The sequence below is a fragment of the Cannabis sativa genome, chromosome X (assembly GCF_029168945.1).
Source record: "Cannabis sativa cultivar Pink pepper isolate KNU-18-1 chromosome X, ASM2916894v1, whole genome shotgun sequence".
NCBI classification, from domain to species: domain Eukaryota; kingdom Viridiplantae; phylum Streptophyta; class Magnoliopsida; order Rosales; family Cannabaceae; genus Cannabis; species Cannabis sativa.
The window spans coordinates 60,938,989-61,011,077 of record NC_083610.1 but is presented as its reverse complement, the minus strand read 5'-3'; the positions used below and the strand labels follow the sequence as shown (position 1 = coordinate 61,011,077).

Below are 72,089 nucleotides of genomic sequence, written 5' to 3'. Positions count from 1 at the left end.
ATTAGTTTTGGCATTTAAATGATTAGAATTGGAAAAGTGGCATTTTTGGAGAAATAGAAATAAAATTGAGGAAACTGCAAAATCCAAGTGAGGCCCAATTTACCCTATGGCCGGCCACATGGTTTGATATTCCCAATTATTATTTTCAATTTTAATTGCCATATAATTGCTAATCAAAGCCAAGCAAAAATAGGAAAGTGGTGGATCATACTAAATAAGGCAGTTAATCAATTACACAGTAAAAGAGGAAATTGTTTTATTTGGAAAGTTGTGCTCTCCCTTCTCCCTATATAATGCAACCCTTGTTCTCTTCTCTTGTATGCTTATGTATGCTTAAGACCACGAAATTCAAGAGAGAAAAAGAGAGAAAATTTCGAAATCCTTGTGAGATGAGTAGTGCCCACACACATCAAGTGGTACCTTAATCATAGTATGTAAGACTATGGAAATTCTTCATCAAAGAGGGAGAAAAGAAGATCCAGGTTCAGATCTTGGTGATGCTCTGCTACAGAAAGGAATCAAGGTCTAGAGATCTAAACAGAAGGAGTCATATTATTCCGCTTCACCCATTGTAAGGTTTTCTAACTTTATATGTGTTTGTTTTCATTGTTTTAGAATTCATATTAGGTTGTTAATCCAACATACTTGTTAGTAAATCTAGATCCTGGTAAAATAATTCCAACCACAGGCACCAGAGCCATGGTAATGATTTACTTTCATGTAATATGAATTAAAATGATGATTGATATGTTTTGTGTTGATATGGATGGCTTCATGTTGGTTTATGTGTTGTTTGATGAATGTTGATGTTGTACAGTTTCGTTTTCCATGAAAAATATTTTTTCGATTTTTGAAAATATTTTATTTGGATTCCTTGTGAAAAATTAAGCAATTTTTTTTTTTACGGAACTCGATTCTGATAAAAATTGAGAAAGTTATGAATTTTGGAAAATAAGGTTTCTTGGCTGTCGAAGCTAGGTGCACAAATGCACCAGATGCTTCGATCCGCGCACGCGTAAGCCTGGGCGTGCACCCTGCAGACGCCAAGGTCTGCCGCCCACGAAGACCCTGCAAGCGCCGAATTTTCTCGGCGCCCCTCCCTCGTCCGCGCGCGTAACCAGCTGCTGGCAGCCTCCTGGGCTGCTGCATGCAGCCCTTCCTGGGCAGATACCCAAAAATTGCGATTTTTGGGGTTTTTTCCCCAAAAATTCCAATTTTTCCATGGGTTTGTTTCCCAAAATTCATTTTTCCTTTTTTAAATATTTCCAAATTGAAATGTTTCCAATTTTAAATATTTTCAATTTTGAAATTTTTCCAATTTTTAAATATTTCTATTTCGGAATATTTCCAATTTTAAATATTTCCTATTATGGTCAGATTTAAAAATTTGCTAACTTCTTTAATATTTATTTATTATTTAATTATAAGATTATATATTTTGATATTGAAGATATTTTAAATTAAAAGATAACTTTGTCTTTTTATTTAAAATATTATATTAAAATTATCTTATATGACAAATTAAATAATTAATAAATTTGAAATTAACATATTTAATTTTATAGATATACTTACCATAATATTTCTAATTCAAAATTTGTTATTTTGTTAAATATTTAATTATTTATAAATTATAAGTATAAAAAGGATATTTTTTCTATATATATATATATCATTTTTTTCCATATTAGAAATTTATAAATCATATCTTAAATATTTAAATAACATAGATATTTTTGTAGAGATTTGAATATTGCTTAATTTGATATATTTTGACATATAATTATGGTAATTATTATTCATTTATTATTTTATTCCTAAAATAATAATTATCTAACTAAATCTATTTTAAAAATTGGTTTATTTTATTAAATTATAAGATCTGAAAGTGATATTGAAGATTATTTCCTTTCAAATCATTGATCTTATTAGATATTTAATTTAATTTGATTCAAATAAACCTAGATATTTCAAAATTAGTTTCCTTTATTTGGTTAGTTTAACAATAATAATTTAATTATATTAATATCTTAATTCACATTTGTTACATGGACAATGTTTGTTTATTTATATTGTTTATTCAAAACTTTTTAACAAACCTATTATTTATCTGATCTAAATTGCTATGATTAACTTGTTGTCAGATCCTATGATCTGATTTTAATCATAGTCCAATTGACGATAGATCTTATAAATAATTTGTAACAGGTAAATTTTGTACTTCTTTCATCTGTGTAAACCTAGTAACATGATAGGGCCCATCCAAATCATTTGACCTGTGTGAGCCTATATGTTTGCTTTTGGGCTTAGATGCATATAGGAAGCCCATTTAAGTTTTTACTAAGTAAATGGACTAGGTTGCTAAAATAAATTTTGACATAAGGAAATTTATTTAGGTCCAATTAGATTTGGGCTTATTCAATGAATAACAATTATTTATTTAAAGGTTAAATTCCTCTCTTTTGGGTTTTGTGTGAGAGTTGGGGGCCAATAGAAGTAAGTACGACATACTGAACCCAGCTCCCCCTCACATGAACTACCCCAATTGTGAAGGCCCATTTGCCATATTTAAATAATTGTATTAGGTAATTATATTAGTCTAACCTAATTAAAATTGAATTAGCAACATAATTAACTTTTAAAATATGTGAAATTTATTTTTCATTGTAATATTTTAAAGTTAATTTTAGAAAAACACTTAGTTAATGATATATTCTAGATAGCCATTTCTAGTACTAGTTATTATTTCTAATATTAAATAGGAAAATATCATTGATTGTGAAATTAATTGTCTCATAATTAATTTTGGTACAATCTAAGTTTAGAATATTTTCCTAGTATTAAACTAGAATTAATAATTAAGTTTCCTCTTTACTTAATTATTTGTTTCTTGAATTTAATACATTTAATTAAATTGAAAATTTAAATATCTAAGTTAATTTTCATCATGATACTTTAATATTGTTATTTTCATGTTATTTAATTAAAGTTGAAAATTATTTTAAGTTTGGAATCTTATTTCAGAACAACTTAAGTTTGAATAATTTTCAAAATATATTTTATTTTATTTTATTAATCATTTTCCAAAATTTCGAAATTACATTTCTTTAATGTAGAAATTTCGAATTTTATTTGAAAAATAGTTAAAGTTGAAAATTATTTATTTAATTTTGGACCAACTTAAATCATTGATTTTTTTTCATTTAATGATTAATTAAAATAAATGAACTAAAATATATTATAATTAGAAATAGAATTAATTAGTCTACGAAAGTCTAGATAGATATTATCTGTTTTGCTTGAAGTATTTTTCTAGTGTATTTAATTAAATAGAAAATTAATATTTAAGTTGATTTTTTAATCATGATACTTAAATATTTAAAATTTTTCTTAGATATTTAATTAAATAGGGAAATTATATTTTTTGTTGAAAATTAATTTTTATTAATTTTGGGCCAACATAAAATTAGAGTAATTTTCCAGGATTTATTTTATTTTATTTTAAAGCATTTTCGAAATGCAATATATATTTATAGAAAATTAAATTTGAGTTGTAAATTAATTTAAATTAATTTTGAAACAACTTAAATTGAATAATTTTCTAAATATTTATGGAAATTATTACTAAGATGGAAATAATTCACGTTATTTTCATGTCCATCTAAGTATAATTTATAAATATTACATTAAAATTTATATTTAGAACTTTTCATTCTAAATTGGAAATTTTAATTAAATAAATACATATTTAAAATATATTGATTAAAATAAATATTAGAAGAAAACACAACCCTTCATTAAATAATGAGCTTTATTATTATAAGGATATTCGATCTCCATTGTTGGTTTTACATAGCTATTGTTTTAGTGAGTAATCCTCCCTAATGGAGGAACGTTCATTAGCAAGTTAGCATCGTTTAATCTCGAAAGATAAGTAATCTTGTAAGTTTTTTATATAGTTTATGATAACCCTAATGGTGGCGACTGTATAAGACTTGCAAGAATATGAAACAATGGTGGAAGCTCATAAGATAGAATAGCCTTGACTCTCGCCTAAATGGGACAACGCAGATTTCAATCTTGATCGAATAAAAGGTTGCTAGAATGTTGATCATTTTAGATGAGATGACAACTCTATTCAATGAATGGTAGCTTTGACTCTCGCCTAAACGGGACACTGATATCAGTTTGTTGAAAACCTTGGAAATTATTTAGGATTGTATATTTTAGTATTTTCACTTGTCATTCCTACTTGCTATGTGCTTCATAATTTCTGAATTGTGTATGAATTTGTATTGAACCATGTTATTTTCTGTTATTAAATTGTAGTTTAATTTCGAATCTTCATTGTTGGTCTAACTTGATTTGTTTTTCTAATGAGATAAATCCCTAATGGATTTTCACCATTAGACTAACATAATAGTGTTAGATCTCGAAAGATAAATATTGTATATACAACATCTAGCTGTTCATCAATTGATGACACCTTAGACTAGTGTTTTACAATATGAAACAAGAAGATTGTATAAATAAGATTACTTTCACTCTCGCTAATCGGAGCATCGTTGGATTCTTATTTAAAACGAAATTATCTTAATTCCTCTTAGCTTATTCATTTCAAATCAGCTTAATAACATATCATTGGATGAATGGTCTATAAATCATATAAAGTCATATTTTCTCTTAGATATCTCCTACTTGTATAGGCAAATAATAGAGTTAGATTAGTAGTGGTGGTCCAAGAAAGAATTACTAATTATATAGTTACACTTTCACAAGTGTTTCATAACCATTTTTCAATGGATTTAAACTGTATGAGGTTAGTATTCTGTGACCAGAATCCACTTGTACTATTCTAAGAACTCTTTGATGTAACTAAATTTAACTCATCAAAAGATACAAGCACATATTTAATAAATCTATGGCATTTGTATCTTGTTCATAGTGGTTTTGACAAGATCATTCTCTGCAAAGAGTTAATATGCCTATATCCACTGAAAGTAAGTTCATCTCATTCGCAGATGGATGTACATTCAGGGGTGGATATGAGTTTTCGTTGTATTCTTAAAACGATCACTCTAGATTTTACCTTATGCAAAAGAAATTTGAAATGTTTGAAAAATTTCATGAATTTCTAGCAATGGTAAGTGGTTAAAGATCTTGCGAACTGATAGGGGTGGAGAAAAAGTTAGTAGATATGCAGTTCAAAGATCATTAATTTGATTTTGAATTATATCCAAACTTACCTCCCCAGAAATTCGAGTTGCATATTGATGATTAGTTACTAGTCGTTGCCTAAATCCTTCTATGGTAATAAAATTTCAGAATGATGCAATGATTGTATACTTAATGTAAATCATTACTAGATTCATGGATGACCTAATCGAAAGCTTAAGAAAAGCTAGAACTGCTAACCTTGGTTTGCTTGTTTGTTAGCTATTCTAAGTGATTAGGGGTGGAGCATCCCGTAGTCATTTGATAAGAAAGTGTTTGTTTAAACAAACACTACTTTTCTAAGAAAATGACTTAAGTCTGAAAAATAAAGTAGCAAATAAAGGAGATATTTTTTTTTTCTTGATTCCATAAGTGTTCTATCATCTTATTCGTTAGAAGATGATCCCACTGTCTCTGTTGTCTTAACACAACTGAAGAGGTCTATACCATTTAGTTTTTTTTTTTTTGACATAGTTCACGGTACCTTGTTGTAGTGGGAGAGTTTCAAGGAACTCACCTTCTTATAACTTGGAAGACACTAGTGATTAAAATCCATTGTGAGTTTAAACAAGTAATGGATTGTCAAGATAAGAAACTAAGAAGAAAGCCAATAGAACTATGGTTTGATCTATTCACATGGTGTAACCTAAAGTTTTCAATTACAAGGACATGAAAGGAAATTTTTGTTCATAAGTTTATTCAATGGACTCAACAAAACTTCATGTTCCTAGTATTATAGCTTTGAGTTTATCTGAACCTATGGCTTGTGGTATACCTGGTAATTACTTACTCTAATGCAAGCATTAGATGCTGAAGCATTTTCTTTCCAATGGCAATCTATAGAAGCTTCACAACTTCTTAGATATAGATTTTATTTATCTAAGGAAAAGTCTCAACTATTCCAGAGAAGATAAAGCCATGAAAGAATTTCTTGAATCAACAGTGAGAGGTCTCAGATATGCTTTAGTATGCCTTAGACCAGACACCTGCTTTTGAGTGGGAGTAATGAGTAAGTATCAGATAAATCCAGGAGAGGAACATTGGAAGACAATCAAGTAAATTTTAAGATTAAGAAGATGAACTATATGTTAGTCAATAAGGGTGATTTTGAAAATCTTAGATTACACCACATCAGATTTCGAGACTTGCCTGTGTGCTAGAAAGTTTCCTGATGAGATGGTGATTACTTTGGGGGTGGAGTAGTGATTTTAGGTAAGTGTAAAAACCTATCTGAAATCTCTTGGTCTACCAGAAAGAGACTGAATGTTAAAAGTTGCAGGAAAGATACTTATTCAGTCTAAGGAAAGTTCTATACATTTGTGGCACTATTCCAACTTGCCTTAACTACTAGGGTTACTTCCTGAATAACCAAGAAGTAGTTGCCCAAAAGTATAGAATCCAGTATCCCAAGAGAGTAGACATATAGAGAGGAATTTCACATTATCAAGGATTTTGTAATTAACGAAGAGTAATGGCGGAGAAGAGGTTGTGTTTAATTCAACCTATCAGATCCTATTACGAGAAGTTTACTACTATTACACTTGATTTGTATATCAAGGTGTTAATGATTATTTGAAATGCACTTTTTGTTTTATATTAGTGCAAGTGGGAGTTTGTTGGGTTTTATGCCCTAAATAAAACTCATTTCATATAATCAGATTTACTTATTAATAAAGATCAGAAATAACATTTTATGTTGCATGGTTCACATGATTTATTTCATGATTATATGTACATAATGTATTAATTTTTTTTAAGTCCAGATGATATGAGTTGGTTAAAGATTATAGTGTTGTCAGCACAGTGGAATATAATCTTAATTATATGTTCAAAAGTTTATTCCCTGATTTGTCAGAACACTGGATTTAGACTGACATGGTATAATCAACGATAGGTATTCTTACACCTTGGAAAAGTGTTATGTCCTTTCCAGGACATTGGCAAAGTTTACCAGTATTGGATGTATGGAGTATACATCGGAAGGGACCGATATTGAACTTTGATTAGATATATTAAAATTTACCGTAATATCTATTCAATTCAATATCACCTGTTGATCCTAGATCAAATGATCTTAATCCTGATATGGTTAGGTTCAATCTCAAGAGTGTTATTCGTGTTCTTTGATTTGTTAAGTTAAGCCTACTTTTGGGTCAGGGTGATACGAACATTTTGGGAACACGGTATTGCAATTGAGTGGGAGCGCTAACATAAATATGGAATCTATAGCTTCTATTTGGCAAATCGAAGTAAAGGATGATTTCCTTCGAGCTTAACCAAACGAAGATAAATGGTGGAGATCTCATTTCACTTAGCTGAAATATCATTTATACAGGGTTAAGTGTTTTAAGGATAAAATACATTGAAGGTGTAGCGGTAACAGTAGTGCCTTTTCAATGTAGATCATCTATATAGAGGATCATTGATCACATTAGGGTTATAACAATGGATAACTAATGACGTGTCTATATCATGGAACATATAGAGCGTTCTATATGAGTGAGAGTGCAATTCCAAGTTCTAAGTGTGGATTCAATGAGGAATTAATAAGTTAGGGAATTTACTTGGTAAATTCGGTTCGACTTATTGGAAGCTCGGTTATATAGACCCATGGTCCCCATACTAGTTGAGACCATACTGCTTGTAAGACTCAGTTAATTGATTTTAATTAATTAATTATAATTCTAAAAGTTAGACTATGTCTACTTTATGAATTCTCACAGTTTAAGGATGAAATCGTAAAGAAAAGGATTTCTAGGTTTAATTATTAATTGAGAGACTTTGCATGTCTAATTAATAATTATTTTAAATGACAATATTATTTAATAATCTATTTTAGTTATTAAATAATTAGTTTTGGCATTTAAATGATTAGAATTGGAAAAGTGGCATTTTTTGGAGAAATAGAACTAAAATTGAGCAAACTGCAAAATCCAAGTGAGGTCCACTTCACCCTGTGGCCGGCCACATGGTTTGATTTTCCCAATTATTATTTTTAATTTTAATTGCCATGTAATTGCTAATCAAAGCCTAGCAAAAATAGGAAAGTGGTGGATTACACTAAATAAGGCAGTTAATCAATTACACAGTAAAAGAGGAAACTGTTTTATTTGGAAAGTTGTGCTCTCCCTTCTCCCTATATAAAGCAACCCTTGTTCTCTTCTCTTGTATGCTTATGTATGCTTAAGACCACGAAATTCAAGAGAGAAAAAGAGAGAAAATTTCGAAATCCTTGTGAGATGAGTAGTGCCCACACACATCAAGTGGTACCTCAATCATAGTATGTAAGACTATGGAAATTCTGCATCAAAGAAGGAGAAAAGAAGATCCAGGTTCAGATCTTGGTGATGCTCTGCTACAGAAAGGAATCAAGGGCTAGAGATCTGAACGGAAGGAGTCATATTATTCCGCTGCACCCACTGTGACGTTTTCTAACTTTATATGTGTTTATTTTCATTGTTTTAGAATTCATATTAGGTTGTTAATCCAACATACTTGTTAGTAAATCTAGATCCTGGTAAAATAATTCCAACAAATAGCCCCTTTGTCCATCTTGTTGCTGGACAACCACTAATAGGAGTCCCCACAGTCAGCCAACCTCCTCCAGTAGTACCCATAGCTAGTCAGACTCCTCTAGCAATACCCATGGCTGGCCAGCCTCCTCTAGCAATCCCCATGGCTAGCCAGAGAAGAGCAGTCCCTCCCTAAGGGGAGCAAGTCTCCCGAAGATCAATTTTCAACCAACGAGGATCGGGAGTAGGTGGAAACACCCAAAACAAAAAATTTAGATGTGAAGTTCATAACTTTAGACAGTTACATCCACCAAACTCCAACAACTGGTATGATTTGCCCTATGTCAATGCACAAGCTCCACTAGCCAGGCAAAGAAGTGTGGGTGGCTAGGCCCTGCCCAACTTAGGGGTGGCCGACCATGTACAAGCACCAGACTTAGCACTGGCCAACCTTGAGTATACCCTCTCCCAATGTATAGTTGGCTAGGCTCTGGCCAATCCAAGGTTGCAGCTCAATCAACCAGGCCCTTACAGCAACAGACCCTTTTGTGCAACCATAGTTGGATCAAATACGAGACATGCTCAAGGGCCTAGCTGGTCTAAAACCTTCAGAACTCAAGCTAGACAGGGCAAGGGGATCACCATTCTTGGCATACATCAATGCCTTGCCCTTACCCAAATTCAAGATGCCGGCTTGGAAGATGTACACGGGAAGAGAAAACCCTCTAGTACACCTAACGTACTTTAAGATCCAAACAGATGTCCTACAAGTATCTGGAGATGTGCGATGCCGAACCTTTCTGGAAACTCTAGCTAAAGTAGCCCAACAATGGTATTTTAAGCTAGTCCCAGGAAGATTTAACTCTTGGGAAGAGCTCTCCTGAGAGTTCTATATTCAATTCTCTACTTCAAGATAAATACCTGCCCGACTAGAGGGTCTTGTCAAAATAAAGCAAAGACAAGAAGAACCCTTGAAGGACTACATTCAACAGTTCATGTCTAAGGCCACCAAGGTCACAGGCTTGACAGAATAAGGTCGATAGACGGCCATACTCGAAGGCATCCTACCATTGAGTGACTTCTAGAAAGATATCAAGATGATCTCAACGAACAGCATGGAGGAGTTCCTTGAGCGAGCTGATGGCTTCATAAAGTTAGAAGAAGTTGTATCGAAAGCCCAAATAAGAGGGGAAGACAATGACTACCGAAAATAGGGCCTCATAGCGCCCCAAACACTACCCAACAACGATGACTCTAACCAACATAATCGCAAAAGAGGAAAATTCAACGATCCATTTATGCCATGAAGTCCAAGGAAGAAGGAGGAGAAGTGTGTATTCTTAACTCTTCTATCAAAACTCCCAAAGCAAGGCATCACTAAACGTTCCAGTAGGGCGAGTCAACAACAAGCAATTAGAAGTTTGGCCTCCATCTCCGAAGCCTGGCCCATACCTTCGAAGGCTAGCCACAATCTTTGAAGTCTAGCCTCTACCTCCGAAGGATGGCCTCCATCTCCAAAGGTTGGTCACCATCTTTGGCCAAGCGTACAGGCAAGTACCACCAATTCTTCCCAAACCTCAGATGGCAGGATACTTAGGGGTTGACATTGGCAGATCCCATATTACAGGCGAGACCAACAAAGCCAGAGAGCACTATGCTCAGAAACTTCATCACGAGCCCAAAAGCGACTTCCTGGTAGGTGAAGAGCGAGGCTCTAAACAACCAAAGCTTGGCAAGCCCACGATCTCTTTCTCAAAAAGGAGATCATGTCCAAGACAGTTTCCCACACAATGACCCCTTGGTCGTTACCGTACAAATTGGTAATATAACTGCAGCAAGATACATGGTGGACAATGGAGCCTTCCTTAACATTCTTTTCAAAATCAACACATGAAAAGATGAGGCTCCAACTCACTGACTTGGCGCCCTACAATCAAGTGATGTATGGCCTCTCTGGCCGAAGCATCACTCTCATCGGGTATATCAGATTACCTCTTACTGTTGGAGAAAATCCAACCACTAGAACTCTGATGGTGCAAAACATCATGATCAACATTCCCTCGGTTTCCAACGCCATAATAGGCTAACCAAGCCTATACAATTTGAAGGCGATAACATCCATCTACCACCTTTGCCTGAAATTCCAAACAAAGCATGGGGTGGATGTCAAGAGGAGATCAACAATCTGCCCATCATAACTTGGCCTTGTCCAAAGCCAAGAAAAAGAAGATGCACCCACCAGATCAGGAGTATACAAGCTTTGTGACAGACTTAGGCATGTGCTGCTACAAAGTCACGCCCTTTAGGGCTGAAGAAAACAGGGGCCACACATAAGAAGCTTATGAACAAAATGTTCAACGATCCTATCAGTCGCAACATGAAGGTGTGCGTGGACGACATGCTTTCTAAGTCCAAAAGGGTTAAGGCATATGGAGGCCCTAGACAGATTATTTCAAAATCCTCCATAGCTACAACATGAAGAAACTCAAACCCATACAAGATCCAAGCCCTTTTGAACATGAAGTCGCCCACAACAATCAAGGAAGTACAAATCCAAATGGGATGCACTGCTGCACTTAGCGGACTTGTGCCTAAGTATACAGACAAATGGGTACCCTTCTTCGACACGAAGCAGAAGCGACAATAAATTTGAGTGGACAAAGGAATGTGAAATTGCATCCCAGGAGCTAAAGAAAACGATTGGCTCGACCACCTGTGTTGCCCAAATCCCTAGACAAAGAAGAGCTAGGCGTGGACCAAGCAGTCACAACACATGTTGTGAGTGCTGCCCTCACAAGAGAAGAAGACAGTGTACAGCACCCTGTATATTACACCAACAAGAGAGTGATCAACATTGAAAGTTAGTTCCCACTCATGGAGAACCTGACCCACAGCTTGCTCTTGGCTTCCACAAAGTTAAGGCTATACTTCTAGATACACCCCATAGAGGTGTACACCGATCAACAGTTGCGGTAGGTTCTACAGAAATCTGGAGCATTATGCCAGCTACTCAAGTGAACCATTGAGACTTGGCTAACATAAAAGCACCTCACAACTAGGCATGGCCACAAAAGGCCAAGCTCTCACTAGCGTGATGGCTAATCATAGAAGCACATCTACCCAAATCCCTCAAAGTTCAGGAGAAAATCAAGAGCCAGAGAAGAAGCAAGAGCGAGAATCCAAGAGGTGCATTGACCACATGCCTGATGCAAGCCTGGCCCTTAAGGCGCAAGGCAACAAAGTCAGTTACAAAGCTTCTAACAATGAGACTAAACATGAAGCTCCAAATGCTGGCCCCAAGGTTAGCACTCGAAGCGCGAGCTAACCACCTCAACATGCACCACGACTCTCAGCTAGTCGTAGGTTATGTCCTAGGTGAATATACAGCTCAATACAAGAATATGATGGCCTATCAGAGTTGTTAAGACAACTCAAAGGCTATATTAGAAGGCAAGCCCCCAAAGACAGCACAACAGCCGATGCACTCGCTCAACTAGCCAGATGCGCCTTGACAACCAAGGCAAACTTGGTACCTGCTCAATTCTTCAAAGAACTAAGTCCTATTTCAAAAAGAACAAAATGCCATAGCAGACGCACTTGCCCTCCTAGCGAGCAGTACCATAGCTGACAAAGAAAACTTGGTGCCCATTTAGTTCCTAGAAGAATCTAGCATTTTTGTCCTAGAGGAGGTCAACATCTAGATGACACTCCAACATGGATGACACCTATTGTTGCTTATTTCTCCAAAAAAAAAGACCTTACTAGAGAGTAGGGATTAGGAGGACGACTACAAGATGTCCAATCTTGCACAACCTAACACACAGAAGTGGTACTCAAACACCACCAAAGACCATTTCCAAGAAAGAAGCTATATAGCTTATGGCAGAAGTGCACAAACGCTCTATGTCAATTATGCTGGGGGAAAAGCCAATCGAATGCAAATAGGATCCAACCACTACATTGACTGGGCCTTTAGAAGGTTGGCCAACCATGTCCTTAGCAAGTTGGCCGGCCATAGAATCCACATTCTGGTCGGCCACCACCTCCACATGTTGGCCAGCCATGGCCTCAGCCAATCTCCCAAGCAATGCTCTCTCAATATGGCTGACCACCTGTCCACTTGGTCTTACCCTGGCCAGCCCAATCCACCACCAGTCTGCTCTCATACTTCTGGTCTACAGTGACCAAGAGGTACACAACATCTTGCTAGCAGGATCCCTTAATAAAAGGGAAAGAAGAAGAGACCAAGCCAACTCAAAGTAGCATGCCTGCGCACAAGGAGTTACTAGGCTCGTCAACAAATAGATCGAGAAAAGAAATTCTTCACAAGAGAATTACTCCTTGAAGAATATTCCTTGACAGCAGATCCCCTACAGTAAGCATGTTCAGGCAAAACTGAGAAGGTCCACACCATATTTCCTAATAACAGTAAAGGTGCACACAAGTCTGGCAAGTGCAACGAGAACTTGAAGTTAGAACTTCTACCCAAAAATTTTTTTTTTGATAAATCAGTGAGTTATATTTCACAATCATATTTACAGTCTAATAGCACCTACACTAGGGCCTAAACATTTATACAATTTCTTTTCCTCAATTCAAATCTTTATTTTACAAATCCATTATAAAGCATAAAACCAATCTCTATACTTTGAGTTTTCTTTGGAAAAAACATGTTAATTCGGGTCTTCAAACTCCACTTGATGTCTTCAACTATTTGACATTTATTCACCTTGCTTCCATGCCAAACGACCTCATTCCTTGCTTGCCAAATGTGGTATACCACTGCTGCTATAGTAACAGCCAGCATTAATTTTTTAAACTTAGAAACTCTTGCCCTACCAATCTACCGAACCAGTTGTGGAAGAGACCTGGTTTTTGCCTTCCAATCAAGCCATTCCTTGATTTCATCAAAGCATTAAGTAGATAGACAGCAATCAAAAAATAAATGCTACTCATTTTCAATGTTAGAATCACACAAACTGTAGTGATCTTGCACCAGGATGCCAAACTTTTTCAATCTTTCTTTTGTTTTCAGTCGATTAAGCATTGCTAGCAATAGTATCACACTATGTTTTGTTCTGTTATGTTTTGGTGTGTTCATTCGAGCCCATACCTTCTTACACCACTTCACTCTAGGCTGTGGAGCAGTAAACAAGCTATAACCGTCTACTATTGTATATTTTCCTTGCTGAAATGAAACACAATCAGCTAAGTTGGTGAGTTGGTTCTTGATGGTTACAAGCTTCTTCCAATACCAACTCGCATGAATAGAAGCATTGTAACTCCACCAATTTTGATCTTTGATGTACACACTATGAACCCATTGAAGCCAAAGACTCTCTTGGTGGTTCGAGATAGCCCACACATACTTACTCATGGCTGCCTTGTTCCATTCTTCCAACTTTTTGATTCCTAATCCCCCTTCAGCTTTTGGTTAACACACTATATCCCAAGCTACTGCCCCTGCCCCGTGAAACAATGCTTGCCCTTTCCAAAGGAATGCTCTACATATAGATTCAATAGACTTGAGAATTTTCTTTGGCATAATCACTATTTGACTCCAATAAACTTGAATAGCTATAAGAACTGAGTTGATCAATGTTACTCGACCTGCAAAGGAGAGATTCCTTGAACTCCAGCTCCTGATTCTTGCCGTCATTTTCTGTGCTAGTAGTTCACATTCCTTCCCTAATATCTTCTTTGCACAAATTGGGATCCCCAAATATGTGAAAGGAAGATTTTGCCTCATGTATCCTGAAAGGTGCAAGATCTTGTTTACACATCCTTGATCCATGTTACAGCAATAAATTGCCATTTTAATTGGATTAGAATGAAGACCAGATGTGATAGAAAAAAGCTTCAAAGCCTGTAACACATACATCACACTTTTGAGATCTCCATGGAAAAACATAAGAACATCATCCGCAAAAGCAAGGTGATTCAATTTAAGACCGGCACATTTGTCATGGAAGTAAAAATCCTCTTTGTCTCCAATCTTTCCCATTAACCGAGACAATTATTCCATACCTAGAACAAACAGCAAGGGGGACATGGGATCCCCTTGTCTAAGCCCTCTCTTAGATTCAAAGAAACCATGCAAGGTTCCATTGAACATAAGAGAGAACTTAGGGGTAGAGATGCAATTCATAACTAATCGGATGAAACTTTGGGGGAAATTCAAGCCTGTTAAAACCTCCTCTATAAATTCCCATTCAATAGTATGATATGCCTTTTGGAGATCAAGCTTGATCATGCAACTTGGTTTATTCGCTTTTTTTTTGGTAAATTAGCAAGTGTATTAAAACCAAACAACAATTTATACAACCTAAGAGCACCCTCAATAGAAGGCCTCCAAAAAAAAAACTCTATAATCTTTACAATGTACTTACAATGAGTTGAAACAACTCTCTTCACTACTAGTTACATCTTTAGGCCATATACAAACTATTCTATTCTTAATGACAGCTTTAACTTTGCAAACAATTCTATCATAATTTTCTATCTCCCCATTCCAAAAAACATTTTTTCGGTTGCTCCAAATCAAATAGATCAAGGCTGCTATGGTAGCAGCATACACTTTCTTTTTGAAGCTGTTGCATCTAGCCTTTGTTAACCACTTGCTGATATTCTTCAGGGTTGCTGCCGAGGCTTTCCATTGCAGCCACCGTTTGATTTGTATCAAAAAATCCTTTGAAAACTAACAGCAAAAAAAGAGATGTTCGATGGTCTCGCTGCCACAGTTACATAGTAGGCAATCATCTCTCTCAATTACTCCAATTCTCTTCAATCTTTCCTTTGTCTTCAACTTCCTAAGCATCGCCAACCATGCAATGAAACTATGCCTTGGAATATTGAACCGGTTCCAAACAAACTTGTCCCAATCCACTCTAGCCGACTGGACATGTAATTCTCTTTAACCAACAGCCACCAAGTATTTTTCTTGTGCCATGTTTAAGGAGCCCAAACTCTTCATTTTTTCTTTAACCATCACCAATTTTCTCCAATACCAACTTGCTTGAGTTGTAGGTTTATAGGTACACCAATCCTCATCCTTAATGTAGACATTATGAACCCATTTAACCCATATGTTATCTTCCTTCTTGGAAATATCCCAAACATATTTGAATATGGCCGCTTTGTTCCAATCCGAGATGCACCGGAATCCTAATCCACCTGAGCTTTTAGATTGACAAACCGAGGCCCAAGCAACCGCAAGAACACCTGTTAATGTGTATTGGCCATTCCATAAAAAACTATGGCAAATAGACTCAATTTCACTTACAATTTTTTTTGGCAGCATCATCACTTGGTACCAATAAAAGTGAATGGCCATGAGAACTGAGTTCATGAGTACCACACGTCCAGCAAAGGAAAGATTTCTCGAGCTCCAAGTTTTGATCCGAGCCATCATCTTTTCCACCAAGAGTTTACAATCTGCTGAGGAGATTCTCTTTGGAAAAATAGGCACACCCAAATACCTGAATGGAAACTCTTGCTTTTGAAAGCCTAATGCATCTAGGATTCTATGTACATCTGCCTCAGTCATGTTGCTACAATAAACAACAGATTTAGATGGGTTAGGAAACAAGCCTGATGTGTGAGAAAAGAGTTTCAGTCCCTGCAACATGTAATATATGCTCTTGAAGTCTCCATTGCAAAACAATAAAACATCATCAGCAAAGCTTAAATGATTCAGCTCAAGACCCCCACATCTCTCATAAAAATAAACCTTGCTTCTTCCCAACCTTCCTCATGATTCGGGGCAGGTATTCCATTCTCATGACAAATAAAAGTGGGGACATTGGATCTCCCTACCTCAAACCTCGCTTAGCCTCAAAAAAACCATGTAATTATCCATTTATCATCAAAGAGAAACGAGGAGTCCTAACACAAGTCATAACCAAGTTGATGAATTTTGGTGGGAATTGAAATCCATAGAGCATCTCTTCCATGAAATCCCACTCAATGGTATCATAGGTCTTCTGTAGATCCAACTTGATCATATAGTTTGCTTTTTTTGTCCTCCTACCATAGTTTCTGATGAGATCTTGACAAATCATGATGTTGTGTCCAATAAATCTTCCATGAACAAATCCTCCTTGATTCTTTGCCACTAATTCTGGTAGAATCCTTTTAAGCCGAGTGCATATAAGTTTGGTAATAGCCTTATAAAGCACATTGCAGCAAGCAATAGGCCTATAATCCCCCATCGTGTTTGGACACTTACTTTTAGGCACAAGGGTAAGTACAGTAGAGTTCAATTCCTTTAAGAGTTGCTAGGAATGAAGGAATGAAATAATAGCATCAGCTGTATCTTTGCCTATTATCTTCCAGTTGTCCTGAAAAAAGAAACTCCCATACCCATCGGGGCCTGAGCTTTGTTCCCTGGGATATCAAAAATAGCCTTCTTCACTTCATCAAACCTGTACTCAGCTAGAAGCATATCTGCTTGTTCCCTGGATACAATCGGCCCCTACCTTATTACACAATTCTGAACTGGTTTCCTACTGCTCATTCTGCTGCCTAAAAGTTTTTGGTTAAAAGACATAAATGCATCGATCACCTGATCAGGTTTTTCCACCCTGTGTCCTTCCAGGTTTGTAATAGAAGGCACCCTATTCTGAGTTCTTCTGGCCCGAAGGTAAGCATGAAAAAATCCAGAATTTATGTCTCCCACTTTCAACCAATTCACCATTTAAAGGGTCATTCCTCAGTCTCTCTTGGCAGTTATCAAGGTCTTCCTTTGCTGTGACAGCAGTGGCAGGTACATCATTATAGTGCCTCCTGTTCAAAGCATATAGTCCCTGCTTTAAGCTTCTCAGTTTAATCACAACTTGATACATTTTCGAACCTTTTACCTGCTTTGCCCAACTATCAGAGATCAAATCCTTATAAGTATGTGCTTGGACCACATCCTAAAATAACAAAAATGCCTTTTGTGCCCACTTGGCATATAGTAGATAGTTAGTATAGCTTGAGAATGGTCAAAAATACCTTCATTTTTAAAATAAACCTCAGCAGAAGGAAACAAATCCATCCAAAGTTGATTCGCTAGAACTCTATCGATCTTGGAGTACATTCTATCTTCACCATGTTGCTTGTTACTCCAAGTAAAAAAGTTCCATGTATACTTAACATCTTCCAATTTGCAAACTTCCACACACTCATGAAACTCCCTCGCTTCTTTATACCTTGCTCGAAAACCAATTCTCTCTTCCTTGTGAAGCATCTCATTGAAATCCCCATGAACCAACCAAGCCTCCTTAATAGCAAACTCCTTTAGGTCTTGCCAAAGGATACTTCTCCCTTCATCAGAGTTGAGCCCATAAATAAAGGTAACAAAAAATCTTGCCTTTCTATCTATGGATTCCACAAAGAGATGAATCATTTGGCTAGTACATTTAAGGATATTGACCACAAAGCTATCCGGCTTCCAACACACTATTATTCTACCTCCCTTGTGTCAAGCACTATTCGATGTAAAACACCACCCTTCAAACATACGAACATATAAGGCTCCCGAATTCCGAGCCTTAACTCTTGTCTCGAGGAGTCAAACCAGCCCTATCTTTTGTTGCTCAATCAATTGCTTGACTGACATTTGCTTTTGCTGGTTGTTTATTCCCCGGACATTCCAAGCCATTATTTTATCCATCTCCAAGAGAGGGATCTCCCCCCCTCCCTTGTCAACAATCTCCTGCTCTGCACCCATTTGATCATTCTCCCTTCCTTTATCAATCTATTGTAATACCTGGAAAGAGTTACTAGTACCTGTAGCCACTAATCCCTCTCCTTGGTTCTTAATCTTCCAGCCTTTAGTAACCGGCCGAAACCCATCAGCATCAGGTTTCACCTCAGCCTTATCCTGCTTTTGCACATCCTTGACTATCCATTCCTGCTTCCTTTCCAATTTCTTTCTACAATCTGCAGCAATATGTCCCATTCCCGAGCAGTGACTACACACCAACGGCTTCCATTCATAAGTAATTGCCACAGAAGTAGTAAAGCCTTTCCCATGTTCAAACTCAATCAAATCCGGATAATCTTGCTGCAACGAAACTTCAATAAGCACCCTAGGGAAACTTAGTTTGTCTCTCATTTTAGTAGCATCATCCACCATTATAGGTTTCCCTATTTGCCCAATAATCTTGAATAACGACTTTTCCCCCCAATACTTCAATTCTAGATCATCCAAATGCACCCAAATTGGTGCCATTCAAATATCCTCCCTTTTGAAATTCACCTCTGGATCCCATGCCTTCGTTACTAGCGGTCTCTTATTGAAGAAGATATAACCTCCCTTGAGTATTTCATCCCTATCTTCCATTGAATGGAATCTAATCAGAAAAATCCCATATGAGACCATGCCCACTCATTCTACCTTCTCTTTCCACATTCTCCTAGCAAACCCTTCCAATACTTGCAATGGAGGATTAGCCCCAAGCACATAATAAACAATTGGAGGCAACCAGAATTCAATTTCCTCATGGATATACTCCTTCGTGATCTTAACTCTACTTCCAATATCATTCTTAGCAAAAGATTTCTCCAAATTTTTTTGAACGCAACCAGATCGCAGAGGAATGGGATTAGGATTACCTTTCACCTGCGTAGAAGCACTTCGAGAACCCTGAGCAGTATCCAGCAATACAACAATGTCTTTCCTGATATTTTCTTGATGCCTGATTGATCGGAGTGATGACCTAGGCGACAAAGGTTCTTGAAAAAGATCCTGGCATTGTGGATTTTGAAGTTCCCGTTCTGCTTCAGTCGCCTCTGAAATCTCCCCTTCATCTTCATCCGAAAAGATCGCTGGCTCTACACCAAGAATAGCATCCAGAGATTTAGTTTTCCTCACATCCGAACTTGAAGTCAGACCTTTCTTCTTCTTCTTGACCATAGTGGTTTGTTTTCCCTGAACTTTGGATCTTGTTTTAGCCATGGCTACAACTCAGAAGCTGAACAGAGCAAAGGAGAGGGAAAAACAATGAACTTTTCAATATAGGTTTATTCGCTTTCCTTCCATAACGTCTTACCAGATCTTGCCAAATCATAATATTATGCCCTATGAACCTTCCTTTTATAAAACCTCCTTAGGAATGAGATATTATATCAGGAAGGATGTTACTGATTCTAGAACTCAAGAGCTTAGTTGCAATCTTATAGATAACATTGCAACAAGAAATTGGTCTAAAATCCTTAACAGAATTAGGGCATTTACATTTTGGAACCAAGGTAATTATAGTTGAATTAATTTCTTTAAGAATGTTACCTGAGTCCAAAAATGAAAGCACAGCTGCACTGATATCCCCTCCAATATACTCCCAATTATCTTGAAACAAGCTACTTGAGTATCCATCAGGACCAGGTGACTTGTTCCCAGGGATACTGAAAATAGGTTTCTTCACATCATCACTTGTGAATTTGTGAGTAAGCACCCTGACATGATCAGGAGTGAGAGTGGAGCCCCTAGCCAATATTCTCTTCTCTATTTTCCTTTTGTTTTCCATTCTGGTGCTGAGTAAGTTGTTATAGAATTCCAGGAAAACTTCTGTTATCTTAGAAGGTTCATTAACTCTACTCCCATCAAGCTTCTCAATGGATAAGATCCTATTTTGCCGCTGTCTTTGCTTTATACAGTCATGAAATAGGGCTGTATTACAATCCCCACTTTGTAACCAAGCAGCTTTTGCTTTCTGATGAAGGAAGGATGCATAATCACTTTGAGACTTTATCAACTTCTCTCTAGCTTCTTTTTCTTGAGAATGCAGCTGAAAATCTAATGGGTTTTGGTGAATCTAGTGTTGTAGAGCATCTAAGTCGAATTTATTTCTAGAAACAGCAGCCTGTAAATCATGAAAACCCTCCTTATTAATCTCTTTAAGCTTGAGTTTGAATTGCTTCATCTTAGATATGACTTGAAACATTTTCATGCTAGCAATAGGTCTATCCCAAATCTCTTTAAAACCTCTCTCATACTTAGGATGTGATTTCCACATATTAAAGTATTTAAATGGCTTCCTTCCACTCACTAGTTTTGGGTGAAGAGATAAAATCACAGGAGTATGATCAAAAAGCCCTTCGTTTAAAAAAATTGCCTCTGCCCGATCATATTTGTTAATCCAAGTTTTGTTGGCAAGTACTCGATCAATCTTGGAAAAGATCCTTTCATCACCATGTTTTTTGTTAGACCAAGTGATGAAATTTCCACTTGCTTTGATATCCTTCAACTGACATGAATTTACACAACTTAAGAACTAATTATCCAGGTAGAATTTGACTCTATGCCCCACTCTTTCTTCCTTAGATAGGATGTCATTTAAGTCTCCCATTAAGAACTAGTTCTCTATAGTGTTCAAGCCCATCAAATCTTTCCATAACATCCTTCTCTCAACTTTGTTATTGGAAGCATATACTATAGTTAAAAAACTGCCAAAGCCTTCAACTGTTGACAGCTTTAAAAGCATAAGTTGGCTAGTGCATTTAAGGATGTCAACAGTGAACCTCCATGGGTTCCAAGCAATAACAATCTTACCACCTGCATGCCACGCTATATTAGAAGAAAAACACCAATTTTGAAAAACATTCGAGTACAATGTACCAAGTTTTGGTGGCTTGACTCTAGTCTCAAGGAGCCCAACAAAATCAACCTTTTGGGAATTAATAAATTGCTTTATTAATTGTTGTTTGTGTTGATTGTTGGCTCCTCTAACATTCCATCGTAGGAGTCTATCCATTAGAAAGAGAGGGTCCTCCCACCCTCCTGTTTCAACCAAATCTGCATAAACCTCCCCTATTTTAGCATCCCCATCTTGTTCATCAAGGACCTGGAAAACATTTTGCACTATTGTCTCCTTTGGTTCTGCTGTAATTGTAGTGTCTCTATCAGCTTTTTTCCTAGTGCTTATGACCTTTGTAAAGCCTTCACTATCAACTTGCTCTTGTTGCCTCTGGATCGCAGCTACGGAAGATTTAGGAGACAGAGGCGACTGCAAAACATCTTTCAGGGCAGGATCATCCTCCACCAGGTCGTCCTCCTCCGAGACCTCCAAAGCTTCGATTCCAGAGATTTGCTCCATCGGAATGGAGCAATTTCCATACTTCTTCCCTTTCAATCCCTTCTTCTTTGCAAGTTTGGTTGCAGATTTGGGTTTCCCCTGAATCTTTGATCTTGTCTTTGCCATGGCACCAGCTAATCGCAGCTGCAATAACGCAAACACAGAGGAAAACAAAATCAAATGAATTACTTCTACTCAAACATTGAAATAGGGAACATCTCGGTAAGTACTCTCACTGGCCAACTTGTCAATTAAGTTCCTCTAACATTTCATCGTGCAAGAATCCATAAAAGCGCTAGTACCCATGGCCTTCTTGGCGTGGTCTCCCACCATTCTTCAACGGTGGCCTCTGCTTCGATAAGCCGCGTAAGGGTAGCCACTACATAATTTCAAAAGCGGACACTAAGTTGTAAGCTTTTGTTACACATTAGACCGACCGTGTCTAAACCACTTGCTCACAAGATTAACTTCTTAAAGTTACTCTTTTAGTTCCATATGCATACTATGGACACCACCCCTAGGAAGAACCCAGGCAAAGTTTATGAAACTTTGTGAATAGCAAGTGACAAAGAGACTTGCATGCATGGTCGCTTGAGGGGTGCCCATACCGTACAATGCATCGAACTGGCACAATGAACTTATTCTGAGAAATTTTAAGGCTTAAAATAAGCTACTAAACCTACCTCTAAGTCGTACAGGCATACTTTGGCTAGACAAAGTAAATCCGGACCCTTACCTTTCATGGCCATAAGAAGACAGTCAAGACGATCATATGTCCGTCATAGATGGCTTTAAGGCTAAATAATAGTAGTGTTCAAAAACAAAGGGCCTATAGGCCAAAGCAAGAACATGAAAGCCTTGAGGCCAGATATGAGATCGGTTCGCATGCATGAGGCAAAGGCCCTACTAGAACCGCATAGCTAGAAAAGAATTGGACAGAGCTCCTATATGGGCCACGTACTAGGCTACGGTTAAGGCAGAGTTCCTTATAGGAACCAAGCCATGTTAGGAACCAAGCCATGTTGAGTCTTAAGTTGAATATTCAACTATAATAGACTCACCATTAAGAATCATACAGAGTTAAGGAAACCACATATGAGGCTAAGTTGTATATGCCTATAGAGCTAGATTCTTGCCAAAGTCAAGAGAGGACAGAAAACTTGCCACCTACTTGGAACCAAGGCCCATGACGACCAAGGTTCGCAAGCCTTGCGGCCATGGTCCCATGACTCAGCCAAGAGCTGGCTAGGGTCATCAAACCCAAGCATGAACAGGCAAGCTTTATAAGGGAAAATCCCTAAAGCTGGCCAACTCCCATGATCAAGAATTATGGTTGGCCAGGTCTCAAGCAAGACCTCCTAGGCCGATCAAGGTAAGTTTTGAATTCTAATGTGTGTCTAAAACTCGATTATGAGCCTCGTATTTCTTATGACTCAAAGACTCTAGAATTATAGCGAAGGCCAAAATCGAATCCTTCTTATATAAAAGTCACACATTGCACATTCCAAAATTGTCATGAGGATCAATATACCAAAGTGATTACAAACTAACATGAATCAAAAAGTTTCCAAAAGCTTGAAACTTGTTAATGGAAGTTACAAAGAAGCGATATCCAAGAAAAGAAGATGAGGTGTATATAAATAGAGAAGATCAAATATCCAAAGCATGTCAGCCAAAAAGCCAACACTTGGCTAGATAAGGTTACTCAACAAAGACTACTACAGACAAGATAACAGCTAGAAAGTCTCTATCCAACCAGACATTTGAACAGGGACTTGGGGGGAAAATGTTATCCCAAATTTTGTCCACCTGACGTGGCATGTCCACGTATGCCAAAGATAGAGCACATGTGGAGTGCAGCCCCGCTAATAGCAGAACAGAGCCTCCATGCAAGATATAGCAACACCGCCAAGCAGCGATTGAAGGGAGTAAAGCGAGCCCACAAGGAGTCGTACCAACATCCTTGGCCAGCCAAGAGGAGCCTATCGGCCGGCCAGGGTAAGCCTATAGGCTGGCCAGGATCTATGCACAAGCTAGTCGGCCAAGAAGTGACTTCTAGACCCAAGGAGACTCTATTTGACCAAGGGAACCTAACCTCTTCAAAGAAACAATGTACAAAGCTATCCTCAACTTGAAAAAGGCTGACCACCGCACTCAAAGGTTGGCCTCCTCTTGGTGGAGCTATAGTGACCTGTCAGTTCCTAGAGGCCTTGTCTTGCCAGACTGCAGGCCTTGTCCTGCAAGGTCCTGGCAGGACTATGGCCGACCAAGATTGACCTGGCAGGACCATGGCCGGCCAGACTTCCCTATAGGCCTATGGATGGCCAAGATTGACCTAGCAAGACTCCATGTATAACTCTCCACGTGGACACAAGATATGGGCTCCAAATTGGGCCCTAAAAGCCTAAAGACTGGCTGAAGAATATCTACAATTAAAGGCATTTTGGTCTTTTGTAAATATCTAACTAACTATGCTATTTTCAAGGGATTTGAATTGTAAACCTAGGGTTTAAGGCTTCCTATATAAAGGCCTTAACCTCTAGCTAAAATCTAAGTTCCCTAAGTTGCCTCTAAGTCACTTAGCCTCCAAATAGCTCTAAGTCTCTCTCTCTCTCTCTCTCTCTCTCTCTCTCTCTCTCTCTCTCTCTCTCTCTCTCTCTCTCTCTCTCTCTCTCTCTCTCTCTCTCTCTCTCTCTCTCTCTCTCTCTCTCTCTCATACACGCCCATTAGGGCTCTTTCTCTCTTCTCTTCATCTCTTTCACACGCCAATCCTAAGTTGGCCAACACCCTAGCTAGCCAGCACCCTAAGCTGTCCAACACCCTAGGCTATCCAACACTTGAGATCTGCCTATTGATTCATACTTTGTAATCCTAAGGGTGCTATAGCAGATCCCACCCATATTGATCTGGATAGTATTTCCCTCAGTATAAATACAACCAAAAGGGGAGTACGGAGTAGATCATTACCCTCTATCACAAGGGGTCCGAACCTCTATAACAAATCTTTGTGTTTATTAATCTTTCATTTTGTTTGTGTAACACGTGGCAAGCATCAGATCTATACGACCCAGCTGTCAGTTGATCACTTTTTGAGGTCAACACTTTGTGACAAAAAGGAACAAGTGTTAGAGAATTGAATGGTAGGAGTCAATAATTTCTGCTGCAACCACTATAAAGATTTCTTAATCCCTTTATGTGTTATATTATTATTTTAGGAAATTCATATTTAGGATGTTAGATTAGACATAATGTAACATACATGAATAGTAAATAAGATCTTGGTAAAATAAATTTTGAACACTAATCTCTCATGGTTATCAAAGAGGTAGTGTGGATAAAACTCTTTTCAACAAGCACATAAAAGTTGACTTAATCATTGCTCAAATATATGTTGATGATATAGTGTTTGGTTCTACATCTAATCATGAAGTATAGGTTTTCGTTGATCAAATGAAAAATGAGTTTGAAATGAGTATGGTTGGTGAGCTCTCATTCTTTTTGGGTCTTCAAGTTAGACAAATGGAATGAGGAATAATTGTTTCTTAAAGCATGTATGCCAAGAATCTTTTCAAGAAGTTCGGTCTTGAATTGGCTAAATAGGTAAGTACTCTGATGAGCTCAACCTTGAAATTGAGAAAAGATGAACATGGAGTAAAGGTAGACTCTACACTTTATCGTAGTGTGGTTGGTAGTTTACTTTACTTAACTGCTAGTCGTCCTGATATATGTTACAGTGTAGGTGTTTGTCCTCATTTTGAAAGTAATCCTATGGAATCTCATGTCTCTACTGTTAAAAGGATTATTAGATATATCAATAGTACTCTTGATTTTAGAATTTGGTATTCTAAAGACACTAATTCTAAATTGGCTTATTTTAGTGATGCTGATTAGGCAGGTAATGCAGATAATTGCAAGAGTACTAGTGGTGGTTGTTTTTTCATTGGAAACAATCTGGTTTCTTGGCATAATAAGAAAAAAAATTCTATATCTTTGTCTACTACAGAGGTCGAGTATATAGTCGTTGGTAGATGTTATACTCAATTGTTATGGTTGAAATAAATGTTGATTGATTATGATTTTGAATTGAGTATTTTAACAATTTTTTTATGATAATACCAGTGTGGAGGCCAAAATTGGTCTCATGCTCAATATCACATGCGATGTTTTCAAAGAATGCTCAAGTAAGATTGGGTTGGAATATTTGACTAATTATGATGGTACGATCACAACACCAAGCCCAACGAGCCCAAAACAAAACAGTCAAGTCATACATTAACATTACGCATGACCCGTCATTGAGCTCACAATGATCTGACCCGTATACGAGACCGAGTCTTATTACTCATCTAACAATCTTTGAAGTGGTCAGTTAATTGACCATGTAAATAACGATCTCCCACATAAAGTGGGGGAAGAGTGCTTCTAAAGGAGGGTGAGTCGTCATGAGTAACGTCCTTCCATGGACGCCTATAAGAGTCACTCTCGACCACTGAGAAAGGACATCAAATTTCAGTCATCTCAATACATTTCACTTATCGTTCAATCTCATTCTCTCTAAAAATACATACTTATTTCCACAGTCAAGATAGGTGGTAACTTAGTTCGATCATTTATTCTCATCTTTTTTATTACAGTGTTAACAATCTTGCTGACTTGACCGTCAGAGTCCCTTCGGTCTGCACCATCCCGGTGTCCCAAGGTTTCCCAGTTACTCTCTTCTTTCTTCTACAGGTTGTCAGTGCCCACATACGATCATCTTTGATTGATTGTGGATTTTAGCATCTACAATTTGGTGCCCACCATGGGGCCCTGACAAGCTGCAATCGAGCAAAGTGTTTCGCCTTTTATCATTCAGTCAATCCACACCAGAGCAATGGCAGAGCACATGGAGGAAGGAGAGATCAATGAGGAACAAACCAGCTTTCGTGAACAACTTGCCACTCTCACGGCTCAAATGAAAGAAAACTTGGAGCGCACTCAAGCACTGGAAAGAGAAAATGCGTCGTTCAAGAAAGAGAATGTCGCAATAAAGGTCCAGCTTGAGTCATTGAATACTTCGATGGCAACACCGGACAATAGTCGAAGAAGATTCAAAGTTCCAATTGATCCAATGCAATCACTTGACGATACCCCAATAGGCGGATCAAGACAAGTGACCTGACAACCATCAACAACAAGGGCAACTAACGTCAGGGTTGGACAACAAACAACCATAGTCAATCAGAATATGGGTTCAGCAGTCAATTCATCAGCCATTCCTCCAGTAGTCAATTCGTCAGCCATTCCTCTTGCAGTCCATTCGTCAGCCATTCCTCACAGTCAATTCATCAGCCATTCCTCCAACAGTCAATTTGTCAGCCATCCCTCCAGCAGTCAACTTGACAAACCTGACTGTCCCCGAAGGCTCTCTAAACCAAAAACCCCTTACTAGAGCAAACAATGCAATAATTGATTTAACAACTTCTATTGTGAATGCAGGAGTGAATGTTGCACCTACCCAAGAGGAGTTGATTGAACAAATAATTGCACGAAAACTGGAAGGCATGGAGGCCATGATCCAAAGATTCCTGGGAGTGCCAATTCCAATCAAAAAGAGCCTACCTAGCAGCTTTGCATATTCATCCTTTGTAGATGCCATTGCCTTGGTCAAAATGCCAAAGAAGTTTGTGTTCCCACTGATGAAAATGTATGATGGAACGACTGATCCCAACAACCACATAGCTAGCTACAAGCACAGGATGTTCACTACCGCAATACCTCGCGAGTTACGCAAGGCGTGTATGTGTAAAGGGTTTTGGTCTAGTCTAGTCGGCCCAGCCCTTGAGTGGTATACAAACTTGTCTAATAATTCTATTGCTTCTTTTGCTCAATTAACTGATATTTTTGTAGAGCAATTTTCTAGAACCAGGAAACTTGAGAAGCTATCAGATGACCTCTATATAATTAGATAGAGAAGGGACGAATCCCTAAGAGACTATGTAGCAAGGTTCAATGCCGAGAAGGTGTCAATCACAGTCTAGAATGTGGACACAGCCGTCACAGCCTTCTAAAAAGGCCTTCTAGTAGAATCTGACCTATATAAAGAATTAACTAAATACCCTTGCAGGACTATGGAGGATGTTCTTGCCAAAGCATGGGCTCAAATCAAATGGGAGGAAGATGAATCGAATAGGCAACCGATCTCCAACTACTTCAGTTCTTGTGAGAATCGGGGGCCAAGACGAGTAGAGCGCAAGTCATCTTATCATGTTGAACCATACCCCACCAACTGATCCAGATCATTTCAAGGCAGTGGAAGAGCTCCGCCCCAACGATCACGTGATTACCAAGAAATGGGACAATCATCCCAAAAGTTTAGAGGCTATCAAGATAAAGCACCAATCCCAAAGTATACTCTAACAATAGACATTGTTGAAGTGGTTGATGTAATGAAAGGCATGGGAAATAAATTCAAGTGGCCTAGGAAGATTCAAAAGCCAGAAGCTTTGAAAGATATGACCAAATGGTGTGAATTTCATGGCGAGCACGGACACACCACAACTGAATGTATAGCACTCAAGTTTGAAGTTGCAAGGCTAATTCGTCGAGGACAACTACGAGATTTCCTTTCTGATAAAGGCAAAGAACTTGTAGCAGAAGGGGATAAAAGACAAGAGAATCCACCTGAACCCCCTCAGAATGTGAGGACCGTGAATGTGATCTCAAGAGGATTAGAAGTTAGTGGAATTACGTATTCAGTAGCTAAACGCCATGCACGAGAACCAATCAACAGTCAAGGAATGGCGAGAAAGCCAGAAATAGTCGTTGGACAGACCATCAGCTTTCTCAATGACAAAGCAACAGATTTGTTCCACCTTCACCATGATGCCTTAGTCATTTCATTATATATTGCAAACTATTTTATTAAACATGTATTGATCGATACTGGGAGTTCTGCTAACATTTTATTTCTCAATGCTCTCAGGGATATGAAAGTTGACAAGTCAACAATCACCCGTAAATCCACATTCTTAATAGGGTTCAGTGGTGAGCAAAAGCACTCGATTGGAGAGGTAAGATTGCATGTTTGGGCAGAAGGAGTAAACCTCCAAACCAAGTTCATCATTGTTAACTGTCCTTCTTCATAAAATGCCATCCTTGGCTGACCATGGATCCATGAGATGAAAGTTGTGCCATCCACATACCACCAGGTTAACAAATTTCCTACACCATGGGGAATAAAGCAAATATCATGGGAACAAGGAGAAGCGCGAGAGTGTTATCACAGCACCCTAAAAGAAAAACAGTCAACCTTATAGGAACTACAACAATCAAATGCAATGATTGATCTAGATGAGCCTAACATGGAGGAACTAGACGAAGTGAGCATTAGCAAGGAATTCCCGTAGCACGAAGTACCAATTGGGGCCAAGCACACACCGAAACTTCGAGCAAAGTTGATCGAATTTCTCATTAGGCATCATGACAGCTTTGCTTGGTCTCACAAAGATATGACAGGTATAGACCCTAACATTGTTATGCATAAGTTGTAGATAGACCCCAATTTCCCTCAAGTCAAGAAGAAAAGAAGAAAATTTACTTCCGAACGCAACAAAGTGATCAATGAAGAAATTCAAAAGCTCATCAACATTGGATCAGCCAGAGAGGTCAACTATCCAGAATGGCTAGCCAATGTAGTTGTTGTCCCAAAAAAGAATGGAAAGTGGAGGATTTGTATCGATTTCACAAACCGCAACAAGGCGTGCCCCAAGATTCATTCTCACTCCCTCACATAGATATGCTTGTTGATGCTACAGCTGGGCAGGAGCTCCTTAGCTTCATGGATGCATTTTCTGGGTACAACCAGATGCTTATGCACCCAGATGATCAAGATAAGACATCAATCATCACAGAACAAGGGACCTTCTGTTACAGGGTAATGCAGTTTGGACTAAAGAATGCTCGTGCAACATATTAGAGATTGGTAAATTAGATGTTTGCAGACATGCTAGGGAAGTCAATGGAAGTATATATCAATGACATGCTCGTCAAATTGTTAGCAGCAGCAGACCACCTCAATCATCTCGAACAGTCATTCCAGGTACTTGAAAAACATAATATGAAACTCAACCCTGCCAAGTGTTCTTTTGGTTTTTCCTCAGGTAAATTTCTAGGATACTTGGTGACAAAGCGAGGAGTTGAAGCAAACCCAAATTAAATACGCTCCATACAAAACGTTCAATCACCAAAATCAATCAAGGACGTCCAACGCCTTACCTAGAGGATAGCAGCACTCAGTCGTTTTATTTCAAAATCTTCTAAATGTTGTCACTTGTTTTTCTCAACACTGAGAAAAACAAAGGACTTTGAGTGGACAAAGGAATGTGAAGATGCACTTAGACAACTTAAAGAATATCTCGCCTCACCTCCGCTCTTAGCGAAACCTAAAGATGGAGAAGCACTCTACATATACCTAGCAGTGTCTGAAACAGCAGTCAGCGCTGTGCTAATCAAAGACTCTTCTAGATGTAGAAACAAGATACAACCAACTTGAGAAACTAGCACTAGCACTTATCACAGCAGGACACAAACTAAGACCATATTTTCAACGCCACCCTATTATTGTGTTGACACAATATCAACTTCGTAGCATCCTACACAAGCCAGAGCTTTCAGGAAGACTCACCAAGTGGGCAGTAGAACTCAGTGAATACGACATCACATTCCAACCAAGGACAACAATCAAATCTCAGGTATTAGCTGAATTTATTGCTGACTTTTCAAGTGACATGCAGGTACTGTTGGGTTTTATGCCCTAAATAAAACTCTTTACAATCTGATTAGTTATCAATATAAGAAATTTGAAGTGATTGATGTTTGCATGAATTTTACATGCTAATGGTTTAATATGTTTAATAAGTTTATTACATTCATACACACAAAATCAGTTAAATCCAGATCATATGTTTATTCACAATTACAGTATCGTCAACACAGTGGAATGTGATTGTGATCATATGTATCAAAAGATTTGGTCCCTGTTTCATCAGTGTTATTGGATTTACACTGATGTGATAATCAGCGATGATGTGTACTTACACTTGGAGTAAGTGTTATGTTCTTTCCAGGACATTAGTAAAGTATACTAGTTTCGAATGTATGGAGTATACATTGGACTGGACCGATATTGCAACTAAGTTAAGATATTACAAACATACCGTTATACATATCTTTCCAAGTCAATATCAGTAATTGATCTTAAGATTAAAAGAATCTAAATCCTGATATGCTTAGGCTCAACTCAGGAGTGCTATTCATGTTCTTAGATTTATTAGTTAAGCCTACTTTCGGGTCAGGGTGATACGTATATTTTGGGAACATGATAGTATGATTGAGTGGGAGTGCTGAACATAAATATGGAATCTATAGCTTCTACTGGTGTATAGAAGTCAAGTGATGATTCCCTTCGAGCTTAGCAAATAGAAGTAAATGGATGAGCTCTTGTTTAACTGACTAATTATTAGATCACTAAACACCATTTACAGGTAGCTAAGTGTTTTAAGAGGCAAAATACATTGAGGGGTGAGAACGGTAAAGAAATCCCATCTCGGTGTAGATCATCTATATAGAGGATATTTAAATCACAATAAGATTATAACAATGGTTAAATGAGATAGTATATTGATATCGTGGAACATACAATATGCTCTATATAAGTCTGAGAGTGCAATTCTAAGTTCTAAGAGTGGATTCAACGAAGAATTAATAAGTAGGAATTTACTTGGTAAATTTGGTTCACTTATTGGAAGCTCAGCATATAGATCCATGGTCCCCATTCTAGTTGAGAACATTCTTCTTGTAAGACTCATTAATTGATTCGTGATTGATCAATTATAATTCTAAAGTTAGACTATGTCTAATTTTATGAATTTTCACTAAGCAGGGGTGAAATTGTAAAGAAAAGAGTTTCTAGGTTTATTTATTTATTAATGGACTTTATATGTCTAATTAATAATTAAATTAAATGACAATATTATTTAATAATCTATTTTAGTTATTAAATAATTAGTTTTGGCATTTAAAAGGTTAGAATTGGAAAATTGGCGTTTTTGAGAAAATAGAGATAAAATTTGATAAAACTGCAAAATTAAGTGAGGCCCAATAACACACCATGGCCGGCCACTTAAGTTGGTTTTTCAAATTAATATTTTCATTATTTTAATGCCAAATAAATCCTAACCTAAACCTAGTAGTTGCCTATAAATAGAAAGTGATGGCTCAGTCTCACACAATGCTTTGATTAGTAATCTGACAGAAATTTCTCTCTTCAGAAAAACTGAGCCTTCCCCACTTTCTATACCTGGTCGAAACCCTCTCTCTTCTTTTCTCCTTGATCAATTTCGACCCTAGTGGAAGAGTGAGTGCCCACACACAGCAAGCAGTAACTCAATCATAGATTGGAAGACTGTGAAGGATCAAACTTGAAGAAGAAGGACATTCGGGCTCAGATCTTGATTATACTCTGCTACAGAAAGGAATCAAGGGTTAAAGATTTGAGTGGAAGGAGACATTAATTCCGCTACATCAATGTAAGGTTTTCTTAACTTTATATGTGTTTAATTTATCGTTTTAGAAAGTTCATATTTAGGATGTTTAAACAACATACTTGTGAGTAGATCTAAGATCCTGGTAAAATAATTTCCAACAGGTACAAGGGGAAAAAGAGTTATTGTGCTTGAAAGAGCAATCTGACTCTAACTGGAGGTTATCAGTAGATGGCTCAAGCAACAGTAGAGGATGTGGCTTAGGCATTGTTCTCACCTCACCCCAAGGAGATGTCATTCAACGAGCAATCAAGTGTGACTTCAAGGCAACAAATAATTAAACTGAGTATGAAGCGCTCCATGTTGGGCTCAACCTTGCCAAAGAGATGAATATCAAAGCTCTTGAGATCACGTCAGATTCTCAACTCATAGTCAACCAATTCAATGGCACATACCAGGCCAAGGACTCAAAGATGGTGACGTACCTCCAAGCTGTTAAAGAAAGACTGTCGAGCTTTACTGAAATATCAATTAATCAAGTACCAATGATCGACAATAGTCATGCAGATGCACTTGCGAACCTAGAGTCAACAATTCAAACAAACAGTGGAGTCACAGTTCCAGTCATCTACATGCAATGGTCAGCAGTTTCGAAGCCTCAAGAAGAAGTCAAGGATGTGTTAGAGAACATTAGCTGGATGACACCCATAAGTCAGTATCTGGCTGATGGCACACTCCTGCAAGATAGGAATCAATCTTGAAATATCAAAGCCAAAGCAGCAAGGTTCACTCTTTATGGCGGCAAGTTGTACAAACGGTCGTATTCTAGGCCCTTACTCAGGTGTCTCAATCCTACAGAGGCTCATTATGTTCTTACCAAATTACATGAAGATAACTGTGGTAACCACTCAGGTTCAAGATGTCTCAGCAATAGGGCACTTACTACCGGTTACTATTAGCCAACCATGAGAGCCGATTTCCTCAACTTTGTGCTGAAATGTGATAAATCCCAACAGTTCGCCCAAGTTTCGCATATGCCACTACAAAAGCTTCATTCAACTCTAGCACCTTAGCCTTTCATGAAGTGGGGGGTGGACATAGTAGGGAAGATGCCGACTGCTCCAGGACAACGAGTCTTTATGGTAGCACTAACAGACTATTTTACCAAGTGGGTTGAGGCAGAAGCATTCACAAAGGTAAGAGATCTCGAAGTTAAGAATTTTGTTTGGAAAAACATAATTTGCAGGTTTGGAGTGCCAAAGGATATAGTCACAAACAATGGCTTGCAATTTGTAAGTTTAGAGTTCCAAAACTTTTGCGAAGAATGGGGAATCCAACTCTCATTCTCGACCCCAAGATACCCACAAGCCAACAGTCAAGCGGAATCAACAAACAAGATTGTTGTCAACACATTGAAAAAGAGGTTAGAGAAAGCAAAAGGAATGTGGGTAGCTGAATTGCCTGGTGTTTTGTGGTCTTATCGCACTACTGCAAAAACCTCTACTTGTGAGACCCCTTTTCACTCACCTTCAGAACAGAAGTAGTCATCCCAACAGAGACAGGAATTCCCACTTCCAGGTATGAACATTTGACTGATGATCAGAACTGGCAAAGTATGACCCTCGAGCTCGACTCACTTGATGAAAAAAGAGAGCAAGCCTTGATCAGAGTTAGAGCATACCAACAGAAGGTTGCTCGACATTTCAACAAGAACATTCGAGCACGAACATTCAAGGAGATTCATTGGGTGCTCCGTCGAGTATTTCAAAACACCAAAGAGACAACAGCTGGTAAGTTGGGCCCCAACTGGGAAGGCCCCTATAAGATTACTAAAGTAATAAAACAAGGGGCATATCGACTTCGAGCAGAGGATGGTCGAGAAATGGCAACAGCTGGAATGCCACTCATCTTAAACAGTATCATTTCTAACTCGACCTTTTCTTTTTGTATTATATTTTCTATGAATAATATACTGACTTAAGCATCGGAGAGTCGATAGCTATGCCGTCGACTACACCTCAATCATACAGATGAAGAAATTCTTCAAAATCTATATTGACAAACTAGCGGTCATTCCTAATCATAAACGCACAAGTCGTGAGCACTAATCAATCCATGGTTTCAGTATACTATCAGACTCAAATCAAATCATGAGGAAGCTAGGTCACGAAAAAGAATCTGTAATGTATTCGACACTTTACGCTTTTTCAATTTCTTTTATCTTAATCACTCAACTGACTTAAGCATCGGAGAGTCGACGGCTCTACCATCGACTACCTTCCCAGGTACAACTTATCAAGTCAACAATTTGACGATCATGAGGCTACACCTCCCAATGGTTCCTAGTTACTGTGTGAGAGTTTGACTATGACATGCTTCGTCACCCACACTCAAACAAGGGAATAAGTAAGAGATGTTATCGAAGTGAAAGCAATCAACAAATCTTGCGCAAGATATTTAGAGTCTCAATCACCTTCAACTTGTTGACAATGGTTTATGATGCTACACGGTACACTCAATTCTAAATTTAACTTGTTTAATACAAAAATTTTTAAAATTTCTATGTTGATCAGTTACTCAATTCCAGCATAAAATAAAAAAGAAACATAAACTCTCATTTAGAACATAAGTGGTAAATGCTTCCTCCAAAAATCATCAACCTTGCTAGGCACCACAAACAACTATAAATCACAAAAGGAGACATGTTCGAGTTAATGTCGATATTCAAAACAAAAAAAAAAAAAAGTTAAAAGGTTAAGACACATGAACCACTAAGCGTAATGTAAAATGAAACTAAGCATTTGCCTGGGGTTCTTCACATTCATTCGTAGTACCAAGGTCAAGTATCTCAGCAGTTGCTTCCTCAATAAAAGCATATTCAAGTTGTTCAATCCTCTCACCATCAACATCCAAACCCATGTGGGCACGGTAAGTTTCAATTTCACCAGCCACATCCCAATCTTCATTATTTCCGTCCTAGTACTCGATCATTAGTTCCCCATGAGTCTTGATAACAGCAGTCAATGCAACTTGTTCTGCCTCGCAGGCAAGGTCCTCTGTCCTTTTCTTCTCATCAATCAACTCTTTCTTCACCTCCTCAAGCTCACCCTTCAAAGATTTAATGGTTTCTTCAAGTTCACGCTCTATTTCTACCTACTTTCCATTCTCCAATTTTAGGATAGCATTATCAACAGTCAATTTTTTGTTCTTCTTCTCCAACACAGGATAGTTTTCTTGAATGAACAACATGGCTTGAAGAATCTACAAACATTATAACCAAGTTTTAATAACTAAAGAAAAATAATCAATCACAGTTTATATTACAATTAATAATGACCTTACCTTGTAATCATCAGCCACTCCGTTGTTGGCAACCCCAGTTGGACCAAGCTTAATCAATCGTGCTCGATCAGCAGGATGGAGAATTCCATCCACATGCCCTTCAATTCACGAAGGGTTAGAGTAGACCGATACAGTGTGAGGGATTCGAAGAATCGTTTCATCAACAACCTCTGGGTCAAGAAAGTCGGCATTCCTCTTGATTGTAGTGCACGTACCAAGGGAAGATGGAGTCATTGGAACATCAGTGAAGTTACTCTTAGAAACTTGTTTGGACCCTTCAATCTTTGACTTCTTAGCTATTGTCAATTTGGCTCTAGCCATGGCATCACTAGCTTTGGGAAATTTGATCGTCCTCTTTTGGGACATCTTGTCTGCAAACATGCGTTGCTCTTCGGTCATGTGAGTCAAAATAGTAAACTTAATTCCAAACGTCTCAAATTCTCGAGTTAAAAGAAGGATGTGAATGTGTTCAAGGGATTGAAGTTCAGGGATACCTTCTTCTATAACGTCTTGTGATTTTTGCGGGAAATTTTTGGGGAGAAATTTCCTAAAATTACGGTCCTTTTCTTTTATAGATTCAATATCCTCGATAATTCGATCAACAAACTCGTTCGTATTAGGTTGAACCCCGAAGTCTGTTTCCACGCCAAGGGCCAAAAAGACATTAATAAAACATACATAGCCAACACAATAATAAAACATAATTCAACACTCACTCAATATTTGCCAAGAGAATGTGAAACTCTTCTCAACCCTCGAATCAAATAAACCATCACCTCTAAAGAAGCAATATGCTTTCTTCCAATCTGAATCGCCAGCCTTGGTCAAACAAGTTACAAATGGTTTTTTCCTAGTGCGACAAACAAATAGCACTCTACCCTTCTCTTTTTCATGCTCTTTAGCATAGTAACGTTTCCTAAAAATTATGGGGTCTACTATAATACCAAACTTTTCAGTAAAATGCTCAAGGCTCAGGAGCAACCTCCAATCGTTGGGCATAAGTTGCCCAGGAGATATTCCATAAAGACTGAGTATCTCAGTCACCAAAGGAGTGAAAGGAAACTGAAATCCATAATCAAAAGCTGCTTTGTAAAGACAAACCCAATCTCTCATATCTCAGTCGGCTCTCTCATAAGACTTAGGCAGTCTCATTTCCACATTTGAAGGTATGTCATAAGCAACTCTCCATTTTTTCAAATCAACATCTGTCAAAATACATCCAGGGTTCACATTAAGGAACCCGATAGGTGTTAGGTTTTATGCCCTAAATAAAACTCTTTACAATCTGATTAGTTATCAACATAAGAAATTTGAAGTGATTGATGTTTGCATGAATTTTACATGCTAATGGTTTAATATGTTTAATATGTTTATTACATTCATACACACAAAATCAGTTAAATCCAGATCATATGTTTATTCACAATTACAGTATCGTCAACACAGTGGAATGTGATTGTGATCATATGAATCAAAAGTTTTGGTCCCTGTTTCATCAGTGTTATTGGATTTACACTAATGTGATAATCACCGATGATGTGTACTTACACTTGGAGTAAGTGTTATGTTCTTTCCAGGACATTAGTAAAGTATACTAGTTTCGAATGTATGGAGTATACATTGGACTGGACCGATATTGCAACTAAGTTAAGATATTACAAACTTACCGTTATACATATCTTTCCAAGTCAATATCAGTAGTTGATCTTAAGATTGAAAAGAATCTAAATCCTGATATGCTTAGGCTCAACTCAGGAGTGCTATTCATGTTCTTAGATTTATTAGTTAAGCCTACTTTCGGGTCAGGGTGATACGTATATTTCGAGAACATGATAGTATGATTGAGTGGGAGTGCTGAACATAAATATGGAATCTATAGCTTCTACTGGTGTATAGAAGTCAAGTGATGATTCCATTCGAGCTTAGCAAATAGAAGTAAATGGATGAGCTCTTGTTTAACTGACTAATTATTAGATCACTAAACACCATTTACAGGTAGCTAAGTGTTTTAAGGGGCAAAATACATTGAGGGGTGAGAACGGTAAAGAAATCCCATCTCGATGTAAATCATCTATATAGAGGATCTTTAAATCACAATAAGATTATAACAATGGTTAAATGAGATAGTATATTGGTATCGTGAAACATACAATATGCTCTATGTAAGTCTGAGAGTGCAATTCTAAGTTCTAAGAGTGGATTCAACGAAGAATTAATAAGTAGGAATTTACTTGGTAAATTTGGTTCACTTATTGGAAGCTCAGCATATAGATCCATGGTCCCCATTCTAGTTGAGAACATTCTGCTTGTAAGACTCATTAATTGATTCGTGATTGGTCAATTATAATTCTAAAGTTAGACTATGTCTAATTTTATGAATTTTCACTAAGCAGGGGTGAAATTGTAAGGAAAAGAGTTTTCTAGGTTTATTTATTTATTAATGGACTTTTTATGTCTAATTAATAATTAAATTAAATGACAATATTATTTAATAATCTTTTTTAGTTATTAAATAATTAGTTTTGGCATTTAAAAGGTTAGAATTGGAAAATTGGCGTTTTTGAGAAAATAGATAAAATTTAATAAAATTGTAAAATTAAGTGAGGCCCATTACAACACCATATGGCCGGCCACTTATAAGGATTTTTCAAATTAATATTTTCATTATTTTAATGCCAAATAAATCCTAACCTAAACCTAGTAAGTTGCCTATAAATAGAAAGTGATGGCTCATTCACAACACATGCTTTCATTAGCCTTTCTGACAGAAATTTCTCTCTTCAGAAAAACTGAGCCTTCCCTCACTCTCTACCTTGGCCGAAATACTTCTCCCTCTTTTCCCTTCATCTTTTTCGTGACCCTAGTGAAAGAGTAAGTGCCCACACACAGCAAGCAGTAACTCAATCATAGATTGGAAGACTGTGAAGGATCAAAGCTTGAAGAAGAAGGAGATTCGGGCTCAGATCTTGATTATACTCTGCTACAGAAAGGAATCAAGGGTTAGAGATCTGAGTGGAATGAGACATTAATTCCGCTGCATCAATGTAAGGTTTTCTTAACTTTATATGTGTTTATTTTATCGTTTTAGAAAGTTCATATTTAGGATGTTAATAAACATACTTGTGAGTAGATCTAAGATCCTGGTAAAATAATTCCCAACAACTGGCCTCAGAGCCATGGTAATTGATTTACTTACATGTAATTTGGACTTTAAAACGATTGTTTGTATGTTCTTTGGATGGTATCATGTTGTATTGAGTGTTATTTGATGATTGATTGATGTTTGTGAAATTTTCGTGAAAAATAATTGTTATTTCGGTTCTGGAATTATTTGTATTGGATAGTATGGAAAAAATTAAGCAAGTTAGCCTTTTACAGAACTCAATTTGGATTTTATTTGAATTAGTTATGATTTTTTGAAGATTTGACAAAATCGGAAATTTGTCTTGATAGTTTCCTGCGATCGCAGAACTGTCCGTACAGTTTCGAATTTTTTCAATTTTCTTCAATTTTTCATACTTTTTCATGGAATTAACTTCCAATTTTTTGTATGGATTTATATATATACTATTACTATTCCTAATTCAATTCTAATTATCATTTTGAATTAATTTAATTTTTTTTTAATTTAATTCAAGATATTAGTGTAATTTGAATTTGAATAGAATTAGTATTTATCTTTTTGCTTAATAATCTATCTTATTTTTAAATTTGATTATATTTTTTTTAAATTTAAGGTCAGATTTTTTAAGATATTTATAATATCTTTAAGATATTTATAATATCTTTTAAGATATTTAAAAATATCTTATCTTTTAAGATATTTATAATATCTTTTAAGATATTTAAAAATATCTTATCTTTCAAGATATTTTAAAAATATCTTATCTTTTAAGATTTTTTAAATCTTTTTAGATATTTTGACCTTATTTAAATTTAAAATAAGATATTTATAATCATGTAATTTTAAATAGATATAAGATATTTTGCTAACTTTTAAATTTTGTTATTTTATTTATTTAAATTAAATTTAAAAATCTGAAAAGATATTTTATTTATCTATTCCATTTTTATTTAATTTTTATTTTTAAAATAACATTTAATTTTTAAAAGTAGTTAGCAAATTTTGAAATGATATTTAGGTTGGTTGAAACCTAATTTTTCAAATAGTAGGTTTAATTTTAAATATTTTTTTTAAAAATAATTTCGAAATTTTAAATTTATTTTTATTTTTTTTTCGAAATTAATTAAATTTTTTTTATTTTTCGAAATTAATTAAAATATTTTTTTTAAGTATTTATTTTTCGAAATTATTTATTTAAAATTAAATAAATCCTACTTCCAACTATCCAGCTAACCTTGTTGCAGGAGTATGTGTTTTTAGCTTGTGTGTAAGTTTTAAAAACCTATTATTACTTGATTGCAAATAGCCATGGTTACTTTTGCCAGATCTAATGATCTGATGGCTCCCTTGGTCAAGTTAATAATTTGTAACAGGTAAATTTTACAATCTTCTTTCATCTGTGTATGACCTAGCAACATGATAGGATCCATCCAAAGTGTGCCTGTGTGAGCCTATATGTTTATTTTGATTTAATATAGATACATATAGGTTGTTGCTAAATAAAATGTCACACCATGATAGATTTTATTTAGGTCCATTTAGTTTTTGGACCTATTCAATTAATAACAGTTATTCATTTTAAGGTTAAATTCCTCTCTTTTGGGCCTTGTGTGAGAGTTGGGTGCCATAGAAGTGGGTACGACATACTGAACCCAGCACCCCCTCACATGAACTACCCCAATTGTGAAGGCCCATTTGCCTGATTGGCATAACTGTACTAGGTTAATTATATTAGTTTGACCTAATAAAATTGAATTAGCAACATAATTAACTTTTAAAATATATGAAAATTTATTTTCATTTTAATATTTTAAAGTTAATTTTAAGAAAAACACTTTTAGTTTTAGATATTAATTCTAGACAAACTATTTGTATTTTTCTTGTATTTAATTAAATATAGAATTTTAACTAACTAAGATTCTTTCTGGAGCTTATTTAATTAAATATTCCTATTTAAGTTATAAATTAGTTGTATCAACTGATTTTTCTTATCTAACTTAAATTTGAATATTTGATTTAAATTTTAAATCAAGTTGAGGAATCTTAGGCATTAGTTATTAAAGATTCTTAAGATATTTTTTAAGTTAATATCTTTTCAAATATTAACTTGAAATGGAATATCTTAGATATTTTTTGGTTAATATCTTTTCAGATATTAACTTTAAAAGATATCTTCAAATTAAGTGGTTACAACTTAATTTGTGATATTTAATTAAATCTAGATTTGAAATTATTTAAGTTTTAGATTTTTTCTATACAACTTAAATTAGATATTTTTCAAATTTTGAAAAGATACTTAGTCAAATAAGATATTTTCTAGATAGTAATTTCTAGACTACTTATTATTTCTAATATTTAAATAGGAAAATATTATACTTTTGTGAAATTAATTATTTAAATAATTAATTTTGGTACAATTTTATTAAGTATATTTTTCTTAGTATTAAATAGAAATAAATAATTAAGCCTTCTCTACACTTAATTATTTATTTCTTGAATTTAATACATTTAATTAACTTGAAAAATCTAAATATCTAAGTTGATTTTCATCATGATACTTAAATATTTATTGATATTTCATGACACTTAATTAAATAGAAAATTATTTTTAGGTTGAAATTTAATTTTTCAACTTAAATTTAAATAATTTTCAATATATATATTTTTCTTTATTTTATTAATCAATTTCGAAATTTGCATTTTAATTATGCAATAATTTCGAATTTTTTGAAAAATAGATTGAGTTGTAAATTATTTATTTATTTTAATTAATTCTTGGACCAACTCAAGTCAATGATTTTTTCATTTAATTGATTAATTTAAAATAAGTGAATTTAAAATATATATATTATTAGAAATTGAATTAACTAGTCAAAAGAATATCTAGATAGGTGATATTTTTGCTTGAAGTATTTCTTTTCTATTTTTTATTATTTTCGAAAATTGTATATTTTTATATACTTTAAATTTTCGAACCCAATAAATATATTCTCAAAGGAAATTTTTAAGTTGCTAATTATTTATTTAATTCAACTTAAATTAATTTCCTTAATATTTATATTTAAGATTATTACTAAGATGGAAATAATTAATTTTATTTCAATCACCATCTAAGTATAATTTTATAAATATTATATTAAATTCTTATTTTTGAATTTTAATTCTTAAATAGAATTTAATGAGATTTATTTATTAGAATAATAAAGAAAATACATTTTAAACAATGAGCTTTATTATTATTAAGATATTCGATCTCCATTGTGGATTTTACACCGCGTTTGTTTTAGTGAGTAATCCTCCCTAATGGAGGAACGTTCATCAGCAATTTCGCACTGTTTAATCTCGCATGATAAGTGGTTTGTAAGTGTTTTATATGGTATAGATCACCCTAATCGTGGCGACCATATTTGACTTGCAAATTGCGAAACAATGGTAGAAGCTCATGAGATAGAATAGCCTTGACTCTCGCCTAAACGGGACAACGCTGGATTCTGATCTTGATCGAATAAAAGGTTGCTAGAATGTTTAACATTTTAGATGAGCTGACAACTCTATTCAATGAATGGTAGCTTTGACTCTCGCCTAAACGGGACACTGATATCAGTTTGTTGAAAACCTTGGAAATTATTTAGGATTGAATTTTTAAGTATTTTCTCATATCATTCCTACTTGTTATGTGCTTATAATTTCTGAATTGATTTTGTGTATTAAACCATTATTAATTTCTATTTGTTGATTTCTATTATTTTGTAGTATCCTGTTTTGTCAAAATGAATCCCATGTTATCACTGTTGACTGAAAATAAGCTGAATGGATCTAACTTTAATAAATGGAATGAGAACATTAATATTGCTCTCATAGGAGAAAGTGCCTTGTTTGTTTTAACTGAGCCGTCACCTGAAGTGCCTGGGGATAATGCATCCAAAGCTGTGAAAGAAAAGTATGAGCGTTGGTAGAAGGCAAATGACAAAGCTCTATACTTTATGCTTTCTAGCATGGTTGACACCCTCAAAACTCGGTTTTCTAAAACTGAGAAGGCTGCTGAAGTTATGACGAAGTTAAATGAGCTATTCGGTAAGGCATCACTTCAGTCACGCTTTGACGCGACTAAGAAGTACATTAACGCACGGATAGAACCTCATCAAAACGTGCGTGATCATGTTCTCCTCATGTCCAGTTATTTCCAAGAAGCCCAGGATCATGGTGCTGAAATGGACAGTGCTACTCAAGTTAGTCTTATCTTGAATAGCCTGACTCCAGCATTTCTACCATACACATCAAATTATGTCATGAATAAGAAGGAAATTGACTTTCATGAATTAGTCAATGACCTTCAAACTTATGAAAATTTGATTGGAGGACCCAAGAAGAAAGGGAGTAAACCTCACAATCCTGGTAATGGTAATGGGACGATGAAACCTGAAGCAAATGTCGCCTCTGCTTCAAAGCCCAAATCGAAGAAGAAGTGGAAGAACACCAAGAAGCGAACAAAAGTCATGAAAAAGACTGCTCCTTCTGGTGATGCTACACTTAAAGGAAAGTGTTTCTACTGCAATGAAAAAGGTCATTGGAAACCCCAGTGTCCTAAGCTTCTTGCAAAGAAACAAGGTATTTCCTTTCATAAACTTTAAGAGTTTTAGTGAATTATTATCCAATTGGATTTATGATTATGGACTAACTTTGTTTATTTGTTTTTCTTCTTCTTATAGGCCAAGCTACTTGAACTCAATTGAGTTGGATCAGCAAGCTGGACCAAGGGTGAAATCGTCCAGATGAAGATGAAGCTCTTCAATTTATTTTTGAATTAATTGTTTTAGTTTAAAGACAATTTGGATTTCAAATTTTTAGTCAGGGATATTTATCCCTGTTTCTCTCATATTATTGCAATACTTTTTTTTTAATATTAATAAAGTTTTTTTTCGAGATTCCCTATTGCAAATTATGAGATTGAGCTTCATTTATTTTATCTTCATCAACAATTACCACATTATATTTGTATGTTTGTATGTGTAAGTGTTTTTATTATTGATGCAAATTCTATAATATTTACAACTCTTCATAGAGTTATATTATATAAACATTAGAAATTATTTCTATGTTTATCAATAATTGTTAATTCTCATACAATTATTAAGAATTTGTTTAATAAAAGGATCTTATGATCTGATAGGGGTGGAGAAAAGTTAAGAAAACTATGCAGTTCAACGATCTTTTATATCTAATGAACTCTGGATAGTATTCAACTCCACATAAACTCTATCACACTAAGAGAATCATGATCTTTACAACCTTTAGGGGTGGATCATAATCTCTATATACTTAGGGGTGGAGGTTATCCATAGTACCCTATATGTATAATCTTAGGGGTGGAGTCTATTCCACAATTCCCTATGAAACACATATCTTGTTTAAACATAGAAGTAATATAATGAGTCAGCTATTGTCAATATAAATTCTTGATCTTGATTGTATGTTCCATTTCGATTTTACTGCTGTAAGTAAAAGTTTGATACCTTTGAAAGTTCTTTGTTAAAGTTTCACACTACCTTAATTGAGTGGGAGAATTTTAAAGTTCTATACCCATCTTCATTAGGTTGATAATTGTGATAGGTACTTAAGAACACTACTGAAAAGCAAATCTAACCATTCACATGGATAGGTATAGCTTATCAGAATTATGAGAATAAGATAAAGAACTCTAGTTCAGTCCATTCGAATGACTTGAACCAAGAATTCTTAATCCTCATAAAATTTTATGGTATCTTAATTTTGATTACTTTATCTCTGGCATGTATTTTTCACTTCAAATACTAGTCTGCTAAGTTGATGACTTAGTCTTAACTTAAAGTTTTAAGACTAATACAAAAGTCACAACTAGGTAACTCTCTAAACAATCAGAGGTTAAAAGTATTATTTAACCAGACATCTGCTATTGAGTGGGAGCTATCTGAGATGTAATCAAATAGGGAACATTAGAAGATATTCAAGAAGGATTTATGAAAGTGATCTATATGTCAGATATTAAGGAACTGTGTATCAGTTGTCCTTGTATCTCACCATCTAATTTCGATTTCTATAAGATGGTGCTTACTTTGGGGGTGGAGGAATTATTGTATAATAATTCAAGCTCTACCAGAGAAGAACTATAACTTGGTCTATTTGAAAATACCAGAAAGTTATATCACTGAAGAAAAGTCTACACTGTATTATCTCAATTACATATTTTAAAATATGAGAGATATGTCCTCTGTTAATTCAGATGTACTTTTAAAACAGTAAAGATTTCAGTATCCCTTGATGAGTAAAGCATATAGTAAAGGATGTTTCATAAGAGTATTTATGAACTAGTTTCCAGAAGTTTGGGTGGATTCAAATATACTACACTTGATCTGAAGATCAAGACATCAGATTGACCTATTTGCACAGTTTGTTTTATATTAGTGCAAGTGGGAGTTTGTTAGGTTTTATGCCCTAAATAAAACTCTTTACAATCTGATTAGTTATCAACATAAGAAATTTGAAGTGATTGATGTTTGCATGAATTTTACATGCTAATGGTTTAATATGTTTAATATGTTTATTACATTCATACACACAAAATCAGTTAAATCCAGATCATATGTTTATTCACAATTACAGTATCGTCAACACAGTGGAATGTGATTGTGATCATATGAATCAAAAGTTTTGGTCCCTGTTTCATCAGTGTTATTGGATTTACACTAATGTGATAATCACCGATGATGTGTACTTACACTTGGAGTAAGTGTTATGTTCTTTCCAGGACATTAGTAAAGTATACTAGTTTCAAATGTATGGAGTATACATTGGACTGGACCGATATTGCAACTAAGTTAAGATATTACAAACTTACCGTTATACATATCTTTCCAAGTCAATATCAGTAGTTGATCTTAAGATTGAAAAGAATCTAAATCCTGATATGCTTAGGCTCAACTCAGGAGTGCTATTCATGTTCTTAGATTTATTAGTTAAGCCTACTTTCGGGTCAGGGTGATACGTATATTTCGAGAACATGATAGTATGATTGAGTAGGAGTGCTGAACATAAATATGGAATCTATAGCTTCTACTGGTGTATAGAAGTCAAGTGATGATTCCCTTCGAGCTTAGCAAATAGAAGTAAATGGATGAGCTCTTGTTTAACTGACTAATTATTAGATCACTAAACACCATTTACAAGTAGCTAAGTGTTTTAAGGGGAAAAATACATTGAGGGGTGAGAACGGTAAAGAAATCCCATCTCGATGTAAATCATCTATATAGAGGATCTTTAAATCACAATAAGATTATAACAATGGTTAAATGAGATAGTATATTGGTATCGTGAAACATTCAATATGCTCTATATAAGTCTGAGAGTGCAATTCTAAGTTCTAAGAGTGGATTCAACGAAGAATTAATAAGTAGGAATTTACTTGGTAAATTTGGTTCACTTATTGGAAGCTCAGCATATAGATCCATGGTCCCCATTCTAGTTGAGAACATTCTGCTTGTAAGACTCATTAATTGATTCGTGATTGGTCAATTATAATTCTAAAGTTAGACTATGTCTAATTTTATGAATTTTCACTAAGCAGGGGTGAAATTGTAAGGAAAAGAATTTTCTAGGATTATTTATTTATTAATGGACTTTTTATGTCTAATTAATAATTAAATTAAATGACAATATTATTTAATAATCTTTTTTAGTTATTAAATAATTAGTTTTGGCATTTAAAAGGTTAGAATTGGAAAATTGGCGTTTTTGAGAAAATAGATAAAATTTGATAAAATTGCAAAATTAAGTGAGGCCCATTACAACACCATATGGCCGGCCACTTATAAGGCTTTTTCAAATTAATATTTTCATTATTTTAATGCCAAATAAATCCTAACCTAAACCTAGTAAGTTGGCTATAAGTAGAAAGTGATGGCTCATTCACAACACATGCTTTCATTAGCCTTTCTGACAGAAATTTCTCTCTTCAGAAAAACTGAGCCTTCCCTCACTCTCTACCTTGGCCGAAATACTTCTCCCTCTTTTCCCTTCATCTTTTTCGTGACCCTAGTGAAAGAGTAAGTGCCCACACACAGCAAGCAGTAACTCAATCATAGATTGGAAGACTGTGAAGGATCAAAGCTTGAAGAAGAAGGAGATTCGGGCTCAGATCTTGATTATACTCGCTACGTAAAGGAATCAAGGGTTAGAGATCTGAGTGGAAGGAGACATTAATTCCGCTGCATCAATGTAAGGTTTTCTTAACTTTATATGTGTTTATTTTATCGTTTTAGAAAGTTCATATTTAGGATGTTAATAAACATACTTGTGAGTAGATCTAAGATCCTGGTAAAATAATTCCCAACAATAGGTTCACCAGAGCACTCATCTTGACGTACGTCCTGACCCTCATCTGATGGACCAATCAGGTAACCTATTGTCTCCGGGGCCTCTCCGTTCACTATGACTGTTTCACCCACATCTATTTTGGCACACTCAGGATTTTTCACAAGAGTTACTTGCCCAAATGGGACTCCCACAGGGATCTCATCACTCTCAAGATCCTCAATCAAACAATCTGGCAAACACCTTTTACTATTCTCTATTGGGTCATCCATGTTTTCGATAGCATGAGAACCCCACTACATAGAAGAGTCTAAAACCTTCGACTCAAAGCTCTACATGGACTACTAACGAAAACTCAATACTTGAACTTGGGCATATTTTGCTCCAGCCAACCTAAACAAGTTAACAAAAGATAAAGACCAATCAACCCCCATGGCTAACTATCATGCATAGATATAACTCAATTCAAAAAACATAAGTGGACTCCAATAATCAATTCACAAGCAAAAATTATCTATGGTCAATTCTCACTCCCACAAGCAAAAAATATCGACAGTCAATTCTCACTCCCACAAGCAAAAAATATTTACGATCAATTCTCACTCCACAAGCAAAAAATATTTACGACCAATTTTCACTCCCACAAGCAAAAAATATCTACAGTCAGTTCTCACTCCCACAAGCAAAAAAACATCTATGGTTAATTCTCATTCCCACAAGCAAAAAACATCCATGGTCAATTCTCACTCCCACAAGCAAAAAATATCTACGGTCAATTCTCATTCCCACAAGCAAAAATCATCTCACTTTACAAGTAAGATATAGCTAGCATTCAATTTTTAAATATCACCTACAATTAATTTCTACTAGCACTCAACTCACTAAAATACAAGCTATCAATTTACCAAAATTATTTATGTTCAAATACAAGGCCTACAAATAGGCCCACGAGATCATTACAAAATCAAGTTGGATCAAAAAATTTGAACTTTTTCCAAGTCAAAGAACAATTCAAAAATCCAACTTGGGACAAACCTTAAACCCTCGAGCATTCTAGACATCAACACAATGATTCAAACAATCAAGTGGAACCTCTCAAATGTCAAACCTTTAATAAAATATGTGTAAGCATATACACATAACTAATTAAGTTTGTGTTTATTTATATATATATATCTATATATAAATATATATTTAATGAGCAGAGATGCAAGGAAAATGATATTCCTTCCTAAAAATCACTTATCTAGAAAATTCTCTCTATATATATACTGATTGTTCTCAGGAACCAAAACAAAAAAAAAAAAAATACAGAGAGCAAGTTTAATCTTTCGATAGGAAAAAAAAATGAGTCATTCTTATCACTTTTAAACAATTAAAATTCTAGAACAAAGCAAGTTCTAGTAGAAGAGAGTTTTTTCATTAAAAGAAAAAGGGGTAAAAATGAACTTACAAGGAGAAACTGCCTAAGAAAAGAAACAGCTTCGAATTAGTGCACCCAGCCAGCAGACCAGTTGAAGAAGAACCCAATCATCAAAAATGGTAGACGTAAGTTTCTCTAAACCCTTTGAATATTTACGAATAAAGCTATACCTGACAGAATAAAATTATTCATATCTATTACAATACAATATATATTGATGTAAGAATGATTTTTCATATAATATATATACATAAAAAGGACAAAAGTCTTACATATCTTTTCAATAGTACTATGTCATTTCATACTTTTTTGGAAAAAAAACAAATGAATAAGTAAATAAAATAATTAAATGTGTCAGCCATTATAAATAGTACGTTATATAAACAATCTTTTTTTTTTTTTTTTGAAAACTAAGTTTCTATAGCCTTGAGTGGTATTGATAATTGACTGATATTAATTTGTTGAACACTCAATTTTACAATTTGATTGCTATATCTATAATATATTAGCTTCAGTGTTATATATATGTTGGACATTTCACACATTGACTGTAACAAATTGATACTATATTTAACACATTGATTGCTATTTTTTCTACAGTCTTTTTATAAGTTGAGCTGCTACTTCCTTCATCTTCATTTATTCAAATAATTGTTAATAGTTATTTGATTGATACCTATGCCATGAGTCATAAATTGACTCCACGTATTTATCAATCTCCTTGAGCTCAACATTAAGAGACAAACAATGACCGTTATGAGTCCTATATATTGATTGTGGCAATCAATATTTCATCTACTTTACAAATGAAGACCTATGTAAATACCGCTTAGCTTAAATTTAGAAATTAGCATATAATTAGAATTTAATTATGAAAATTAGTTACTAATTCTAAATTATTAATTTATAATGATTTATTAGAATTCAGAATGCATTTTATGTGTCATATATAGAAATTTCATAATTTTGCATGTTCAATGTCCGGCAATTTTGGAACGCGGTGTATGGCTTAGTTGAATCACATCTTAGTATTTAAGTTTAGTGGGGCGGTATATTTAGACATTGGGAATGTCGGGAATTGTCAGGATTTTAGAATTTCCCAAATTACCCCTTAGTGATTTTTAGTGTTAAAGGGCAAAATAATTTTTTTAGCAAGAAGTGCTTTGTCTTTTGTGGGTTATATTAATCTGATTTTTAAAGTTTAATTAAATGGATTTAATTGATTAAAACAAATGGGGTTATCTCATTTTCAAGGAAAAAGTAAAGTAAAGACAAAAAATTCACATTTCACTCTAAATTCTCTCTCTTTTTCGAAATCCCTAGAATCAGCTAGGGTTTGATTTTATTCTTCAATCTTGCAAGTTTTCAGCAGCTCTAAGTTTTATCCAAGCCAAGGTAAACCTCTTTGCAACTTTCTTTTTAGTTCCTTGAGTTTTAAATTTGAAATTTTGCATGAGATAGTGTTTTTACTGCTGTGATTGCTGTAGTTACTTAGTATTGTTTTTAGAGGTTTGGTTATGCTAGATTATGCTGAATTAAGTTTGTGTTGTGGGCTGTTATTAGATTTGAGCAAGCTTTGAGTTTAGAACTCAAGCTTGGCTCTTTAATGGCAAGTTTTGTTTCAGTGCATGTAGTTGTGTTTTGTTGCCTTCGTTATGTTCTCTAGGTTTCATAAAACAAGTCTAGAAAATTTGGTTTGAATTGGGGTTGATTTGGTTGAGATATGAAAATTTTCGTCTTTCCTGCACTGAACCGGAATTCCAGTTCAGAGGGGCCTGTAGGAACCGGAATTCCGGTTGGCTCGCAGGAATTTTCCCAGAACCAGAATTCCGATTGGGGAACCGGTCTATCGGTTGGGGAAATTTTGGGAACCCTAGTTTTTCCCATTTTTGTATTATTTAGGGTATTGCCATGTTATTTATCGAGAGGAAAACTTTTAGTTTCAAGTTTAAGACCCCAAAAAGTGATTTAGCGTGTCACTCACCAATGTTATGATTGATGTGATTTAGGAGCCTGTAATTCGCCGATCAGTTGTTCCACTCAGGTTGACCGGCACACCTGAATTCGGAATCAAGGTAAGATTAGTATAATGTCATGCATATGCTTATACATGTTTAGCGTACATGTTAATTATTGTTAGAATAACATATTAGATATATGTTAGGCAAATTTTATATAGCCATCAGATTAGCATATCGGGGCAACAGTGAGGTGTACATAGAGTTACACCGAGATGCCATCAGATATATGCTAGGCTATCAGATAGTATGATTTAACTGCTACTACATCAGTACGATTAGAGTACTGAGTATAGGCTGGATTCGCGGTTAGTCATACTTTGTCAAGAACGTTCCTGATTCAGTTAGGGTTATGGTTAGGTGTATGGGCGCGTGATGATAACCCAGGATTTAGTATGTTTATTATGTTATGCTTTTCTTACTGAGTCTGTCGACTCACAGTGCTATTGCAATGTGTAAGTAAGGGCAAGGCTAAGGCTGAGGAGTCGTGAGAGCGAGCAGGTGAAGATTGTACATGTCGGGGCAGTTAGGCCTGGAGTGTACGATCCTCGGGACATTAGGCCTTTTGCTATCTAGTCGCTGGGAGAAAAATCTTTTGTAAACGAGTAGCAAACTTTTGTAATTATATTTTGTAAACGGGATCCCAGAATTTTAAAAGTATAATATGTTATATTTTAATTAAAAAGCAAAATTTTAATTATTCACGTTTTTCCAATAACCTCGTTGATTAGCAACGAGCTGCACAGTACGTTCAAAATCACGTTAACACGCCTATGCTAGTTAGGGTGTTACAATTTGGTATCAGAGCCGCCAGGTTGTTTTCCGAAGATCGTCACGACATGTACAATCATCATCAGCAGTTAACTCGTTCCACGGTTCAGTAAGCTTTTATTGCTTTAGTAGTTTATTTGAGTAATATGATTTAAGAAAAGCTTGTTATGAAGCATGTTAGTAGCCTGATAGTAGAATAGGTGTACGTTTTTAATTTTTAAATAAGCGGCATTAGTAAGTTCTTTTTGATCATGATCTGACTAGACTAGCTCTTGGTTACGCAGGCTATTCAGATTAGATGGACGCCAGGCGAAATACCAGGATTCAGGGCAACTCGGTTGGGTCAAATGAAGGTCAGGGAGCTCAAATTCCCCCAAATTTCCGTGGCCGAGGTAGAGGTCCCAGGGGCAGGGCACGTGGTTGGGGTGATGCTAACCCGCCATAGGTTGCCCAGGCTGCCCAAGCTGCTCAGGATGCCGAGAACTGGGAAAACAGGTTTGCAGAAATGCAAACTAAAATCAATGAACAAGAAGAAGTGATTCGACAGTTAAGACAACAGGGTGTTCCTGCGATGACTATTCCAGAAATACCAGTGGCACCTGCCCCTGCTGTGCAAGCCGAACCGATGGTTGCAATGAACCGGATGGAACCCATGTATGAAAGCTTCTGCAAGCAGGCACCTCCAATTTTTCTGGGAGGTCCAGATGTTATGAAAGTCGAGCAATGTCTAACTATGATCACCAGGATATTGAATTTCATGGGCGTCTCTAGAAATGATAGAGTGGTCTATGCCACTTTTCAATTTCAAGAAGATGCTTTAGTTTGGTGGGACATGGTGTCCATGATGCATGACGTTACCACAATGACCTGGGAGAAGTTCCAGGAACTGTTTAATGCCAAGTATTATAATGAGGCAGTCAGAAGTGCCAAGAGAAAAGAATTCACCCATTTGACCCAGAAGGAAAACATGAGTGTTACTGAGTATACCACTCAATCTGATCGCTTGGCAAGGTTGGCCTCGGGAATTGTGCCAACCAATTTTAGTAAAAAAGAAAAAGATCAGGATGGGTTAAATGTGAATATTCGACATGATTTGATCATTACAACTGACGACAGAACCACCTATGCTGAAATGGTGGATAAGGCACTGCGAGCTGAGGGCGTAGTGGGATGCATGATAGAGTCTGGTGGGACTCCAGCTGTTGGCGGGGCTCGTACCCCTCCTGCATCAGGTTTTAGCAGGGGAGGTAGTGGTTCGGCCATGGACCAGAAAAGAAAGGCATCCACTGTAACCAGTGGCTCGGGTCAGAACAAGAGGTTCCGAGGGAACCAGGGTTGAAGCAATCGCCAGAGTGGCACCGAAACCTGATACACTTACCCAGAGTGCCCCAGTTGTAAAAGGCACCATCTGGGGGAGTGTAAAGGGCAAGGGTGCTTTCAGTGTGGCATGCCAGGGCATTACAAGAGAGATTGTCCCCAACTCAGAACCGAGGCACCAAAGACTGCAGTGAAATCCACTCCAGCAAGGGTATTCTCCATAACTCAGGCCAATGCAGAAGCCAGCCCTTCTGTAGTAACAAGTCAGCTCTCGGTCAACAACTCTTATTTCTCTGTGTTGTTTGACTCTGGGACCACTCATTCTTATGTGGCAGCTGGTATCTTTAGTAAATTGGATAGACCGCATGATAGTTATGAATCAGGGTTTTGAACCCTATTACCTGGTGGAGAGTTAGTTATCTCCAAAAGGTGGATTAGGTCTATGCCGATCAGGATTGACGATAGGGAGTTAAGTGCTGACCTAATAGAAATGTGTTTAGCAGATTTTGATATTATACTGGGAATGAATTTCTTGTCCAAATATTCAGCCAGTATTGTCTGTAAGAGGTAGATGGTAATCTTCCAACTAGAAGAAGAAGAACTGTTTGTTTTTGTCGGTTTGGTTCAGGGATCTTGGATCCCGATGATTTCGGTCTTAGCAGCCAAAGAATTGTTGTGTACTGGGTGTCTAGGGTTTCTGGCCGTGGTATTGGATACCACACGGCCTGACACTGTTCGGCCAGAAGACATCGAGGTGGTTCAGGAATTTTTAGATGTTTTTCCTGATGAACTTCTGGGTTTACCACCTCAGCGAGAAATTGATTTTGTAATTGATTTGGCACCTGGAGCAAAACCGGTTTCTAAAGCCCCTTATAGAATGGCTCCAGCTGAGCTTAAAGAATTGAAAATTCAACTCCAGGGGTTGCTTGACATAGGGTTTACTCGACCTAGTGTGTCACCCTGGAAAGCTCTGGTATTATTTGTCAAGAAGAAAGATGGGTCTCTACGAATGTGCATCGACCATGGGGAGTTGAATAAGCTTACAATCAAGAATAAATATCCCTTACCTAGAATCGGTGATTTTTTAGATCAACTTCAAGGGAAGGCGGTCTTTTCAAAGATTGATCTCCGATCGGGCTATCATCAGTTGAGAATCCGAGAGGAGGACATTCGAAAGACGGCTTTCCTTACTAGGTATGGACATTATGAATTCTTTGTTACGTCGTTTGGACTAACCAATGCTCCTGCGGCATTCATGGATCTGATGAATAGGGTATTCAAGGATTTCCTCGATATATGTGTGATTGTGTTTATCGACGACATCCTTATATATTCTCAATAGGAAGAGGAGCATGAGTTACATCTCCGCATGGTTCTGCAACGGCTTCAGAAACACAAGCTTTATGCCAAATTCAAGAAGTGTGAATTTTGGTTATCTCAGGTGTCCTTTCTAGGGCACATTGTTAGCAAAGATGGGATCAAGGTGAATCCAGGAAAGATAGAATCTGTCAGAGATTGGCCAAGACCGAAAATAGTGACAGAAGTTAGAAGTTTCTTGGGTCTGGCCGGTTATTATCGACGGTTTGTTGAAGGGTTTTCTAAAATTTCAACACCCTCAACTGATAAAGAAAAGTTCGTGGTTTATGGCGATGCATCCAGATAGGGTCTGGGATGCGTGCTGATGCAAGTCGATCGGATTATCGCTTATGCTTCCCGACAGTTGACAGATTATGAGTAGCGATATCCGACCCATGACCTAGAATTGGCCGCGGTAGTGTTTGCTTTGAAAATTTGGCGGCATTATCTTTATGGAGAAATATGTGAAATTTATGCCGACCATAAAAGTCTCAAATATTTCTTTACCCAGAAAGATTTGAATATGAGACAAAGGCATTGGTTGGAATTGGTTAAGGATTATGATTGTGACATCCTTTACCACCCTGAGAAGGCCAATGTAGTGGCTGATGCCCTGAGCAAGAAGGGTCCCAGGCAAGTAGCTAGTATGATTCAAATTTCACCTCAGTTAGCAGAGGACATGGTCAGATCTAGCATTGAGTTTGTTGTAGGCAAGCTTCACAACTTGACGCTGCAATCTGATCTGCTGGAACGAATTAAAGTCGCTCAGATGACTGATCCGGAGTTAGTAAAGATCAGAGAAGAGGTTTCAGCTGGTCAAGACAGAGGTTTTACAGTGTCAGACAATGGGATGTTATTGTTTAAAGCAAGGGTTTGTGTTCCAAATAGTGTGGAACTTAGAAACGAAATTCTCGAGGCGGCTCATACTACTCCATATTCCTTACATCCCGGCACCACCAAAATGTATTAGGATCTTAAACTTTACTTCTGGTGGAGCGGAATGAAGAAGAATGTGGTAAAATTTGTATCGACATGCTTAACTTGTCAGCAGATCAAGGCTGAACATCAGAGACCGGTAGGGTTGTTGCAGCCTTTAACTTTACCTTAGTTGAAGTGGGAGGACATCACGATGGACTTTGTGGTTGGGTTACCTAGAACCACGGGTTTGCTTGATTCTATTATGGTTGTGGTAGATCAATTCACGAAGTCTGCTCATTTTCTACCAGTTAGAACAACCTATTCAGTGGATCAGTTGGCAGATTTGCACGTCAAAGAAATAGTAAGGCTGCATGGTGTGCCAAAGTCCATAGTTTCGGATAGGGATCCGAAGTTTATCTCCAAGGTTTGGCAAAGTTTGCAACGGGCTATGGGTACGAAGCTGAAATTTAGTACAGCATTCCATCCTCAGACAGATGGACAGTCCGAAAGGACGATTCAGATATTGGAAGATATGTTACGAGCCTGTGTTATGGATTTTGAAGGCTCTTGGAATAAGTATCTACCGTTAATAGAGTTCTCGTACAATAACAGTTATCAGAGTACTATAGGGATGGCTCCCTATGAACTCTTATATGGAAGGAAGTGTAGATCTCCCATCCACTGGGATGAGACAGGGGAGAGGAAATACCTAGGTCTAGAATCAGTGCAGCGGACCAATGAGGCAATTGAGAAAATTAAAGCGAGAATGCTTGCCTCTCAGAGTAGATAAAAGAGTTATGCAGATCCAAAACGCAGAGATGTTGAGTTCCAAGTAAGGGATCACATATTTTTACGAGTATCTCCAATGAAGGGGATCAAACGTTTCGGGAAAAGAGGCAAGTTATGCCCTAGATTTACAGGACCTTTCGAGATTCTCAAGAAAGTTGGACAAGTGGCGTATCGATTAGCTTTGACCCCAGCTCTTTCAGCAGTTCAAAACGTATTTCATGTCTCTATGCTGAGAAAATACGTTTCAGACCCTGCTCATGTACTTAGTTATGAGAATCTTGAGCTGCAACCAGATATGTCTTATGAAGAACAGCCAATGCAGATCCTTGACAGAAAGGATAAAGTCCTTTCGGAATAAGACCATAGCTTTGGTCAAAGTCCTCTGGAGAAACAGCAGATGGAGGAAGCCACTTGGGAGCTAGAATCGGACATGAGAACCCAATATCCTGGATTATTCAGGTTAGATTTCGAGGACAAAATCCTTTTAAGGGGGGGATAGTTGTAAAGACCGCTTAGCTTAAATTTGGATATTAGCATATAATTAGATTTTAATTATGAAAATTAGTTATTAATTCTAAATTATTAATTTATGATGATTTATTGGAATTCAGAATGCATTTTATATGTCATATATAGAAATTTCATAATTTTGCATGTTCAGTGTCCGGCAACTTTAGAACGCGGTGTATGGCTTAGTTAAATCACATCTTAGTATTTTAGTTTAGCGGGGCGGTATATTTAGACATTTGGAATGTCGAGAATTATCGAGATTTTAGAATTTCCCAAATTACCCCTTAGTGACTTTTAGTGATTTTTAGTGTTAAAGGGCAAAATGGTCTTTTTAGCAAGAAGCGTTTTGTCTTTTGTGGGTTATATTAATCTGATTTTTAAAGTTTAATTAAATGGATTTAATTGATTAAAACAAATGGGGTTATCTCATTTTCAAGGAAAAAGCAAAGTAAAGACAAAAAAAATCACATTTCACTCTAAATTCTCTCTCTCTTTTTTGAAATCCCTAGAATCAGCTAGGGTTTGATTTTATTCTTCAATCTTTCAAGTTTCCAGCAGCTCTAAGTTTTATCCAAGCTGTTGTCGATAGAATTTTGCAACACCAAAAATAAATAATAATAATAAGAAGAAGAAGACGAAGAATATGATGAACAAGTGCGAGTATTCAACCTAGAATGGCGAGTACTTAAAGTAGGAACATGAATACTTAATAAAAACTGGAAATACAAAGAACACAAGGGAATATAGTGGTTCAGTCAGATCACGGTCAGCTTAGTCCACTATTGTAAGGATTTCGTAGGTCTCCATTTCACGGTGGATCACTCTTTTATATACAAAGCAAGTGCCCGATCATTTACAAGGATTGCATTCATTGCCAATCCGTTCAAACATCGATTTACAATAATTAAGCTAAAACGTAAACATTAATAAATGAAGAACAGTTTCTATTCACTAAATACAGCAACGTATGTGACTTCTAATGTGCGAGTTGGCTGTTCATATTCTGGTGTAAGCTCGCGGGCTTAGGATACACCTAACTTTTAGTTAAGTCTAGGATGTCTGTTTTCTTGTATAGTCGCACTTACGGACATCGTTTAACGAGCTGATAGAACCTAGACATGCGAGTTTATATTGGTTTATCAAGGCTGTTGGGTCATCGAGACCAGCTCGCTTTAGAGAGAATCGATCTCTATGTTTTCGCAGGAGGATTGAAAGGATACTCGCATATATCGTTGTATATGCGAGTTGAGTCCGTTCCTTGGTCCCACATAATGCAGGCCTCGCGAATGCGATTAGACTTGGTCATATTCTCATCATCCCACTGAGTTTAGCTCAGGTGAGGTTTAAACTCGAGGAGTCTCTCATTGACATCTCAGCTTTCCTTGGGGAAATTGAGTACACGTGTCCTTTAAACAGGAATCCGGTCTCGAGTTTCTAGGTGAGTAAAATCTCACTATAACACATGCCCCTAGTTTCGCGACTTGACAGATGCGGTCATGAGGGAAACTATATGCGAGAGACAGGTGAAAGGTTGTCACGAGGAGGTGACCTTTGGTTGTCCCATCGAGGGTTTCGAAAAATGAGCTGTAATTATTTTGTTTTATCTTATTTATGGTGCCACATCACGAAACTCTTCGGTTTTCGTGTAGGCGCGCCCATGGCTGACCGTTGGATGGGATGACCTTAGGCATTCCTGCTGCCACGTGTCACAATCCCAATTTATGAGGGATATTGGTAATTAAGCCCGCTAATACGAAATGATTTTCTCATTTTCCCTCTCATTCCCAACTTCCTCTCCTCCTCTTTCTCTGAATTTTTAGAGATCCTCATCCATCCTCCACCCAGATTTGCTTTTTCTTCCTGAATCTCTAAGGTTTCAGAAGTGATCCAAACCAATCACAGGGAGAAATCAGAAAAAAACTAAAGGTTAGTTTCTAATCCACTTGCATATTTGGTTTTTGATTTTGAAAAATGAAAACTGTCTTTCTGGGAATTTTGACATTTTGAGAGGTTTGAAAATGTATGTTCGTAGGGAATACACATAGGGTTGTATTTTTCTGTTTAGAACTGGATAATCTTAGAAGAAAAATAGACCTTAAATTTGTATAACCGTGAACTTTAGGAAGAACACTTTGAATATTCGCACCTTCCTTACTTGTTTATTTCTAGAATACTCGCGGGTATTCGGATGAACACTTCGAATACTCGCATATCTGCCTCCTTTACGTTTTCTTAGAGACTTAATCATTTTTACCCGTTGTTTAGAACTTAGGGTTTTATATTCTTTGGGCATTTTGTTGTGGGAATATTGGTTAAGTCTTTCAAATGGTGGGTGTGTCACCGTATTCTAATGTTCATGCCTGCGATCGCATGTTCCTTGAAATACTGTGACACACCCAGCCATTTGCAACATACGCCAGTGTTCCTAGTTCCCATATAACCGTATTCTTCGACTAGTAGATTTGCTCGAAACGGTGGGTGTTTCCCAGTAACTTCAGGGTCATGCTCGAAAACGCATGCCCCTTGGGTCACTGGGAAACTCCCAGCCGTTTTTTGAGGTATATCGCTAGTCGGATATGCGTGACATACTCGTAGGTTGTGATTGGTTAGATTCCTCGAAACGGTGGGTGTTTCCCAGTAACTTCAGGGTCATGTTCGAAAACGCATTCCCCTTGGGTCACTGGGAAACTCCCAGCCGTTTTTTGAGATATTCTTCTAATCGCACACCTGCGATTTTATGCCTTGGTGGGCTGATTGGTTTTTCGCGAGAATCCGAATCAGCCTTCCAAGGAAATCTTGAATTTTTTATGCGAGTGAGGTCACTTATATTGTTTTCGCACATTCACCACACTGAAAAGATCTTCTATCTTTCAGATGAACGATTTGTCGGACAGCCAGATGCTTGGCTCTGGAGGCAATGCTTTCGACCGCGACCAGGACCAGGAGGATAGCTTCATCCCAACCTCGATTTCAAAAGAGGAGACCCCAATTGCCGGAGATGTGGAGCTGGGTCCGTTATACTCCGCAGATATCGAAAAAATGGTTCAGGAGCTCGTTGAACCAGGAACTATCGAGATTCGTGATAGCGAGTCTACAGTGTCAGCTCGCGAACAACTTGTTCATTCCAGGCATGCTCCTTATACCAAAGTTGAGGAGATGGACGAGGATTGGGAGGCTCCTGATCGCGAGTCAGATGAGGAAGGAGATGTCGAAGGAAGCAGGAGTGATTCAGTGGACAACACGCAACTGAATGAGCCTTTCTCTTGCGAGGACTTGGTCTCACGAGTCACCAAATCCGATTTGACCGCCTTTTCAAGATTAAATTTATTGCGACTCGACACCATGCATCCTCGCCCTACCCAAAGACCGCAGCTTCCTTTTACTAACCCCGCGATCATACCTTCAGAGGATGTCGTAGTGTCCATTCCCATTCTGTGATGTGGAGTGTCGATTCCCTTCCATCCATTCATCTCTGCTATACTCAAGCGGTACGATGTGTCCCCCTTTCAACTAACCCCGAACAACTATCGTATAGCTTTAGGGTTTTATGCGATGTACATGGAGTACGCGCATAGGGAGCCTACGATGGAGGATTTTAGCTGCTTTTACGAAATAAAGAACGTGGGCCTTCATAACGGTTTCTATTGCTTCAGCAAGTGGGCCACATCTGAAATCAACGGGGTGGAAGGCATGGTTTCCAATATGGGAGATTGATAATCTAAGTGGTTTTATGTGTTTAAAGCTCCAGGAATTAGGACTGATTTTAATCGTCGACCTAGTACGTCGCACATTCCAACACTTAGTTGATTTTCATGTTATCTCTTGGTATGATTTAACACGCTCTTCCGTATTGTTCGCAGATAGACCGGCTCGACCTTTATTGGACTCGACCAGCAAAGAAGTCGTCGAGGTTCTCGTTTGTCTCCCTGTTTAAGATCGCGACTGCCAATTGCTGTGCACGACTTTGAAACTGCAGGAACACAAGTTGATTCCAGAGAACGCCAGCCTTCATCGGGAGCCAGTATACAAGGGGCCGTCTAAAACTAAAAGGAGAAAATAGGCAAGCGTCTTTCCAAGCAGACTTCTCAACTGACATCAGGTAACATATCGCACATACAGACTTATGCATTTGGATTGATTGTTACTTTAACTTGTCTTTTCTTGTCCTCGCAGAGATGACTTTCCTAAAACAAGCACTCGTTCTTAATCACAAGGCGAAGACTGGAACAACGAAGACTTCACATGTTGTTCCCCAAAAGAGGAAAAGCGATGTCGTGGTTATCCCTACTGCGAATTCATCTAAAAAGCTAGCTAAGCCTTCGCAAGATAAGGGGAAGAAAGTCGTGATCGATCCAGCTATTCGGGCTCGCGATTTCCTAGTTCTTCAGGAGAAGTTCGTGGGCGAGGAGTTCATGTCCAAGGTTGAGAGGACTCTCTCTGACGAACTTATGCCCCGTTCTGCAGAGTTGGCTTCGCAGTTCATGACTATGTTCTCGAAGGCCTTCCTTGCTGGTTCCAAGGAAGTCGAGCTTTTAAAGAAGCAGAATGCCCAGCTTCAGGAGAACATCAAGAAGCTGAAGCAAGAAGCGACTAACAAGGACAAAGAGCACGAGGAATTCCGTAAGCAAGTCAAACTTGAAGCAAAGAACTCTAAGGCGAAGATTGAGGAGATGTCTCACGACTTGGAGGTCGAGAAGGAAAATGGAAAGAAGCAGTACGACCAAGCGGTCTCTGACTACATCTACACAACTCTTTCCAAGATTCCAGACTTTGACTTCTTGATCCTTGGGGCGGAGGCGGCTGAGATGGCTAAGGCTTTTCAAGCCATGTCACCCACGCAGACCCAAGGAGGTGGAGGAAATCTTTTCCTCGAGGATGCTAATGCTGCGAACACTGAGGAAGTTGTGGACGAGGCTGCCAGCAAATTCGCAGATGAATCTACCACTCCAACTGCCCCTACTACTCCCAATGCTTAGCTTTTTACTTTAATATTACTTTTGCCAAACTTTCTTAAGCGATACAAGGGTACTCGCAATTTGTACTTAGACAAATATATGTTTATTTCCTTTTTGAACAACATATATCCCTTTGGGGATATGAGGATATTTACTTATGTTATAATATCTTCGAAGTACACGGGTACTCGCATTTTTTATCATCTCGATTTCGGTTTAATTATAGCTTGGTGTAATAAATACTAAGGTAGAAAAATTTTAAAAGCTCGAAAAAATTCATAACTGTTTATAAGAAATAGATTAATCAATAGTATAAAGTGAGTGGGTTATATACCCCCTATACTTAGAATATTTATGTAGATAAATTGACTAAGTAGAAATACATAGCGAGTACAAACGATACAATGCGAGTACTATTGATAATAAAATTTTAAGCTTTCGCCATTCCAGTCTCTTCGAATTACAGTTCCATCGATTTCTGCAAGTCGCTATGTTGCGTTACCAATTTTTTCTATGATGAGGTATGCTCCTTCCCAATTGTCTCCAAAAACCCCATGTGCGTGGTTTTTCGTGTTTGGCATTACTTTTCGAAAAACCAAATCTCCTACTCACAGAATTCTCTCCTTGACCTTAGAGTTGAAATACCGCGCGTTTCGCTGCTGATAAGCCGCATTTTTCAGGTGAGCCTAATCGCGCTTTTCTTTTGAAAGGTCGAGGTGAAGTGACTGTTTTTCTTCGTTCTGTACAATGTTGAAAACATCTCTTCGTAGGTAACCTAACCCAACCTCGACTTGTATCATGGCCTCGCATCCATAAGAGAGCGAGAAAGGAGTCTCACCAGTCGTGGATCGGGGAGTTGTGTTGTATGACCATAAAACTTGTGAAAGTTCTTCTGGCCATACCCCCTATTGCTCTTCAAGTTTTCCTTTGATGGTATGTTTGATTATCTTGTTGACAGCTTCTGTTTGCCCGTTGCTCTGCGTGTAGGCGACTGCCGAGAACGCCTTTTTTATCCCTAACTCATCGCACAATTGTCGCATTTCCTTACAATCAAATTGCTTTCCGTTGTCTGAGATGAGCTTGTAAGGGATGCCAAATCGACAGATTATGGAGTTATAGACAAACTCGTGCAGTTTGGCTGCTATGATGGTTGTTAGTGCCTTTGCTTCGGCCCATTTGGTAAAGTAGTTGATCGCGACTACGACGTATTTGACTCCGCCTTTTCCTTTTGGTAATTCCACTATCAGGTCGATGCCCCAAACCGCAAATGGCCAAGGGCTCGTGATAGAGTGCAAGTTACTCGGAGGTTGGTTAACATATGTGGCTATTCGCTGACACTTGTGGCATTTCTTTGCGAAGTTGAAGGTGTCTTGTCGCAGTGTGGGCCAGTAATACCCTTGCCGCATGATTTTTAAGGCAAGAGAATTGCCACCAGTATGATTCCCGCAGATACCATCATGGACCTCGCGGAGTATATAGTCGCATTCCTCCCCGTCAATGCATTTGAGTAGCGGCTGACTGAAGCTTCTGCGATATAATCTTCCATCGTAGATGACATATCGGGCAGCTCGATGTCGCAGTTTTCTCGCTTCTATTTTGTCATCGGGCAAGATATCCTTTTCCAAGTAAGTCACTATCGGAGTCATCCAAGTAACTTCTCTGGCAACATCTATCTCTATCACTTCATCTCGACTCACCGTCAGGTCGGTTAGCAAATCGACAGGAATCACATCGAGCAGTTCAGCTTCTCTAGTTGAGGCCAAGCGGGCCAAAGCGTCTGCATGTGAGTTATGAGCACGCGGTACTCGGGAGACAACCACTTTCTTGAATTTCTGCAACAACTAGCATACTATGGCGAGGTACCTAGCCAAACGCCTGCCTCTGGCCAGATATTCTCCGTTTACCTGGCATACGACGATTTGGGAGTCGCTAAAAGCCTGTAAGTATTTTATCTTCATTTCAAGGGCGAGCTTTAATCCTGTGATCAAAGCCTCATACTCAGCTTCATTGTTAGATGCAAAAAATTCAAATCGTAAAGCAGCGTGTACCTTAAAATTGTTTGGACTGATAAGTATGATTCCACCACCGGAGTCTTCGCTATTAGAAGCCTCGTCGACGTACAAAGTCCATCCTTCTCCATTTGGTATATCAGTATCATTTTTTTCTTCTACGAGTGCCACTTCAGTACTTGGAAACTCGAGAATGAAATCTGCCAAGGCCTACCCCTTGATCGCAGATCTTGGTTTGTACTTGATGTCGAACAGGCTTAGCTCTACTGACCATTTCAACAACCTTCCTGTTGTCGAGTGAATTTCGCAACACCAAATTATATTATTTTATTAATATGAAAGAGAATTTTATGAATAATGACAAGTGCGAGTATTCAACCTAGAATGGCGAGTACTCGATTGGGAATGGGAAAACAATCAACAAAAACTGGAAAATAACAGTAAGACAGAGAATTATAGTGGTTCAGTCAGATTATGATGTGCTTAGTCCACTGTAGCAAGGGATTCGTCGGTGCCATTTCATGGTGGATTACCTCTTTATATACAAAGCAGGTGTCCAATCGGTTACACAAGGATCACATTCATTGTTAATCCATTATTTACATATTGAATTGCAATAATTAAACCCAAGCAACGTTAACATTAATAAATGAACGACAGTTACTAAGTCCATCAACGTATGCGTCTTCCGCATTTGCGAGTTGACTGTTCATGTTCCGTTGTTGAGCTCGCAGGGTCATCAGTACGTTTGGAACGTCTGCGCCCTTAGGTAATTGCCTCTTGCAGACATCGCATGTCGAGCTGATAGAACCTAGACATGTGAGTCTATATCGGTTATCATGGCTATTGGATCGTTGGGACCAAATCACATCATAGAGAGTAGATCTCTATGCTTTCGCAGAAGTATAGAGAGGATACTCGCATATGTCCTGACACATGCGAGTTGGATCCATCCTGTATAATGTGAGTTAAAGTTATGCGATTCGACTTAGGTCGTACTCGCAGTATCTCGCTGGTTTTATCCTGGGCGAGGTTTAAACATCGAGGAGTCTCTCATGGACAATTCAGCTTTCATTGGAAATCTGAATACACATGTCCTTTAAATAGGAGTCTGGTCTCGAGTTTCTAGGTGAGAGAAATCTCACTATAACACATGCCCCTAGTTTCGTGATGTGACAGGTGCGGTCACAGAGAGAAACTATTACTCGAGAGACAGGTGAAGGGTTGTCACGAGGAGGTGACCTTTCGGTTGTCCCATCGAGGGTTTCGAAAATTGACGGCTGTAATTATTACCTTTTATTGCATTTATGGAGCCACGTCACTAAAACTCCTCGGTTTTTGTGTAGGCGTGGCCATGGTTGGCCGTTGGATTGGGCGACCTTAGGCATTCCAGTTGCCACGTGTCGTGATCCCAATTAATGAGGGATATGGGTATTTAAACCCTTTGATACGAATCAAATTCCCTATTTTTCCCTCTTGTTTCTTAACTTCCTCTCTCCCTTACAGAAACTTCAAAACCATTCTCACCTTTTGCTCAGATTTCTACCGTTCATCTAAAGCATCCTTCAATCTCAGAAGCAATCAAGAGTAACCGCGGGAACAACTTGCCAAACTAAAGGTTAGTTTCGAGTTCCATTGTATTTCTTGCTTTCTGTATTTGAGAAAAAGGGTGTTCTTTCTGGGTTTTGGTATTTTGGGGCTTTTAGAAAATGCATGTTTGTAAGGGATATGTATGAAGTTATATTTTTTGGGTAAAAAACTGGGTAATTTTATGAAAAATGACCTGTAATTTGGAATAACCGCATACTGTGTAAGAAACATTTAAATAGACGTTGTTTCATACTTTGAATACTCGCGGGTATTCGGATGCACAGTTCGAATACTCGCACACTGACAGAACTTATTCACCTTTGACTATTTAGCTAGCTTTTTTAGGATTTTATATGCTGTGGGTTGAATTGCGAGAGTATTAATCGCTATTCCAAATGGTGGGTGTGTCTCAGTATTCTAATGGTCATATATGCGATTATATGCCCCTTGAGATACTGAGATACACCCAGCCATTTGCAACATGCGTTGATATTCAAAAGAGCGTACTCCTTGGCTGATAGGTAGTCTCGGAACGGTGGGAGTAACTCAGTAATTTCAGGGTCATGCCTGGGAACGCATGCCCCTTGAGTAACTGAGTTTCTCCCAGCCGTTCCTGGAGATATATCACTTGGCCCAGGATGCGTGACTTACTCGCGTTTCAACTCGCATACAAATGGGGTGGTCAGCATTCGTAAGAATGCTGACTATTCTGGCAACTGCGATTCTATAATTTTAATGCGGGTGAGATCACTTATTTTTGTTTTTCACACATTCATCACGCTGAAAAGATCTTATATGTTTCAGATGAGCGACTTGTCGGATAGCCAACAGCTCGGCTCTGGAGGCCGTGCATTCGATGGCGACGATGACCAGGAGGAAGACATCTTTCTCCCAACCTCGATTTCAGAAGAGGAGGCCGCACCAATAGAGCTAGGCCCGATGTCTTCTACAGACATCGAAAGAATGGTGCAGGAACTTGCCGAGCCTGGGACCATCGACATTCGAGACAGCGAGTCCACGGTGTCGGCCCGCGACTACCTTATTCACTCGAGGCATGCTCCTGACGTCGAGGTCGAGGAGATGGACGATGATTGGACGGCCCCAGCTCGCGAGTCAGGCGAAGATGAAGAAGAGGCGGAAGGGAGCAGGACGGACTCGGTTGACGATACTCAGCTGAACGAGCCTTTCGCGTGTGAAGATCTGATTTCTAGGGTTACCAAATCAGATTTCACTACCTTTGTGAGGTTAAATCTGCTGCGACTTGTGTTTCAGCGACCTAAACCGTCCCAGAGGGCGCATCTCCCGTTTACCAATCCTGCGATTATTCCCACAGAGGATGTGGTAGTCTCAATACCCATTCTCCGATGTGGGGTATCGGTCCCCTTCCATCCTTTCATCGCAGCTATTCTCAGGCGATACGATGTATAACCTTTTCAACTAACTCCAAACAGTTATCGCACTGCCCTGGCCTTCTATGCGATGTATATGGAGTATGTTCATAGGGCTCCCTCAGTAGAAGAGTTCAGCTATTTCTACGACATAAAAAGCGTAGGTCTTCATAACGGTTTCTACTGTTTTAGCAAATGGGCGACTTCTGAAATCAATGGAGTAGAAGGAATGGTGTCGAACATGGGGGACTGGAAATCGAAGTGGTTCTATGTCTTTAAAGTCCCTGGGATTAGAACTGACTTTAATCGCAGACCTATTATGTTGCGTGTTTCTTAACTTAGGCATTTTCTGATTTATTTTGAGATTTTATGCTAACTCGCTTTTCCTTGTTCTCGCAGATAGACAAGCTCGACCGGCACTTGACGCGACTCGTAGAGAGACAGCCGAAATCCTTGGGAGCCTTCTGGTACAAGATCGCGACTGGCGATTACTGTGTACGACTGCCAAGCTGCGAGAACACCAGCTGATTCCAGAGAACGCAAGTCTTCAAAGAGAGCCAGTATACAAAGAACGGTCTGAGAGGAAATAAGAGCGGATAGACAAACGCCTCTCCAAGAAAACTTCTCGACCAATCTCAGGTAATTTATCTTTTGTTATAAACTGATGTCTTGAGTTTTATTTACACTTATCTTTCATTTATCCTCGCAGAGATGACTTTTTTGAAGTCCGCGCCCGTCCTTAAGATCAAGCCAAAGGGTGGAGCAACGACGACCTCGCCCATTGTCACTCAGAAGAGGAAGAGAAATGTGGTGACTACTCTTGCCGCAGACTCTTCCAAGAAGCTGGCCAAGACCACGGAGGACAAGGGGAAGAAAGTCCTGATCGAGCCAACTGTCCAAGCTCGCGACTTCCTGGCCATGCAGGAGAAGTTCGTGGGCGAGGAGTTCATGTCAAAGGCGGAGAAGATCCCTTCTGAGGAGCTTGTTCCGCGCTCTGTGGAGTTGGCTTCGCAGTCGATGACCCTGTTCCTAAAAGCTGCCGCTGCTGGTTCGAAGGAAGCTGACTCGCTGAAGAGGCACAATGCCCAGCTTCAGGAGAACATGAAGAGGCTGAAGCAAGAGGCGGCTAGAAAGGATAAAGAGCTTGAAGAACTTTGCAAGGCTAAGGAGCAGGCTGAGCTCGAGGCCAAGAACTCGCGGGCGAAGATCGAGGAGATGACTCGCGACTTGGAGGCCGAGAAAGAGAATGGGAAGAAACAATATGATCAGGCAGTTTCGGATTATATTTACACCACTCTTTCCAAAGTCCCAGACTTCGACTTCTCGATCCTTGGAGCAGAAGCCACTGAGATGGCCGAGGCTTTTCGCGCTATGTCGCCCACTCAAACCCAAGGTGGTGGAGGGAACCTTCCTGAAGAGGTCGAGGGTGCGAATGATGAGGAAGTCGAGAATGAGGTCGTCAGCAAAGTCGCGGATGAGACTGCTCCTGTTGTTCCAGATGCTTGATTTTCCTCTATGTTAAAACTGTTATGCTTTTTAATTTTACTTCTTTATGCGGTACAGGGGTACTCGCGCTTTGTACTTGGACAAATTTGCTTTTTACTTTGGACAAATTTATATCCTCGCGGGGATAATTATCCTTTAACATTTTAGCAGTACACGGGTACTCGCGTTTTCAATATATATATCTGCGACTTTAATTACAGCTTGGTGTAATAAGTAGAAATATTTACAAGTCTTTTGATAAAATTTTGAAAATTTAACAATCATGAATCAATTTCCTTTATATAATCAATAGTACATTCTGGCATATATACCCCCCTATACTTAGGATTTTTTTTTGTATGAAAAATATCTAAGTATAAGTACAAGAGTGAACATAGTTTAATAATGCGAGTACTATTGATAATATAATTTTAAACTCTCGCTATTCCAAGCTCGTGGAATCGCAGTTCCATCGAGTGTTGCGAGTCTGTATGTGGCATCACCAATTTTTTCTGCGATGAGATATGGTCCCTCCCAATTATCCCCAAAGACCCCATGTGACGGGTTTTTGGTATTTGGCATTACTCTTCTAAGGACCAAGTCTCCTGCTCGCAGGGCTTTTACTTTCACTTTGGAGTTAAAGTATCTTGCAGTTTGCTGCTGGTAAGCCGCATTTTTTAAGTGCGCTTGGTCACGCTTTTCCTCCAAAAGATCAAGGCAAAATAGCTGTTTCTCGCTGTTCTGCGAGATGTTGAAAACATCTCTGCGTAGGGAACCTGCCCCAACCTCAACTGGTAACATGGCCTCGCACCCGTAAGAAAGAGAGAAGGGTGTTTCGCCAGTTGTAGATCGAGGAGTTGTATTATAAGACCATAGGACTTGCGGTAACTCGTCTGGCCAAGCCCCTTTGCGATCTTCTAGTTTCCCTTTAATGGTGTGCTTGATTATTTTATTAACAGCTTTAGTTTGTCCATTACTCTGCGGGTAAGCAGCTGCGGAGAATGCCTTCTTGATTCCCAAATCGTCGCATAGTTGTCGCATCTCTTTGCAGTCAAATTGTCTTCCATTTTCTGAGATGAGTTTGTGCGGAATGCCAAAGCGACAAATGATGGAGGTATAGACAAACTCGCGCAATTTTGTTGCTGTGATGGTTGCGAGTGCTTTGGCTTCGGCCCACTTCGTGAAGTAATCTACTGCGACTACCGCATATTTGACTCCACCTTTCCCTTTGGGTAACTCGCCGATTAGGTCAATCCCCCATATTGCGAAGGGCCATGGACTTGTGATAGAATGGAGGTTACTTGAAGGTTGGTGGGTATATGTAGCTATTCGCTGACACCTGTCACACTTCTTTGCAAACGCGAGAGCATCTTGTCGCAAGGTTGGCCAGTAATACCCTTGCCGCATGATTTTTAATGCAAGGGAGTTTCCTCCGGTATGATTGCCATAAATCCCCTCGTGTACCTCACGAAGTATGTAACCACAATCCTCTCCACTGATACATTTGAGAAGAGGTTGACTAAAACTCCTACGATACAACCTTTGGTCATATATTACATAACGGGCGGCTCGCAGTCGCAACATTCTTGCTTCTATTTTATCATCAGGCAAGAGCCCTTTTCCAGATATGTGAGGATAGGAGTCATCCAGGTAATCTCCTGAACGGTATCCACTTCCATGATCACTTCTTGATTTATAGTTGGGTGAGCCAATACGTCTACCGGAATCACATCGAGCAATTCGGCTTCTCTAGTTGAGGCCAAACGGGCCAATGCGTCTGCGTGTGAATTTTGAGCACGCGGTATTCGAGACACGACTATTTTTTTGAACTTCTGCATCATTTCGCAGACAATGGCTAAGTATTTAACCAATCTCCCGCCTCTTGCTAGATATTCTCCATTCACCTGGCATACCACGATTTGGGAGTCGCTAAAAGCCTGAAGATACTCGACTTTCATCTCGAGAGCGAGTTTCAATCCTGCGATTAAAGCTTCATACTCAGCTTCATTATTAGATGCAGAAAATTCAAAACGTAAAGCAGCGTGTACCTTGAAATTATTGGGACTGATTAACAAGATCCCACTACCAGAACCTTCGCTATTTGAGGCTCCATCGACGTACAATGTCCACGTCTCTCTGTTTGCTATAGCAATGTCGCTTCTGTCTTCTATGAGTGCTACCTCGGTGCTGGGGAATTCAAGTATAAAATCTGCCAAGGCTTGCCCCTTGATCGCAGCTCTTGGTTTATACTTGATGTCGAACTGACTCAACTCCATCGCCCATTTTAACAATCTCCCCGATGCTTCTGGTTTCGCTAGAACTTGTCTTAAGGGGTAGTTCGTCAAAACTTCAATGCTGTGAGCCTGGAAATAAGGTCGCAATTTTCTTGAGGATATTATCAAAGCGAAAGCCAACTTCTCCATTTGGGGATAACGCGTCTCGGCATCCAGTAATCGCTTACTGACATAATATACCGGGTATTGGCGTCCTTGGTCTTCACGTATTAGTACCGAACTAATCGCATATTCGAAACGGCTAAATAGACGGATAGGACTTCACCGGACAATGGCTTTGACAAGATCGGAGGTTGCCCCAAGTGTATTTTTAAAGCTTGAAAGGCCTGCTCGCACTTTTCGTTCCAATGGAACTTTTTGTTGCCTTTCAAAATCTTAAAAAACTCCTTGCACTTATCAGAAGATCTGGATATAAAGCGGTTTAAAGCTGGGACTTTACCTGTGAGGCTTTGAACCTCCTTTGGCTTGGTTGGTGATGGCATTTCCACCAATGCCCTGATCTTCGCGGGATTGGCTTCTATTCCTCGATGATTAACCATGAACCCAAGGAATTTCCCAGAGCCAACTCCAAAGACGCATTTCAGTGGATTTAAACGCATCTTATACCGTCGTAATATATCAAACATGGTCTGTAAGTGGGCAATATGATCCTTCGCATGTTGAGATTTTACGAGCATATCGTCAACATATACCTCCATGGTTTTTCCAATGAGATCTGCGAACATCATGTTCACTAGCCTTTGATAAGTCGCACCTGCGTTTATTAAACCAAAAGGCATGACTTTGTAACAGTATAATCCTCGATCAGTAATGAACGAGGTATGCTCCTGGTCTGGTTCATACATCGGGATTTGATTATATCCCGAGTATGCGTCCATGAAACTCAAGAGTTCGTGACCTGCAGTGGCATCAACAAGCTGGTCAATGCTAGGAAGGGGAAAGCTGTCTTTGGGACAGGCTTTGTTTAGATCTTTAAAGTCAACACATGTGCGCCATGAGCCATTAGGCTTTGGCACGAGTACGGGGTTCGCTAACCAGTTGGGGTAAAACGACTCCCGTATAAAGCCGCAGGCAAGGAGGCGGTCGACTTCTTCTTTTGGCGCTTGGTACCTCGCGGGGTCCATTTTGCGGCGCTTTTGTCGGACACCTCGCACCTCGGGGTCAATGTTCAAGCGATGACACATGACTTGCGGAGATATCCCGACCATATCTGAGTGTTTCCAAGCAAAAACATCAAGATTTTGCTATAAAAAGGTCGTTAATTGTTCTCGCAGCTGAAAATTTAATTTAGAACCAATTTTTAAAAACTTTGTTATTATCTACAGGATCTATAGGTACCTCAATTGTGTCTTCCGCGGCTTGGGCTGCGGCGGTGTGATCGAGGATTCTTGGATCCAAGTCTGGTTCATCTATGTGCGGCACTTCCTCGATTCTGAGGATCTCCTGGCGAGGAGGTGGTGCCTCCAAAAAGTAGATAACATTTACCGTCCTTTTCTCTACGAGTTTAACTGCTGTGTTGTAACATTCTCCCGATTCTGATTGGACTCCCCTTACAGAACCTACTCCAGCGGGAGTAGGGAACTTAATTGTCAGATGATAGATCGAGGTTATGATCTTCATCTCCTTCAGGATTGGTCGACCAATTACGGCGTTATACGCTGATTATTGGTCGATTACTGCGAAATCTGCCATTGACTTGGCTGTCACTGGGGCAGTTCCTAAAGTGATTGGGAGTTTGATCATTCCTTTTATTGTTATGACATCTCCCGAAAAACCATAAATGCTCGACGTCATAGGTCGCAGATCCTTCTCCTGCAACCCCATTTGTTTGAATGCTTGGAAATTCAGCAGATTCACTGAACTCCCATTGTCGACAAGTATGCGATGGACATTATCCCCGCCAATAATGGCGACTATCACTAGTGCATCAGAATGCGGGTGATGGACCCATCTCGCATCACTCTCCATAAAGGTGATGTCGTCGCATTCTTTCTTAAACAGCTTCTCGGGCCGCTCACTAAGATTATTCACATTGGTAAGTGGCTTCTCCTTGGCTTCTCTGGCATATCGTTCTTGTGATTTGCGAGAGTCCCCTGCGATATGAGGTCCTCCAATTATAGTCAGGATGTTGCGAGGTGTTCTGGAGC

At 37.9% G+C, this 72,089-nt stretch overlaps 1 protein-coding gene and 1 long non-coding RNA gene across 2 annotated transcripts; one reads left to right on the top strand and one right to left on the bottom strand.

Moving 5' to 3' along the window:
- The first annotated feature begins 28,116 nt into the window (after positions 1-28,116).
- On the top strand, positions 28,117-28,911 carry LOC115720412 (uncharacterized). The gene has a single exon (XM_030649565.1). It carries the CDS (start codon positions 28,117-28,119, stop codon positions 28,909-28,911), a length of 795 nt encoding a protein of 264 aa, XP_030505425.1.
- A 5,985-nt stretch (positions 28,912-34,896) lies between these two features.
- On the bottom strand, positions 34,897-37,104 carry LOC115702502 (uncharacterized). The gene is made up of 2 exons (XR_009684965.1): positions 35,650-37,104; positions 34,897-35,568 (listed from the first exon to the last, which is right to left on the bottom strand). It is a non-coding gene; the product is annotated as an uncharacterized LOC115702502 (long non-coding RNA).
- Between the last annotated feature and the right edge of the window lie 34,985 nt (positions 37,105-72,089).

Bases quoted from the DNA above. Each gene is read 5' to 3' on its own strand.
- LOC115720412 (XM_030649565.1), top strand. From the start codon at position 28,117: ATGGGACAATCATCCCAAAAGTTTAGAGGCTATCAAGATAAAGCACCA.